The 72,089-nt window shown below is 36.0% G+C and overlaps 1 protein-coding gene across 1 annotated transcript; it reads right to left on the bottom strand.

The window, feature by feature from the left end:
- Positions 1–19,267: 19,267 nt before the first annotated feature.
- OPRM1 (opioid receptor mu 1) lies at positions 19,268–68,404 on the bottom strand. Its single transcript, XM_055309661.1, is given in 5 exon segments — positions 19,268–19,362; positions 19,365–19,425; positions 21,184–21,704; positions 22,426–22,778; positions 68,112–68,404. Coding segments are annotated over 5 exon segments (1,323 nt in total).
- Between the last annotated feature and the right edge of the window lie 3,685 nt (positions 68,405–72,089).

Raw genomic sequence — 72,089 nt, 5'->3', positions numbered from 1 at the left:
GAAACTCTGTTTGACTCATGAGATAGCTCTGAATGGCCACTCATTGAAGTGTGCAATCACTGAGATGTATAGAAGGCCAATTCACTGTCTGCAAAATATTATCTCCCCTTATGATGTATATTAATATTACCATTCTTTAAAAATCAAAACTGAAGATACATCATCTGAAAAATAAAAGCATATCTATGCTTACATTGAAACATTTGGGGCTATTATGGTTCATTTTGGGCAACATTTATACTGTAGAAGACTGCTTTGTGCTCTTTCTACACGTATATAGAGGTTTTACTGAAACACAAAGCTATAAAACTTGTTTCCATTCAACCGTGGTTTCTGCAGGTCCTGTTTCTGGTCTAATATATTCTAAAGAACAGTTGCAGCTTTGAATAGATCACTACCTGCTCTACAAAATGCACACTTTTTAGAGGTAATCTCTGTGTATAAAGGGTAATAATGCCAACCAGTTCTTCTGAATGGTAGTGAAGTATGATGCCAAGTAATTCTGATGGTGGAATGATAAAAATGAGCAAACTCCTTACCCCTTATGATTCCACTTGATTCTTAATTCACTTTTTCCAAATAAATAGTAAACCTTCTGCACTGTTTCAGATCTGGGGGTATACTCTATGAACATCTTAATGTATTGTCATAGAGTTTTATTTTGTCTTCAAGCAGATTGGGGCACTCTTTTGGATGTGAATGGGTCAGAGACTTCGCTAAGTTTCTGAAGGTTGGGAGACAAGGAAGGAGTTCACCCCTTATACCACATGAAGTCAAAGGGCTGTTTTTTCAATGTGTGAGGTCAAGGGTCTGGAGACATTAGAGCTCTAAGCACTGGTTTCCAGATGTGTCAGCTATGAAATACAAACCTGAATCTCTCTCAAAGAGCAGAGAAAGCAGTAATTGTCCCAATTTCCTCTGTAATTTTATAAAGTTTAGGTAAAATTTCAAGTGCAGATTTAAATGGAATTCTCACTTCACACAAAGTAATAGGAAATGCAAAGTGAGTTGAAAAAGTATATTACTAAATTTGCATTAAATATGTGATGGGAAGAACCCCAGAAAAATTGATCTCTCTTTGAATATATGACCAAGGTCTAGAATCATCTTTTCATATATTTGAGTCAAGGCATGCTTTCAAAGATTGATAGATTCAATTTTATTTTTTTCTGAGCTTTTAAAATTCCTTTAAAATGTATATGCAGCTATTTAATGTTGTTTGAAAAGTACTTTGTTACGGGATGCACTTTCAGCCCACCCTCAATTCACTTTTCATAATCCTAAAACTCATTGTCAATGGTCCTTACATTTGTAACTCAACTGTCTAGGACACAATAATATTGGGTAAGTTAAACTGAACTTGACTTTTCTGCTGACTCCTTTAAAAAATGCCGAGGCATTACCTGACAAGAGCTTGAATATTTGCCATGGACCATAGCACACTAAGCTTTTACCATTTGGTTTTGCTTACAACTTGCAACGTATATACTTACTTGTGGTTTTAGTTTGATCTCAGTGGTGAACAACAACTGGGTTAGCATTATTTCTAATTAAATTCAACTGACTTTTGGCTGGAGGTCACAAAGCTATACTCTTTAACTGACTTGTCACTTTAGGCTCTGATGTCCTAATGGCAGTGATCTTAAATAAAATCTGGATGCTATATTCCATCACCATGATCCTGAAGCATCTCCTACCAGGAAAAATACAATGGTTAGACCAAGGCACTGATGAAGGTTTGCATTTGTTCCTATCTCTTCCCCTTCCCCAAGTAATGTGGCTCACGAGAAAAAAAAATTATGTTGAGAATCTAGGCAAAAATTTTGATGCTTTTGCAATGGCAGTGAGGATTTCTGAAGACACCCATTTCCTACTGGTGGATATTTTTATGAAAAGGATAGTGTTTGTGGCTGTATCTCACAGCCATGGTAGGGGCATGTGTAGCTTGTAGAAAAGTTGAGAAACTAAGGCTACTATGTCTTCCCCTTAGTTTACATCTACAATCTGCTTCCCTGGAATGCCAAACCAGAAGAAATTCTGTTCATAAGGATATGAAGGTGAAATGAGAAAGAAGAATAAAACAGAACATTACATTTTCTTTATACACAGATTTTTTTTTTTTATACACAGATTTCATAAGGATCTTTAGCTCATCTGATTAGGTCAGGGCTGGCACTTCCCTATTTGCCACAGACCAGCAAGACAGATCTAGCAAATTTTTGACGATAGTTTTGAATGAAAAATATGGAAAACATATTTATTATTTACTGTAGAATGTTTTAACTAAGAGCTGGTCATTAGGCAGAAATAATGATTGTTGAGAATCATCCTTAATGAGCAGAAAGTAGCACTACGTCATCTCTTGAGAGAACTATTATTACAGCCCATTAAAGGCAAGAATTTTCCTCCCCCTTGACTTACATGCAGATATTTCATTCTCCTTTATTATGTTTCATTTGAATTATCATTTTCCTTGTGGAAGCTTTAATAGTGTATATATGCATATATGTATTTATTCACAAATGCATTTATTTAACATTCTAAAACTTTTTAAGGCTCTGGTTTTACTTACTTTGATCAGAAAAACATTAAAGATGATGTATATCCATTCTGGGACATATATTTGTGAAATAGAGATTATTAGAGGCAAATATAAGACTTCAACATTCAAGATGAAATATTATCTTGGCTTTTGTTTTTTCTCATTCAGTGAATACATGTATTGGGTTCACATAATGACAGCCAACTGGATCTGAGATGGTAAATTTAGTTATTCTGATCCAAGACAGCTGTCTTCCTGAAACATTGCCTTTGGATGTCCGGTGCATATTTGTGCCTTATTATACTGAGGAATGGATACAAATTTTAATGTTGAATCTACTGGCAGCTTGCAGACTTAGAAATACTTTTATAAGGGAAGTTGGCACCCTGTTGTCTACTATGTCTTCATAGATAAATATGTACATGACTCATTTAATCAACATGGACGAGAGTTCAGTGTGGAGGGCTTTTATGCATGGACCGTCTGACTTGACTGCCTACATAGATCAAGTAAAATGAGTGATTGCCAAATCTTTACTGTATTTTATACAATAGAAAACCAGTCAAAGAGGAGACTTATCTTACAGAAATTGCTTTGAAGACTGACATTTTATAAAGGAAATCCTGACATTTAGCAAAGATCAAAAAGACCAACATATTGATGATGACATTATAGAAACACAATCTTCAGGAAAATATTCCTAGGTCATTGTTAGTATTTCATGTCCAAGTAACTCCACAGGATTGAAAAGAAGATTAACCATTTTTATCTATGGCCATTTGATTCTTTCTGTTTTGAGATTAAGCTTATTAGATCCTTATTTTTAAGAAGGTTTAGCCTGTTCTGAAAACCAACAGCAAAAACCTGTCATTTTATCACATTGATTCAAAAAGCATAAGTACTCTGAGCAGAGTTTAAAAAAAAAGATAAAAGAATATGCAAAGGGAGTGTGTAGTATGGAGAAACTACTGCAAGATGAAGTCAGTACATTTTAATGCTTGACTTCCTCCATAGATGAAGTGATGAGCTCAATGATCCACTATTACCTTATATGAATACTTCTACAAAAGAAGAGAATTGCACCGTTAAAACTAGGGAGCAAACAACTGAAAGCCTAAGAATGGACAATCTCCCATTGAGACTCTCTGGGAAATACCTGCAATGCATAAGAATCTACCTTTCTGCAGCTGACACATTGCTGTGTTTCAAATTACCTTTCATGTTAATTTCTTCCCTTGCAATCATGGAGCTAGATAAGAGATGTTATTTTAAAAAGAATACAAAACCAAGAAATGAAGGTGGAAATGATGTCTTACGTGTTATAATTTGAAGATTAACATTAAAAGTAAAAAAACAGAATAAAGTATTTCTTAAAGAAGACTAAGTAAAGTCCTGACTTCCCACACAAGTTCCTTTGATCGGAGGTAGCACTTACTTACATGTCACCATGCTGAGTTTAACAATTGATGGTTTTCCTCTAATGAGATTATAAATATTTGCTTGGAAAAAAATATTATACATGGAATGGTTATCTTCTATGACCTCAATTCACATACCATGGTATGTTTTGGTTCCATTGGGCATCTTCCTCATGCTTATGTACACAAACTGGACTCTTTAGTGTAGTATAATCCTTTCCTTCCCAGCACTTGATTTAGTTGAGATGTCCTTCTCATGTGCAGAGTGGAGTGGCCACAGAGGATTGAGTTTGGTTGACTCTGGAGCAAATGCTTTCCTAGGAAACTGGAGCTTCCCACATGTTCTTGCAGTGACCTGCTTCCATATAGATGGTGGCTTCTGAGCTCAGTGAGGGTCTGAATGGCATGAGACCCACTTAGGGCAATGGAGAAGTTTCTGCTTCCAGATTTTCTAGCTGAAAGAAGAAAGAGCAAAGACACTGAGCGTTTCAAATTGGGTTGCAGTCACATTTATCAGGCATCTTCTGTATGTCAGAACTGTCCTGAGAACCCTCAGTATTCTTTTACCTGCAACCCTCAGAACTTTTTCTAAGTGTCAAGACATTACTTAATCTCCTGGGTCATTATGAATAATCTCTTGGATCATTATGAATATACTATTGTGTTTGTATACAATGAGAATTATACAGTAGTCATCAAAGGGATATTACTGTTGGCTTCCTTGAAAAAATACATTTTAATCCAAATCCCTTATCTCCCTCTGTTCTTGACCCTCTTTCTCCTTCTTTCTCCTCAAATTATTCACGGCTTGACAAAAATTTCAAAAGAAAAGTAGTGTCTGCTTTGCAATACCTTTCATGTTCTTCATTTCTAGATGAAGACATTTTAATTTTTCACCCAATTCTCAAAATTAATGGATTTTTTTCCTTTAGCAACTGATTTGAAGCACACAGATTTTACCACCTGCACTTCCACTGTAAAGCTAGCATATACTGTAAAGCTAGCTACTTTTTTGAGCAATAACATGTTTGTTCCCACACATAAAAACGTGGCTTGATATTTTCAAATATGGGAGGAAAATTGTAGGAAAGAAACAAGTTTTATAATTAGCAAGTAATAATTGCTGTCATTGTTACTATAGTTTTTGGTGAGAAGGAAAGGAGGTGTTTACAGAGTCAGTGTCAAGGCATGAGAGGGCTTTTCCCTTAAGTTTATTTTGGTAAATTTCACACTTTCAGGAAAAGTGCAAGAATGAGAATAGCACAAAGAACATTTGTGTACACTTTACCCAGACTTTCCTGCTATTAATATTTTATCCCATTTTTTTAATCATTTGTTTTCTATCCTTTTTTTTCTCTCTTCTACACACAGACACACACACATGATCTCACTGAACTATTTGATAGTCAGTTGACTTTTTATCACTACACATTTCACTATATATTTCACTATATATTTCCTAAAAATAAGGAGTAGAAAGATCAGAATCACTATTTGGAGAGGCAGTCTACCATGGCCCTGGGTTTCCAGTGCATCCTTGCTGACTGTGCCAAACTGCAAGGCTTCACTGTCCTCAGGCCTGGAACAGTTTCTACAGGGGGTCACATAGGCAATTAGTTAGGCCAAGGTGACCACAGCATCGATTGCTGTGTGAAGTGCCTGTTCCTAGGAAGGTTTGTTTACTGCTTGGCCCCAAAGGGGCTGAGACTTCAGCTCTGGGTTCCTTAACTGTGACACAACCCATTGTGTGTGCAGCCACCATCTGGTCTCATCACGCTGCCTTGTGGGATTTGGAGGCAAAAGAGGCACTGCTAAGCTAAAGCTCCTGTTATTCCTGTGCTGTGAATACCAAACTGTCTGACCTTTGGTCTACTTTACGCACCTCAAGAGTTGTGGTAAGACAACCTGCTTGCTTGCTCAGTCATCTCCTTTGTAGTCTTTGGAGATGGACTCCTTTGGAGTCTGGTTACTTCTTGCCATCTTCTAAGAGGTTCTTCTCAAAGAACCACCACCTGCTGGCACCACCAGCAGGATGTCAAGATAGACAATAACTTTTTGGAAGAGAGAAGGCAGACTCATGGACTGGGTTTCAGAATATGAAGAAACTCTTTGGGAGCTGGTAGTAAATGTTCTGGCCAAGGTGGTACCAAAAGACAGGGAGTAATTGGTCCACCCCTGTCTTCTTGTTGATGAATGTGACTTAAGTCAATGGATGGGGGCTGACTGGTGAGGACTCAAGTCTAACCAGCTGCCCACATGGTACCATGGTGGTTGCTTGCTCTCCTATGGACTAGGAGACTAAGAGAGCACTCTGACCACCACCAGGGAGGAAAGCACAACTTCACCAGCTGTAAGTCAAGACTAGAAACTTCTAGAAGGCAAATGTCTCCATAATGAACACTAAGATATAGACCCACAGTGAGAGGGAAAAGAAGGATGTCCAGAAGTGCTTTGATCAACAGGCCAAAAAGGTGTTAGCCATGTGGCTGATGAAGGAGTAAGGGAGGTTACAAAGTGAACAAAGCACTTAATGTCTTCTTACAGGAGATCTCATGCCTGAAGCCAGTGTGCAGATAATTGAACTGGGACAGAATCATGCCCCACAATGAAGTTTACTATTGTGTATTTCTGTTTCAATGATCACATTATGACCAAACCAGGGAGACTTTCTTGAGGCCAATACAATCCCATGAAACTCTATAGAGAAAGCTACTCAAAGGCTGAGGCTGTTTTATACTTCTTCTACACTGAACAGAATGACAGCCTGATTATGATCCCGCATCCAGAGAACAACTGGTTCACTTTACTCCAAGATTACCCCCTTCTCTGCAAAGTGAAACATTCTACTATTTCTTTCTTTTCTTTCTTTTTTCTCTTTCTTTCTTTTCTTCCTTCCTTCCTTCCTTCCTTCCTTCCTTCCTTCCTTCCTTCCTTCCTTCCTTCTTTCTTTCTTTCTTCCTCCTTTCTTCCTTCTTCTTCTTCTTTTTTTTTTTTTGGAAGACCTTGTGCTGGAAGCTGTGCAGACTTAGGGCCATTAGAGGCCCAGGACAGAGATAGCACTCTCCAAACCAGGCAGTCTCTGCAATCTAAGGCAAAGGTCAGGATGGGAACATCTAATGTTCTCCAAACTGTAAGGCAATGTGAATATGCTTCTTAAAATGGGGGGTCCCAAAGTAGAGGCTGATGGAATAATCACCAAAGAAATGTGGTCCAGATATAAGGCTATGATGGGCCCCATGGAGGCAGTTAGTAGCTCATACAAATAAAATTTTGCATGCCTCTCTAGAGCCAGATTTCTTTGTGGAGACCAGTCTCCCACTAATGAGGAACTAGGAAGCCATGTGGCTACCTTATAACAAATTGCGTCCTCAGAACCTCTACTGCCTTACCTTGTATTTCTGTATCATGATTTGAAAACCTTTAAGGATAAGGGGCACTGGGATGAGGTAAGGTGTTTTTGTTTCCAGGGGAGATCAGAGGCTTCATACCCTAAGAAGGACACAATGGGGGTAGGAGAGAAAGGTAAAGGGGAGAGAATATAATACATATAATTGCATATATTCTGACACAGAATATACATAGTAATGTGAATATTGTCCCCTGACATCAGATTCCACATTGTAGTCAGGAACCTACCCTTTACTTTAGCTACCATAGCCAATGAGATGGAACAAGCCATAGGAGATCAACAAGTCAGGCTAAACTCCCTGATTGTAAATGGATCAACGATTGGGCTTAGACTACATTCTTTTTGATATGATTGAATTAATTTGTTGTGTTTGAATTGATATCAACACTACGGTGGTACAATTCATGCATACTATAAGAAAAAGCTGAATGGTTATTGGAAATAAGACCTGTTAGTCTTCTCTGGCACTTACTCAGTTGAATATAGATCCTGGGATGGATGGCTGAGGTCAATACTAGAGATTGACCACATCCTGTGGATAGGATTCTGTGGATAATAAGTCTAATCAAATATTGATTGAAATGAATAGAACAGATTTGGTTCTAGCTCCTGTCAGAATATCTAATCCAAATTGGTATGGGTTGGCATATAAAAATTGAGTTCAGCCAAAAATGTGTTGAACTGACAGGTGAATTATTGGGAAAGACAGTCCTCTAAGCATCCCTACACATTCTTACTAACTGAACTGTGTTACAAAGCCTATCTTCTGACTCTGAATTCTTCCTAGGGTCACAGTCAATTGAGAACCTTCGTTGCCTGACCTCATGAAGACTACAGCATCACCATTTTGTGATTGCTTGCTCCTTGGTGAGAGGATTGGTTTACTTATCGCTTGCTACAAAACGTGCTGAACCCCTAGCTCTAGGCTTTTCCATTGGTTGCAACCACTATGTGCATAGTGACAATCTGGTCCCATTGTGTTGCACCCTGGGACACAGGGACTGGGAGCCAGGGCTCCTGTGCTGATACTCCTGCAGTTTGTATTGCTGTGGGGACAAATAGTTTCCTCTGGTCCATTGAGTCACAATGTGTATTTTTGGTACCCATGGAGTGGTGCCAAACCTGCTTGCTTTCTTGGCAACCCGTAACTTCCTAAGTCTGGCCTTTTTTCCTGACATGACTACAGTACCATTATAAATTCCAGTAAATTTGACATTTGATATCGATACACTATTTTAATATACCATCAATTTTCCAATTTTGTCAACAACTTTTGAACTGTTTTTTTTTCTTTCAGGAGGTCAAATAGCAAATACCCTTGAACTGTTTTTTAGCCTATTTTGAACAATAAAGTTTTGAAAAGCTTTTGGATTATTCTAACTGAGGCACTTTTAATCTCTATCCACACAATGATTGGAGTGTGTTTCCTAACCCTGAAGGAAATTTAACAGATTTTTCTTTTTTTAACCAATTTCACCATTCCGTGGAAAGAAATTGAAGTCTTGAGAGGTGAAGTGACATGCCTGCATATTGGTTGAGGAAAGATAGTTCAATATTCTTATTTTTCCTTTTTGGCAGGCACTTTTTTCCATTTCTGTTTTCTCTTTCTTTTGATGTCATCTGAAGTTGTGATTGAAGCTAGTAACAAAGTTGGGTACTTTTGAAGCTGATCAGAGTTTTAGCCAGCAATAGGCTTCAAACTGTCATTTTTACAGCATCATAAAAACAAAGCCACACAGAAAACTGAGAGCTGATGCCTAATAGGCAAAACTCTCCATTTGCCTCAGTAATATAGAACCATCTCTTTTTCTAAGCTCCTTTGCTTAAATAGACATATTGGGATCTAGAGCATGACAAGGGGTCAAACTTTGGTAGAGGAGAATTCAAGGAAATGTGAAATAGTCTGGTAGTTCAAAGGATTCAGACTCGATGGGCCATATACTTCCGTCTCCTCTAACTGTGTATTTATTTTGTTCAGTGTAATACATCTTTTCTCTCACAAAAGGAAGCTTTGGTGGTTACTTTTGTAGTTTACTAGAAGTTAGTCCCCAGAGTCTGATTGAAGTGATCAATCAAACCCAGAAAGGAGCCCTAATTTTTTGGCACTTAGAAGATACTGCTGATGTCCTGCTTGGGAAGATCTCCTGCACAGCCACTGGCATAGGACGCCAAGCTCACACAACTAGTTATCAGCAGCCATCACCAAACTCAGGCTCTTTAGCTTCCAGTCTTGCATTCTTTCACAAGAAAGATTATAATTACTCAACTTTTTTGGCATGTATCTCACCGTTGAGCATAGATGGTTTTTTAAAAAGAAACCTATTTTCCTCAAAACAAAAGACTGTGCCAACTATGAGACTTATTCTTAGCAAAGTGTAGTTTAGATCAGTGGAAACATATTCCAAAGCTACATAGACGTTTCTCCCCCTTGAGGATCATAACCAGAAAGTGGCAAATTTCAAAACAAAGCACAACAAAAGTGAAAACCCAAACAGAACACCTTTGAAACACTGGGCCTGTATTAAGATAAGTTTGAGAACTTCAGCTTAAAAAACAAAATGCAAATATGTATATAAAAGGAAATGTAGCACAAACACACACACACACACACACACACACACACGTGTAGTAGGACTTTTCAATGCCTTTACAATGTTAATACACAGTATCAATTCCCATGACCAAAATAAGACATGCAACATTTCTAAAGATTTGTCTAAGAGCTATTTTTTTTTCATGGACTGCATATTACCATTTTATTTAGTAGTGTGCTGTAAGATCCTTCTTAGAAAGTCATTAGTTCTGATTCCTTAGACATAAAATCTTAACACCTGAATTCTGGCCACATTCCCTTTCGTAGAGGCAAAATTCTGATGCTTGAACATTCAAGACCTCCAGTGACAAGGGAGTTCTTGTATCTCAAGGCTTAGAAATGTCTTTCTTTGGTTATATTACAATCCCTTTCCTGTAGCTTCCACCTGTTGGCTTTAATTAGTGGAATCGTACTGAATAAGTCCAATTCCCTCTTCGCATCCCTTCAGTATATGAAGAGAACTATTGCATCCTCTCTGAGTCTTCTATTTCTCAGGTAACTATGTGCAGTTACTTCAACGATTTGTCATGTTGAAGAATTTTAACTTCTTTCATCTTCTCAGTTGCTCATCTCTGAACACATTGCAATTTGCTTATCTCATTTCTGAAGAATGTGATGTATTAGAGTAAAGCTAACATTTCTTAGGCTCTAGTCACTAGACTTCTGTGGATATGATTATCTCTAATACAATAGTTGGGATGGCCTATAGCTTTCTTTCTTTCTTTCTTTCTTTCTTTCTTTCTTTCTTTCTTTCTTTCTTTCTTTCCTGTATCCTATTGTTGATCCATGAAATAAAATCTATGACTTTTTTTTAATATGACTTTTTTTCATTTCTGCTATCACTCACATTCTGTGTGTCTATAGGTAGATTTTTTTGACTAAAATTTTTCTCTAGTAACTACTATAGCTATAGTTTTTGCTTATTTTTTCTAGTATATTTGTTTTTTATCCTATCACTTCAGGTTATTCAGCATTCCTTCACTGAATGGGACTCTTAAGATGGGAATCTGTCAGAGCTTATAAGCATATCCCATTATACCATTATATCCAGATCATAATTCAACATACTATAGTATTATAACACTCCAAGAACTGGTCAAATCTCTTGCCAAAAAACACTGTTGGACACTGTGTTTACCTGATTTCTCTGTCTGCTAAGAAAACAAGATTCCTTTTACCATAACAAATTCTTAGAGAGCTTATATTGCCTCCTAGAGGTTATTGCTTCCTTTCTAAGTGTCCTCAAAGTATGTTTTACTGATTTGATCTAGGTCCTAAAAACAGTTAATGCAAAGCTAAATATTCAATGTGGTTTTTAGTTGCTACAAAGTTACTATTAAAACTGTGACTCTATTTCTTTCCCTCAGTTTTCCAGGAAATGTCTCCCATCCTTCTTTGCTTCTGAGTTTATTATTTACGTTTCATTTACAAGTTCTATTAATGTTTCACAATATCCAGGAGGCTTGACCTCATTCTGAGTTTCCCAGTACCCTTTAACAATAATGTTTTAGGCTGAAGTTTTTTTTTTTCTCTGAAAGAGAAGCTTGAAATAAAATAATGACTGAAGAATTGTGCTTTCCTCTTATCTTCATTAATATTGAATCTTAATCTTTGCAGCTGGTTAGCAGTGCAGAAGGAAGCATTCTTTTGAGAAATCAGTTATCTCATAGGACACCTGGGGTCTAGCTCCTACTTTCGGGCACTATATTAAAAACGTCACAACTAATTTTTTCATCAATTAAATGTGGTTGTCAGGTTAGATCAGTGGTTCTCAGCATATTCCTTCCCCCCACCATGTCCACCCCCATCTTCTCACCCTAGGGGACATTTGGCAATGGCTGGAGACATTTTGGCTGTCACAACTAGGGGTGAGTGAGTGCTGCTTGCATCTAGTGGACAGAGGCCAGGGATGCTGTTAAACATTACAATGTACATTCTACTGCAACAAGAATTAGCTGGTTTAAAATGTCATCAGCGCCAAGGTTGAGAAGCCTTGGCTAGGATCAAGCTTATGATTCCTTTCAGCACCATTATTTTATTCCTTTTGAATTTTCTTTACAAGAGCTGTAATTCAGTTTCTTGGGGAAAAGAGAAGGAAGGAGATGAAAAGTGTAAAGCCTCATTGAGTGGCTTAGAATAGTGTTAGCCAATTGCCTGGCAAAGTATGTGGCCTATAATTCATCACATTCAAGTCAAAACTAAGTGCTGCCCACTACAGTTATCATCATTCTCACAGACGTAGCATTTGAAGCTGGAGTTACTTAGGAGCATTTAGTTGGGCAGTGGTAGCATCTGGAAAAATAAATGAGCCACCTAAACTTTTAGGATTTTATATTACATCTTCTATTTTTACATAATTATAAAGTGTTTCCTTACCTGAATTTTTTAAATTAAATTTATATAGACTAGAGTATAAATAATATATAATTACCTGACTTTTTCTTTAGTCATAAAAGTTTTCCTAAACTGTACTTGAAAACCAGATATTTGAAAAGATTCTCACTAACATCTTTTATATTTAGAAAAAAAGCACAAATTTAAAAAGTACATATTTGGCCTACACTCCTCATTTGTAGGATAAGGCAGTTTGGACTGGATGAACTTCAGTGTTTTCTTTCCAGTTCCAATCACCTAAGAATTGTAAATATTTTGCATATGCTTGACATATGTATATGGTAGTCATACTGTAAGCCTCCAAGGTAAACAGCATGGTAAAGTTCTGTGAGTGACATGTATCTCTTCTATTTCCTAAGGGTAGGTCAGAGAAAGCATTTTTTAAGTTGATGTTTTGAATTTGAATGAACTGATATATATTTGGGGATTTTTGAATATAAGGACATTTTGGGTAACATGACAGAGAAGAGGAAAGAACAATAAGAGTGAAATATTCTTGCTAAATTGGTAAACTGTAGGATGGGTTAAATAAGTGTTCATAATGCCAAATATATAATGACTACATTCCCTTCTACATCCCCTATGCACTGCATTTTCTTAAGGGTTTTTTTTTAATACTTTGTTTTTTCTTGAGTAAAATATTCTTATTTCTTAATGCCATTTTCCATATCCTTTACTTTTTTGCTTTTCTATCAGGTGTCTTAGAGATAAATATTTCATCACTATAAGCAAAAGTTATTAATTTGTTATGCTTGATTTTTAAAAAAGATTTTATTTATTTATTCATGACAGATACAGAGAAAGAAGCAGAGACATAGGCAGGGGGAGAAGCAGGCTCCCTATAGGGAGCTTGATGCAGGACTCAATCTCAAGACCTCGGAATCATGACCTGAGCTGATGGCAGACGCTCAACCAACTGAGCTACCCAGGCATCCCCATTTGTTATGCTTTAGGGACTTAAGCATACCACATTACCATTTTGTGATTCTGAATCATCTCTATGTCTACCTATCTCTTTTGATCTTTATGAAGATATGATAATATGGGTAGAAAAAATGGGGAAACAATTAGGTAGCTTCACAGAGTTCCTAGATTTCTGACATCCCCAGGATTCCTGGTATCTGTATGGAAAACAGAATAGTAGGAAGAATGTGACTAATTTCAAACACAATATGTACTCTTTATCTCCATCCATCCCTTCTTTCCTTTCTTCTTTCCTTATAAATACTATGCTTTATAGATAAATGATATGAATTATTTTCCCCCATATTCATTCTTGGACTGACAGAACTATTATTTTAAATCGCAGTGAAACTTTCAGCTTATCTTTAATATTTGATAACTATATGGAACTAATTTTTTATTTGCTTATGTTCCTAATAAGTTCAGTTATTATGGAAAGAAAAAGTAGTTCATTTCCTTTCATTCACAAACAATAAAGCAACAAACATTAAATTAAATTTAAACTTACCTCCCACCCAGGTATGGTTAGCAAAATAATATTTATGGGTATTCATTCCTTCAGCATACATAACTGATAATGCAGAAGATCAAACTCATATGAGGTCTTGAGAACTGGCATTATAATCTTTGGGATCATGAAAACCATTCATGTTTTGAAAAAGTACTATCACAATTATTTAGTGCCAAAAATGAATCCTGTTAGTAGCTTCTCCTTACCCACTTTCTACTCACTTCAAAGCCAGGAACTCCATTATATAAGAAAGAAATTCCTTAGTGTAGAAGGAGAAGGGCAACAAAAGTTGTGACTCTAGGTTCTTGATTTCTATGCAAATAATAATTAGAAAGGAAAAATTAAGACATGTTCTATTTTAGAAACTTGTAGTTCTCATAATGTCATCCCCAAAATAATTTTTGTCATTTGTAAAATGGTAGTGATATCCAAATATTTATTGCAACCTACCCAAAGATACAGCATTCAGAATGACATTCAAAAATTAAATGACCGGTTTGTAATTGGTCATCTTCATTCAGATGATCAGTTTGTTTGGTATGAGGAAAAAAAAATACAAAAGCAAAAAAATACTATGTAACTGCATTTCAAATTCATAGAGGTAGAAGGAAGAGTAAATGTGTTGTAAAAAGTTAAAAGAGCAAAATATCTACCTTTTGTACTTAGCTCCCAGCAATAAATATAGATAACAAATAACACAACCTGTCTCAAAACACGAAAGCTCAATGTGAGAATTGTCCATGTTAAATAATTAGGAAAATAACAATTCTCCACTTAAGGTTAGCCGAATAAGTAACATCTCATTTAAAGTTAGTTTTTAAAAGATGAATGTGTTGCTGTATATTATCAGTTACATCAATTGAAACAACAAGCACAGGAAAATGCTGCTGTAATTATATTAGTTAATCTAATCTTTAAAACTTAACCTCCCTGAAAGATGAGAAAATTCATTCAGGAAGAATGTTAGCTAATTCATGCCTCAGGGTTCACTGTATGGTTCTGATATACATAATAATCTTGTGCTTCAACCCTCTTATGTGCAAGTTGAAAAAACTGAACTCGTATAAGATGAAGGGGTTGCTCCATCACATGTTGGACAGGCACAGCATGACAACTAAAGCATTCACTCTTCTCCCCATCCTGGTCTCCTCTAGCACCACCACCCAACAAGCTGCCTTCTCTAGTAGGATAAATGTGATTTATAAAAATGTTAACTAGGGGGGATCCCTGGGTGTCTCAGTGGTTTAGCGCCTGCCTTTGGCCAAGGGTGTGACCCTGGAGTCCCAGGATCCAGTCCCACATCCGGCTCCCTGCTTGGGCCTGCTTCTCCCTCTGCCTGTGTCTCTGCCTCTTTCTCGGTGTGTCACTCATGAATAAATAAATAAAATCTTAAAAAAAAATAAAAATGCTAACTCAGCCTCTCTGACATGAATGAAAAATTTTAACTTGTGGAAAAGCAAATGTTATCATTTTAGTGAGAATCAACACGACTTTAATGATGGCAAAAGATTTTGGTTCAAATAACTCATGGAATGATAAGCAAAATCCTCATTATTAAATTTCTAATTCCCCATGGTATTCATTAATCCATCTAGATGTTTATCTTTATACACAGATATGATATGAATACATATAAACAAGCCTACATAAAGACCTTGTGGAATTTGAATTGTTCATATGTAAATGCTACAATTTAGTTCTAGGAGCTACCCTGGAGAAGAGTGACAACCAACTGGTGGGGCAGTAGGGCACATAGATTCAAATTCAATTGGATTTGTTCCTCAGCCACTAATTTTGTAAATATGACCTTGGGCAAGTTAATTCTGTAAACATTGGCTTTCTCAACTGTAGAGATAATAATTCATAGCGCATATGACTAAACAAGTTATACTGGACACAAACTGGTCAATAAGTGACATTTCTAATAGTCTTTTTTTTTTCATTTCTAATAGTCTTAAAGCCAAATATTTTCTGTGAATAATCATATTTTCAGTTAAATAATATTTTATCCTCCCAGATAATGGCCAAGTTATACAAACATGAAATTCTTATTGTTATTTATTAAATATATTATTCATTTTTAATATAAATATACTCTAGTACTACACATGCATAAAAAGGCACACCAATATTATGCACATGCACATATGTGCATACACACACACTCATAACTGGATCCATTTTCTTTTAAATCCTCTAGTTGAAAGAATATCCATTTTTGTTTTATTCACAAAATATGCATTAATGTGGTCAAGCTCTGTAATTTTGTGAACTATTCTCTTTGGGGCTTTTGTGATGGAATTGAAATGCTTTTCCTTCTCAAATTATCTCTCCACAGATGTTTTATAAAAAAACATCAAGATCTAGTTTTTGAGAGTGATGTGGTTGATTTAAAAATTAGGCTACTGCTTTTAGTTTAGCTGGGGATAATATAACTTTGTAGTTAATAAAATGACAAAGCATCTCCTAATTTCTTGACATGGTACTTTGATTAAAATGCTAAGAAAATGCTTTAAAAATGATAACCACAGGGCTTAGGGCTGGACTTGTCATATCAATGAGAAGAAGTTGGCAGGAGGTACCATAATATTAGTTTTATCAATGCCCTAAAAAACTCATTGATAGTTATATTAGAAAATTAAAGCTTTGCCCATCTATAGCTGCATATTTTGCTAAATACAAGATTCATTTGGTGAAAACATTCTTACCAATCAGCTTGACTAAAATAGTAGTCAGATTAGACAAAACGGTAACTTTTATATTATTTGGATAAAGTTAAAGCTTTAACCAGTTTTCAATTTCATGTTTTATTCAAAATGCAGATTCCTGGACCCTTCCTTGACCTTGACCCAGTGAACCAGAATTTCTTAGAGGAATTTCTCAGAACTTATAATAAGATTTGAGAACCTCTGGCTGAGACCATGTAATAATATTTGACTATAAAATGGCATTGTGTAGGAAAGCAAAGGAGAGTTTTGGATTAATACTAGAGGCCCAGGTGTTTTTCGGGGTTCTGCTTCTTATTGATGGTTTGATCTTTTATAAGCATTGAGCCTCCCTGAGCATTTATTTGTTTATGTTACCCGTCAGGGTTGTTACAGGAAGCCAATGTGATAGTGCACATGAAAGCACTTTTAATCTGTGCTGTGATACAAATGTAAAATAGCATTATTATGACAGTTATGTTTAATACAAACTCTTTAAATAATAATCCAACTGTCTAATGAAGTTGTTTCTTTTCCCATATAATGTTAAACATTAAAGGACATAGTCTTGGTATCAAAATAGAAAATGCATTATGGAATGCAAATCAGGGTGGGACATGAAGCAGTGAAGGCAGGTTAGAGTGGTCAGCATCTCAGGTCTGAGCTGATCTGAATTGATCTGAGCAAATGGGGAAAGTGCTCTGAAGCAAGGTGGAGTCCCATGACAACCACTGGCTGCTACACGTACAGCAGATAGAAAATTAATGTCTATGCCTGAATCTACCTAATAAAACTCTAGAAGTCATAAAGACTATGAGCTGACCATAAATCAGGCATGGAGTCCTGCAGCTGGAGCAGGAGGCTGAGTCCTGGAATGCACAAAGGAGAGGAGGACATTTTTATTTTATTTTATTTTATTTATTTTATTTTATTTTTTATACTTAGCCAGAGCAAGACCTCTTTAGGGCCTGGAATCCAGTTCTTGGCCTGCTCATCAATAGCACTTGCTAAAAATAAAATTAGAAGACCAGTACACATGTAACAATCTTTTTTTTTTTTTTTACAATAGAACTTTTGATCAGAGAACTCAAGAAAAGAAAACGAAGAACCCCTTCCGTGAATATTTTCCAGTTACTGAAGAGTGAGCCTGGAATAATGGCAGAGTGTTACGTAAGCATTGAGGTCATCAGTCAGTAGCATAAGAAAGGGGTCATTCCTACTGTCCTCCATATCTCCTGAAATATCATGAGCCCTTTGATCATTCACTCATTCAATAGATATTTTTAGAGTACTTTTTAATATGTCAGACACTGTTTAGGTAGCTACTGGAAGAAGAAGAAGAAGGAGCAAGGCAGATGTGGTTCATGCCCTCAGGAAGCTATGTTTGTCCAGTGCAGCATCCGCCTACTGTAGATAGTTGGCAAAAGGGGCCACAATGATTTCCCTCCCTATATCCACACCCCTTTGCAATGTAACTGCAGCTTCTACCATCAAGAGGTAAGGTCTGTTTTCTACTCCTTGAACCTATAACTTGTGACCACCATGAGGAAAGCAGGGGCTAACATGCTGGAAGATGAGGTTCCATCAGGACCTTGCCATTCTTGCAGGGGTCATCCCAGACCAGCTAGCTGACAGCAGTTCTGGCAGCTGCTGCTACCCCTGCAGTGAACCCACCTAAGACTGAAGAATCTTCTAGCCCAGACCTGCTCAAACTACTCATATATGGAAGCACAAACTACATGAATTTTGCTGTAAGCCACTATGTTTTGGAATGATTTGTTACATAGCAAAAGCTGACTGAGTAACCCTTAACTATGTAAATATGATTCAAAATTTATTTTGGGCACAGAATTTTCTCATATGGCTTATCAAATTACCTTAATAACTGCCAACTCTTCATTTTACGCTGTAGGGACATGGTCTCAGTGTATAGTTGTCAGAATACAGACACCCTGGGAAGGTTTGATATTGGATCTCTGATCTGCAGAATATGAAGTTGACTAGTGCGCTTGAAATGTGACATATAGAATATATTTCTTCGAGAAAATACAAATACACAGGCAGGACATAAACATCTACCACAGCACCAACTCCAAACAAGCAGTTAAAAAGTTCATGCAAATCCAATTAGCCTTGTTTCCCAAAAGAATGGCGCATGGTGTAAAAACAAAAACATGAATGAAGAAACAAACAAACAAAAAACCCCAAAACCTGTCAGATTCTGAATTTGTATGATTGATCAACTATGTCCTATAGACACAGCCATAAAGTCTCTGATTTTTCCTTCAAGTAATTTCATTATTTTGATACATTATCAAATCTCTCACCAAAGGCTTATGTCTCCTTCCAGATGTCTGTGGAACCGCCTTGATTCTAACAATGACACATCAGTGGAGATGAGTGAAAGAGATCTTTGATTTATCTTAATTTTCAAATATGTCAGAGTGTCTTTTCCTCTTTTCCTCTTTTCCTGGCAGTGGCTCTTCTCTGTCCAGCCCTCCCAGCTGGGCATTTTGGGAAAGCAGCCAATTCCAGGGCTAATGTGTTTCTGCTGTTATCTGACACTGACGCTGCTTCATAGAGGCAGCAATGAAGATAAGCCCTAATTGGATGTATTTTTAAAGCAAACCTTTTAGTTACTTAGAACAGAGCTTCCTCAATTAGCTTCCTTTCTCCTCTCTCTGGCTGTGCAGGAACCACACTAATGTGAAAATGCTGCATCTGGACGGGAGTCAAGAGCAGGGTCGGGGCAACTGCAGGACAATCATGCTGAACAGGAGAAGCTCTCCGCCAGGCAGGCTGGGAGCTGTGTTTCCCGGAGAGCAGGTGAGGGAAGCACGCTCAGAGGATTCGATGGGACAAGAGGCCCCAGCAGTGGTCCTGGGTAAGGCTACCCGCAGCCACACCCCAGTGTGCCCGCAAGAGAGGGAAGGTGGGGCACGCCCCGACTGAGATAGAGTCAATACTTGATAGCGCTCCATCCCTGTGCTTGAACGGAAGTACTTTGTTCCACTGCAAAATGTGTTAACCTTGGTTTAGGATTGAGAGTTTTAAATTGCATTCTGCAATGTATTATCCTCAGGTCGGAGGAAACCTATTTGGATCCCTACCCGTTTTAAGGTACTCACAAGCCTTTGATAGCTGCTGAGGGGGAGAGCTGTTTAGTAGAAGAGGCATGTTTAGAGGTCTTGATGTGGAAAAAAATACAGAGAAAAGAAGCAGAGTAGAAAAACATTTCTTTCTGGCTTTTACCCAGCCTGAAATGGAATTAGAAGGGACACATGGTAAATTAGTAATTTCCCTTTGGTTGGCAGTGGGTCTGCCATCATTATCTTATACTGGCTAGGGGGCCCAAGTTCCCAAGTTCCTTTCAGCATTAATATCAGCACTGTGAGGATTAGCATCCCAGAGGGATGATCATTTGGGCCTCCTTAGGCTAGGCCTGTGGTCAGTAGGAAAGGATGAACCTAGGTGAGCCTGGGACACGGCAGTGGGGATAGGGGGAAGCAGAGTGAGGCATGGGGAAAAGAAAACTGAGAGCAAGCAGCCGCTCTGTACTGTAAGGCTTTCCCTCTGCCTCCTCTGGTTAGGCTTCCTAGTCACTTTTACGGAGGCATCTGTTCTCACAGTCCTGGCCCCTGGCCCTATGAAGTTGATGGCTCTGACTCAAGGATTTCCTTCATGGCACGTTGGAATTTGAAATCTGTGTTATAAAATTACAGAGGTTGTGATTTTTGGATGTTGGCACTATGATTTGCAAATTTACTTATTTAAATTAATATTAGTAGTGACGTGGTATGTTTAATTTACCGTCTAGGTTGGATTCCAAATTTTGCATCATCAGTGGCTTATCAAGGTCATATGAACTTAGAGATAATTTTTTCTCTTTTTGATTCTCATCTGATGATCATACCGTGTATAAATCTTGACTCTTTGGTGCAGGCCACACTCTGTACTCTGTGCATAGGAATATATCTTACAAAAAATCATCACTCCTCACCATATTAATCCTGACTGGTAATGACTGTTCTAAAACTGAGTTAGTTCTAATAATTAAATAATATGTTTGCTGTTCTCTCTAGAGTTCAGGTATAAAAATTGACAAACCGATGGCTGAACAAGTTAGGCTGGCTTTTTTTTTTTTTTTTTGTCTTTTTTCCTTTGCTGTGACAGTGATTTGCTGGAAACATCTGGCACCCATCACCACTGTGAATGAAGTGATGACCCTTTCTGTTTAACCACAGAACCAGAACAGGACTGACTTTTGAGAAGTGACAGGGATATTGGAATGATATGCATGAAACATATAACATTAAAGAAAATGAGAAGAATTTAGCATCACTTCCTCAATGTGCTAACATCATTAATTTTGCATAGAAGCAACAGCTGTGAAGATACTGATTTTTAGCAGCTTTATGAATTTCTAGTTGGCATATCTCTCTATATAACTAAATATATACAAATTATATAATGGAGTATCTCTCTGTCACAATGACCATAATTTTGCTCCTCACCTCCCTCAGTCCTCATGGTAGGAACCTCCATCCATTCGTTACGGATCCACTGCTAGGGATTAAAACTTTGGATTGGTACAAACTAATTTTTATGTCATCCCCAGTAGGTGTACCCAATTCTAGAAGCTGCATACCTGATGGTTAGTCCTATCCACTGTATTGGCCGTGGAGGGGTGGTCTCTAGTGTTCTGACGGATTCGAGTGGAGTTTTGTTGCTCAATGGTGGAGGAGGTTGGGATACAGAACTCTCTGAAGCATCGTTTGAAGTTTTCATCCAGAAATGCATAAAGGACTGGGTTCAGGCAGCTGTTTGTGTAACCTAGAGCAATACAGAAGTGCCAGGAAACAGTCTGGAATGTAGTCTCTGGGATTGTGATCAAGGCTTTAATGATGACGTAAATGTGAATGGGAGTCCAGCAGACAATGAACACAGCCACAACTACCAGCACCATCCTGGTGATTCTTCGCAGATTCCTGTCCTTTTCTTTGGAGCCAGAGAGCATACGGACGCTCTTGAGGCGTAGGATCATCAGTCCATAACACACTGTAATGATGAGGACAGGCATGATAAAGGCAAAGATGAAAACGCAGATTTTCAGCAGGTTTTCCCAGTACCAGGTTGGGTGAGAGAATGTGAGTGTACAATCTATGGAACCTAGAAAACAATAATTATAAGGAAGAATTAGCAACAGCATCTAATTATAGCTTTGACCAGAGCTAACTTAAACCCATTAAGAGAAGTCAACAATGGAAGATTTAAAGAAATTGAGGGAGAAACTCAGCTCTCTGTTGATTTTTAGGGGGAGTTAGTTTTTAGATTTTTTTCCTTAATATCTCATTTTTTCCATTTTAATCACTTTAAGCTTTCATTCAGTCAATAATTGTAGAACTTTTCACTGTGAGCTAGATCCTCTGTGGAGTCTATGTTGACATAAAAATATAATCACAGTCCAAAGGCTAGAGGAGGTACAAGCTAATGGATATTTTCATTCCACTTTTTGATGGGTGGTTCATCATTCTGACATGAGGACTAGAAAGATGTATTTGTCATATGGGCAGGCACTTGAAATTTTAAAACAAGCCTCCACCTAAGGTTTTCTGGAATTTAAGTTCTAATTACTCTTGGAAGAGCTATATTCTTATTTTCCTATCATTTTGATGATGCAGAGAAATCAGGAAACAATAGATTATATTTTAACATGTTTAGTGAACTTAAAATTTAGGGAAAAATTCCTACTACAAAAAATTCAAAGGCATTTTGCTAGAAAAAAATCGCTCAAATTACAATCTAATATGTTGGACCACTCCATACTTGACTCATGACTTTATCAGCATGTCAGTCTATAAGTCCTTTATCCCTTATTCCTGCAACTTACCATGCCTGTACTTTGTTGTTGCCATAAACATTACAGGCAAACCAATGGCTGAAGAGAGGATCCAGTTGCAAACATTGACTATTTTGGCATTGCGGGGAGTACGGAAATCCAGAGCCTTGACGGGATGGCAGACTGCGATGTAGCGATCAACACTCATGGTACAGAGGGTAAAGATGCTGGTGAACATATTATAGTAATCTATGGAGATCACAATCTTGCAGAGGATGGTTCCAAACGGCCATGTTCCCATTAGGTAATTGACACTCTGGAAGGGCAGGGTACTGGTTGCTAAGGCATCTGCTAGAGCAAGGTTGAAAATGTAGATGTTGGTAGCAGTCTTCATTTTGGTGTATCTAGGAGATGAAGGAGGAGTGGTGGCAAAGTCAGAAGAAGACCAATGTGAAATATAGATCAGCTTCCAATAATAAAAGATATTGCAAGAGTTAGTGGAAGCACTTGAGATTAGATATGGAAGGACTCGTTTCTAATACTAGATTGGCTCCTTATAATCATGTGGCTATGAGCTAAATACAGTTTCTCTACCTATCAGTTTTATAATCTATAAAATGGTTATAATAACAGCTGCCATACTGATTTATCACATTTTTAAAAATGTGCCAGGCACTGTGATAGATGTAATAGACACAGGGAGCTCTCAGTCACATATCCAAGTCTTACTGATATTCATGAAATGACTATAAAATGAATAATAATTCATTTTAACTCTAAATATGTAAAGGAAAAATTTCAGATATATATAGTTAAAAGTATGGAAAAGTGTAATCATGCAAGAATGGGTTTGTATATATATATCAATGTAATGGTGCAAGTGTGTTTATATGCACATATAAACATATATCTGTATACACACACAGATTATTATGGTGGCAGAAAGAAGAAATGAAGGGAATAGAAGGGCTAAGATAAGGGAAGAAGGAAAGTATCTCGGAATGGTAGATATGCAAGTTTAATCTTATATTGGTAAGAGTAGGTTATTCTAGATAGGTAGACCACTTAAACAAAGGCATGAGTTGAAATGGCTCAATGCATGTGTTTTGGCTCTCCCAAAAGGTAAAATCCCACCAGAGAATGGCAACAAATCTGAAAGGGTAGGAACGCAGAGGCTGGTTCTTGGAGGGATTTGTATGCCGTGGCAAGAAGATTGAACTTTATCCAATCCATGGCGAGGAAGCTAAGGCTGTTTGTTTTGTTTTTATTTTTTAATAGCTTTATTGAGGCATAATTGACATACAATAAATGGCATGTAATTAAAGTGTGCAATTTGATAAGTTTTGACATATGTACACACTTGCGGAACAATCATCTTAATTAAGATCAGGAATTGGCAAACTGCAGCCTGCAAACCTGGTTGGGCTGCTGCCTATTTGGTTGGAACACACTCGCATTCACTTAATTACTTCTTATCTTTAGCTGTTTTGATGATGCAGTGGCAGAGTCAAGTAGTTGTGACAGAGACCATGTGGCCTTCAATGCCTAAAATATTTACTATCTTACCCTTTACAGCAAAAAATGACAACTCTTGATCAAGATAATGAACATACCCATCACCCCTAGGAGTTTCCTTGTGCAGGTCCTTAATCTTTCCATATTCTCTTCCCTGCCTTGACCCCTGATCTTGATCTGCTTTCTGTCATTTTAGGTTAATTTTCATTTTCTAGAATTTTATGTAAATAGAATCATTCAGTGTGTACTCTTTTTTTGTCTAGCTTCTTACACTCTGCATAATTATTTTGAGATTCATCTACATCTTGTTGCATGTGTCAATAATGCATTCTTTTTTATTACTAAGTATGGATATTATTATTACTGAGTATGGATATAGATATCATTGTGTGGATATGCTAAACTTGTTTATCTACTCATCTATTAATGGGAATTGAGTTGCAGTTAGTTTTTAGATACTGAAAATGAGCTGTTATGAACATTAATTATATCTTTGCATGAACATATGTTTTTCTTTCCCCTGTGTAAGTACCTAGGAATGTTATGTTTTCAAAGCCACAGAAATTAGAATTTAGAAGAGAGAAGCAGGTATATTGACAACGCTAATAAATTATATATGATGTTGGAAGAATATCTTGCTAATGTATTGTCAAATTGTGAGATGTATTTGACATTCCACATCTGTTTGCCTTAGTGTTAGGAACAGTACTCAATTTCACTCTGGGAAACCACTCTTTTTCCATTCTTAGTCTGAAGGTTTTATATTGGGCTCTATTACTAGTTTAAGGCATCAACATGTAAAGTGATTGGGGCCATGGTGAATGAATGTTCAGGGATGGTCTCATGTTTCAACCAGAGCCAATAAGATTTGGGGGGGGACTTCTGGAGAAAGAATAAACTATTTTTAGATAATTAAACCTGAGAGAATGTAAGGTTCTTGGAAGGGTCTGTCTGAAAGTGGATCCAACACAGAGGGTGTGAATTTAAGAGAGCAAGAGAGGAACATCTACCTGAGCTTTGGACTTTTTGTTTACATGGTGCAATAAATTCTCTTTAAACTTTAGCATGTGTTTATTTTTCAGTCACATGAAATTAAGAAGCTAACTCTTTTAGTCCAAGATGGCTGTTGGTTGGAGGAGGTAGTGTTATGGACTCAATTTTTTAGGGCCCTAAATCAGTGTTCAGGAAAGTTTTGGTTTCAATAAGCACTGGGAAGCTGCAGTTATAATGGAGGATTCCATGAACCCTCTTAGGGTCAACAGGCTCGAATTGTTTATTTGAGCTCTAAAATTCTGATGCCCCATCTTGTCTGTTAAAATTGCAGATGTTGCATTAATGCCAGAGAGTCAGATCTGGGGCCTTTTGAATTGCTTTAGAAGTTTGAATCCTCTAAAAGATTTATAAAGGAAAAGGTAGAGAAAACCATTCAACTTGAGGAGGTAAAGCAATTTGATTTCAGTGAGGACTTTAAATGTGGCAAACATAAAAAGGTTAATTTAGACAAGATCCTCCAAAGTCCAACAACAAACAAATAAAAACAAGATTAAAAGTATAACTTTAAAGATTTTAGAATAAGTGACTTGGATGCTCAAGAAGTTTAAAAATTTTTGATATTTACAAAAATAAATTTCTCCCACAAAGAAGGAAAAAAAAACCCCAACTGTGTTAGCTACACCACTGATAACAGATCTGCATGATATAAAAGCATGCTCAACTACATTAGTCACTTTCTCACCCAGCTAACCTTACATTTCACATCTTATCTTTAAGAGTGTATTATGTTAAATAATTAGGTTCTTTACTGGCAGTTTTATGACTCATCATACCTTTAACCTTTTCTTCAGGCTCATCTTAGCACTAGGTATTTATTGATGCATGTTTATTTCAGCTAAAAAATTTTCCTCCCCCCGGGATGAGATGTTTGTGAAACAAAATTAGGCTAGGGTCCTACATCACAAGAGGAAAAGTGAATATCTACAGAAGCTGTTTCAATTGGCATTTTACAGGAATAAAGCTGTTTGAATTTTCTCAATTTATCCAAAGAGCCTTTCTCTAAAGATAGCCGATGTTCTTACCCCAATTACTCACACTTTGAGTCACAGCAACATACAAAAGAGGGCTTAGCAATTTCCTAAATATATGTCAGAGAATTATACAAGACCAAAGGTTTGAGAATTCTAGTTGCCTCTAGCATATCTCTAAAGGCTTTAATCTAAAGGGACAGTCTGATCAGAAAAGGGATCATGCAGTCCAACAAACACGGGCTTTTCATTCTGTTCTGTTCTGATGCAGTGGTATGAATGCTGCCCCAGAAAAGTTACATGAACAATCAGAGTCACACTGTAAATCATAGAAGAATATAAACCAGTGTTAGCAAACATGCCGAAGAGGTGAGCTAAAGGAAGGACCATCCTTGCTTGTTCAGTTTACCTGAGTGGATCTGAGTAGAGCCCCTGGATATTAACACTGTACAAGCCTGTTTCAAAACATCCTTTGTACCTATTCCTTCTTACCGTGCCATAAATGAATTTGGTGACAAAATGGACAAAGTGACATAGGAGGGATACATGGCATGTCCTTGGAGTGTCTCCTGAACTCCCAGGGCCTTTCTGACCTTGACTGGTTTCACCATGCCCACTGAAAAGGGGCATTTCCTCTAGGCAGAGGCTCAAGCTATTTTTTTCTTTTTAATTATCTCCATTGAAATTTTCCTAGTATGTATTTTTAAAAGTCTGTTCTATGTGGTTGAGTAGCTTATTTGCTATGTAAATCCAAATATATAACTATGCAATAATTATTTTTGAAAAATTATATTCTCAGGACCTTCAGGGTTTGACCCATTTATGGAGCTTCTCGATGCTGTGTTGGGGAAAGAGGCAGTATGAATTCCATTTCATTAGCATCTCAAATATTCTCCTGGATTTCATATATACTTTTTGTTTATAAATGCCCTTCCTCTCTTTGTGTTTACGAAAGAATTCCTATTTATTTTCAGACCCATTCTTGATGCCAATTTTGCAATTACTACTAGTTGCCAAAACATCATTGATTTTGACCAACTTATGTTAAATGAAGCCACACTGAATCAATTACTTGTGTATACCCAATGGGCTTTGCAAACCTTTTGTTGTTATTGTTTAATTTGAGTTAATTTTTGAATTGTGATCGCCTTGTCTCTGGCCAGAAAAAAAAATGACCAAGGAAGCTTGAAAAGAGGAAGAACATATTTTAGAATCCAGTTTGTCAGTCTCGTGCCATGTCAAGCCCTTCACATTGCTCTGCTAGAAATTCACAGCAGAGCGAATTGGGATGTGCAGAAGACTTTCACCTCTTTTTGAACTAATTTTCTGCTCTCTATGTTTTTACCAAACGGATTTTTTCTCCCTTTTTTCCTGTTTGCTAATCCCAGTGAAGTAGAAAGGTACCTAATCTAGTAAGGATTCAATGAACCCTTTCTAGCACTTTTCTTGTAAAGATACTTTTCTTCCATCTGCTCTTTTATGTCTACTCACCCTCATATAAAAAATTCACACTTTTAATAGAGAAAATAAGTTATTAATTAATGAGCAAAGTGGTCATATGACTATCTACTTAAATTTCTCATTGTCCATTTCATTCTGATATTTCAGGCAAGCGTGTGTGTGTGTGTGTGTGTGTGTGTGTGTGTGTATGTGTGAAAGAGAGAGAGAGAGAAAGAGAGATTTGAGGTCTAAAACAAGAGCCAAAGTCAAAGTCAGTGATGATACTCTCATTGAGTATTAACATAGAAAGAGACCACATACTAATTATTATTTTCTGTTACGTTCTCTATTAATGGAAGTGGGAACAGGGGATTACTCACTTTGCTATCTAGAATGTTTTAAAATATTACACTTACAATTATTTCAAAGTAGTTTTATGTGTTTGATGACCAAATTTCTAATAGCTTATACTAATAAAAGGAAAGAATAATAAACCTCAGACCTCTGAGTCTTGTGGACAAGAAAGTGACTATTGCCTGCCAGTTTGGCTCAAAAAAAGAAGCACAGAGAAAGGCTTATAGGAAATTAAACAAAGAGGAAACTTCCTTCCAGGGGTTAATTGGCTTTTTCGGTCTCTGTGTCACCAGAATGTGATGACCATCAGGGACTTTTCGGTTGAGTGTTACTCTCTCTTTATTCACACCCGCTTCATTTTTTGTTCTCTCTTTTTATTCTTAGTTTCATTCTCCTCCCATTAATGATAATTCGTGAGAAAAGTATCTTTCACACAGAGCAAGGGAAAAATCTGCTTTTTTGAAGTAGATTGAACTGATGGACCTTTTAGATAGAAAATGTGAAATGAATAAGTGATTATATTTTTGCTTATATTTTTGCATTTGTGCAAAAAAAATCAAAGTAAAATCTGTGTTTCCTCTTAATCAGTGTAGAATCTTAATGACATTAAAATTGAATACATTTCTATCATATCTTTACTGCTGATCTCATCATTTTATTCTCTATTGGTTTCTTCTTTGCCTATTTTCATCTTTATTTCTCTTATTTTATTGTATGCATTTTTTTGTAAGGTTCTTGAAGTTCTCCTTATGGAAATGGAACTGAAGTGGAGGATGGAGTGAGTACATGGCTACCTGTCAATGCACTACTCCTGGTCAGAGGAAAAAAGTGAGATACTTCCATTATGGCCAAGAGATTTTGCTTAACCATTTTTTGGGGGGTGGGGGGGGTGTTATGCTTTTTTGGAAGTGCTTATTTCCTGCTTTATTTTGTTTCTGAAAATTTTACTTTGGGACATAAATAGCATTTATTTCATCAGAAGTTTATATAAAAATTATGTCTTACCTACTTAATGCCAAATTATGTGATAAATAATGTTTATATATCATAGAAAATATTACTATGCTAAATCCACTGATATATTTAACCAGTATAACTGGTTGAAATATTCTTGTTTGTAGCTTTAGATTTTTGTTTGCAGGAAAATCTCATCTCAGACTCACTGACTTCAGAAACAGCATGAGAACATCTACCTCAGAGCTAGAGCATTTTGGTTCATAGATAACAATGCTTTACTTTTATTTTAAAGAACTAGTTTTTAGAACTTAGAAATATCTTAGATTTCAAATTTGGAAGGTCTAAGAGAAAAAAGAAATGTCTTCTATTTTAGAATCTGAAAGTTTTGTACATAAAAAACAATCAAGTACATTACTACCAATTTCAAATAATGCTATATCCCTAGGTATTTATTTAAAAATGAAGGAACAAAAGAGAAGAACACAACTTCAATATATGACAAAACAATTCTACCAACACCAGTATTAGAAAATTACTTTCTGAAGCTCAAACATATGCTATAGATTATAAATTTTTAGAAGGCATAGTCTGCCTGTAAAACTATTACCTATTATACTTAATACAATAAATACAACAAAGACTTCATTTATACTCTTGATGATGTGCATATAATTGCTCACTATAACTAAAATAGGAAAGATAGCACAAATGGAAAAATTAAAAGAAATATAAAAAGAGAAGATTTATCCATTCAGCACAGAACTTAGCACAAGAGAGGCACCAGTAAATGCTTCTTGAATGGAATTAAATATAGCAAGAAGGATATGGGTTATTTTATTTTATTATAGTAAGATAGCCAAACTATTTTTCTTTCTTTCTTTTTTTTTTTAGAGAACCAACAGTTTTTAAGTAAAAGTGAAGACAGAATATTCTTTTTTTCCTGTCAGTTCATTGTCAAATTAAAAAAAAAACAGTTAAAAATAGATCTGCCCTACGACCCAGCAATTGCACTGTTGGGGATTTACCCCAAAGATACAGATGCAATGAAACGCAGGGACACCTGCACCCTGATGTTTATAGCAGCAATGTCCACAATAACCCAACTGTGGAAGGAGCCTTGGTGTCCATCGAAAGATGAGTGGATAAAGAAGCTGTGGTTTATGTATACAATGGAATATTCCTCAGCCATTAGAAATGACAAATACCCACCATTTGCTTCGACATGGGTGGAACTGGAGGGTATTATGCTGAGTGAAATAAGTCAATCGGAGAAGGACAAACATTATATGTTCTCATTCATTTGGGAATATAAATAATAGTGAAAGGGAATAGAAGGGAAGGGAGAAGAAATGAGTAGGAAATAATCAGAAAGAGAGACAGAACATAAAGACTCCTAACTCGGGATCCCTGGGTGGCGCAGCGGTTTGGCGCCTGCCTTTGGCCCAGGGCGCGATCCTGGAGACCCGGGATCGAATCCCACATCGGGCTCCCGGTGCATGGAGCCTGCTTCTCCCTCTGCCTGTGTCTCTGCCTCTCTCTCTCTCTCTCTCTCTGTGTGACTATCATAAATAAATAAAAATTAAAAAAAAAAAAGACTCCTAACTCTGGGAAACGAACTAGGGGTGGTGAGAGGGGAGGAGGGCGGGGGGTGGGGGTGAATGGGTGACGGGCACTGAGGGGGGCACTTGACGGGATGAGCACTGGGTGTTATTCTGTATGTTGGCAAATTGAACACAAATAAAAAATAAATTTATTATTAAAAAAAATAAAAAGAACTTTGGCCAAAAAGGTCATGTAATGATAAGTAGGTACTGATAGGGGCTTTTCAAACCAGTTTATCTGATCACCTTGTTTTACAGTAGAAGAGTCCAAAGCATGGAGAGATGTACAAATGTTTGAGATTTTTTTCCCCCTATTTCCTTAGGCTTCACCTAAAGGTACAATGTGTCTTCTGTACTATAATGTGGGATATGTACATTTCTGGGAGTGCATTGCTGATAACATTGCAGAGTAGTTTGCCCCAGTAATATTTGGCTCACTAGCTAAAACATGGTAGGCATGCAAAGCTTTTTAATCTTCTCAATATGATTATGCTGGGAACATCTTGGAAATCCAGAGACATTTTCTTATTTTATTGAATGTTATAATAGAATCATAGCTTTTAAAGAAGAGCTGAGTTCGTATCTTTTGCTTTATTTTCTCACAATCCTCTATCAATTCTATGTAGTTGACACACAACCTCTCTCTCAAGTTCCATCGCTACCTTTCCAGCTCTCTTTTGAACATCTGCACTTGCTATTGGCTTCTGAAATGCAATATTTCCCAAATGTAGTGATTCTTTCTTACTCCTTAGTCACTACTAAGGAGTGACTTACACAATTACCAACTGCAAAATAATCAGTAACATCACTTAAAAAGATGTAACAAATGGTGAATTGAGATAATTAGGGAGAAGGATCAACAGATTTAATTACTTTCAAGAAATAGGAAATAAAGGAGGAAGGGCATAATATGGGTCCCAAATTCCAGTATTGAAGAATAGACAGGTGGTAATACCATTATCTAACAGGGAAGGAAGAGGGGAAAAGCAAATTTGGTATTGATAGTTTGATTTTGAGCCTGTTATGTTGTAGGACAAAGGAAGAATGGTTATATTTGAATTTCAGCTGAAGCAGTTCATTTATAAATCATCAGCCTCTGCATGATAATTCCAATCATGTAAGAGGATGAGATCTTATGGTAAGATCCAAAATATGAACAGTGTTAAGGAAGAGAAGGACAATGTTTCAGAAAAGGATAGAGAAAGAAGGAGATAAAGGAAAAGGAGAGAGAGAGAGAGAGAGAGAGAGAGAGAGAGAGAGAGGAAGAATATGAATGTGTTTCACGGGATGCATCAGAATGAGTGGGAAGGAAATGAGCTTTGAAATGTCAGAGCTAGAATGTGGGCACAAGTCTTTTAATCACCAGACATACTTTTTTTGTAAGGGGGGGTTGACTTCTATAAATATCCAATCAAAATATTTCTTTCCTATCATGACTATATTTGATTATAAAGTATAAAATACAATTATCCAGGGATAATAAAACTCTTGATGACAATTGTTTGAAATAGAATTTATCAGAATTCTTGCTTTTGAAAGCATGAATTTGTAGCAGTTCTACAGCCATTAGTATGTCTATATGTGAAATTGCTTATTTTAGGCATCCTAACATATTAACTCATATATTACTTATTTGATAAATGTTTTTCTGATAAATCTTATAGTTCACATATGAAATTTGATAGATGTTTCCCCAAATTTGACAATTAAAAAATTTATACAATTCCAATATCAATCTGTAAAGGAAAGAAATTTTTCTAAAGAATCAATAAAATAAATTTTGATCAACTGTGCTAGAGGAAAATTCAAATAATTTTCTTTTTTTCCGTAGAAAATGATAATGCAAAGTTGTATAAAATGATGAAGCATTTGAAAACTATACAGCCTAAAATTTAGGAAAGTATTACAGAAGCATGGCAGGGGGTTAACTAATAAAAATATTATTATTATGGATTTTGTGATGTTTGTGGTATTTATCAGCTTAAAAAATTTTTAAAGATTTTATTTATTTATTCATGAAAGACACACAGAGAGAAAGGCAAAGACATAGGCAGAGGGAGAAGCAGGCTCCAGGCAAGGAGACTGATGTGGGACTCGATCCTAAGACCATGGGATCACGCCCTGAGCCAGGGGTGGGTGCTCAACCACTGAGCCACCCAGGCGTCCCTAAAAAATTTGTATTTTCATTGATTTTTCAACATAATTATTCGTTTTAATTTATTTTCTTTTTCTTTTTTTAAATTCATGATAGACACAAAGAGAGAAGTAGAGACATAGGCAGAGGGGGAAGGAGGTTCCCTGTGGGGTGCCCAGTGCAGGACTCAATCCCAGAACCTCGGGATCACGCCCTGAGCCAAAGGCAAATGCTAAACTACTAAGCCACCCAGGTACCCCTTTGTTTTAATTTCTAATTAATTTAAATTTAATTCAATATACTTAATTTGAATTTGAAATTCCAAGGCATATGAGCTTTGAGCCCTACCTCACATATTCTGAGCCTCTCCCTGCCTACTTCTCAGCTCCCACACACAGGGCACTTCCTGAGAATCAATCCGTGATATCTCTGGTTTCTGCCCTGGGCTTTCTGCCACACAAGTTAACTAGAGGGCTCACTTACTGCATGTGGCAGGGGTGCCTCTGGATGGCACAAGTATTCTCAATTCCAATACTCTCCTACATCTTATTTTTGGATTTCCTCCCTATAATGCAAGACTATCTCAGTTCTTCTCTCTGCCTTGCCCATTTTATTCCACCATCACTACCCAGTGGTACCATGAGATGTTCTGTGAGGCACCTTGTTCCAGAATTCCAGCCAGTTATGAAGTCAAATCTTTTACTGTTTTATATTCACAGATTTGTGATTTATATTCCCATAATGAGTTGGTCCCTGGAGTAAGATAGTGAGGTGGGCAAGTGATAAGGGTAGGGCCCCCAATAAAGAGTTGACCTCTCTGTTCTCTTTTTTCTGACCTTCAGATGGACTTCCTCCAGTCCAGAAAGTTTTCTCTCCTCTCAGTATGACAGGAAAATCACAATTTTTGCTACTTTTCTGTCCTAATCTATGGTTTATTATATAAACTCTATTCTCCTAGTTCTTTAGGCTGAGCTTTCTATAGTCAGAGTGATTGACTGAACTTTTAGAGTTCATTCAAAACATTTTCCTTTTTTGTCTACCTGATGTTGCATTTTAAAGCTAAGGCTTTCAAAACTGTATAATGGAACTTACAGTCAAGAGCTTAATTTTCTCCATCTTCCCTGAGTTCTTTCATAGCCTCCTCTTCTCTGGGAAAATAAAGTTCAGCCCCATAGTTTGATTTTAAATATTAAGAAGCTGCAGGATTAAAAAGGAATTATTGAAAAGGAATAGATAGCATTTTAGTTTGTTGTTTTGCCAAATACCTGTTAGATATCTGGTGAAGAAATTAAATAGGTAGTTGGAGTACGGAGTCTAGAAGAGAAGACACATTGAAAGTGTGAATTTGGGAGAAGTTAACATTTGTGTAGTATATAAGCCTGAGCCCATGGAAGACCACTTGAGAAGAAAGTCTGTATAGGGAAGAGAAAAGGGCTCAGGTTAAAGCCCTGATAAAGATGGAGAAGTAAGGAATAGCCAATATTTAAAGAGGAAACCCAGAGTGGGGTTAAAGAGACCAAGAAAGAAATGAGTGTCATGAAGTCTGTAGTGGTCAAATTCATCAAATGTTGCAGAGTTTAAATAAAATGAGGACAGAGATATTACGTTTGTTGGCTTTAGCAAAATGCACATTATTAATGGTCTGGACAAATGCAATGGAACCATGGTGCTGGAAGATATGTAGATAAGAGTTTAAAAAACAAATGGGAAAAAGTTGATAAGAGGATGTAAGAATACTTTGGCGATGTTGTGCTGTACAGAACAGACGGAGTGTGAGTTCAAGAAAGGATTTTTAGAAAACTTGATCTGATATATCAGAGAATGTGTGTGTGTGTGCTATGGAATCATGTCGTAATGAAATTTCATGTATCGGGGGAAAAAGGGGATACTAGTGCAGGCAATGTCTTTGAGAAACTGAAAGGAGATAGGAATCATAGCACACATGAGTGGTTGGTCCCTTCTTGATTATTACTAGCAGCAAGATGAAATGTAGGAGGACAGATACAAAAAGGCTGGCAGACTCGTTGAAGACTTTTTTTGCTTGCTTATATTTTTCCAGTAAAATCCTTCTCTTGACCTCATTTTCTATTTTGTAGTTTCCATTTGTGTTTTTTATTTCACTAAGCTTCTAGAAAAAAAAAGAATTCATGTTCATTGTCTTCAATTCTACTGTGTAGGCACACAATAAATATTTGTTAAATGAATAAATGAAGTAAAAGTCTGGGGCATCAATGAACAAAAGTGGGAGCAAGGAAGGTGGGAGATCTGGCAGAGAGGAGAGTAGGAAAGTAAATTCAGCAAAGAAACATTTGTTTGGCAGTGGTGGGCACTCACCTGAGATTTGTAGTTTGCAAAACAAGTGGTTAGAATGACAGATGGGAAGTCTCAGTTTTAAGGGAGCACCAGATTCAGGGTCTGAATTAAGAGTATAGTCTGAAGGGACTAAGAGTCTTTAAAGGGGAAGATTTTGGAGTTGTTGATGAATAGTTGTAGGGTGTGACTATGGAAAATGAGACTGAAATCAGCCTAGAATAAAATATCACCAGTAATCCCAATTTAAACACCATCCTTCACAATGCCTCTTGCCCTTCTCATGGTGTGATCTAGACTCTTCTCATAATGACTACTGTTGCAGTGTGGCTTCTACTACTACTATGCACTCTTCTTGTCCTTACACTTTCTGTTGTTTTTCTGTTTTCTTCTCTTTCTCTTCCCCTTCATCCTCTTTCTTCTTTTTCCTGCTTCTCCTTCTCCAGTTAATATGGTTTGCATGCAGTTGTGCATTTGTGCTATCTTCTGTAGCACGTTACCCTTTAAAACAGATACTGTGTCAAACTTGTCTTTTGTTCTCTTCAATCTTTAAATTAATTCAAATTTCTTTATGATAACACAAATTATACACAAGTTCCAGACAAAACTAAAGACCTCTTTAGGTCTCAACTCCAATATCAAATGGCTGTTTTTTTCCCAAGCACTCTTATGGCTTTGGTCTATTATAAGCTTTTACAATAATTATATGCATAGACAGGTACCCTTAGAAAATGTGCAATGCTGCATTATTTTCTTAATTCAAGAAGTACCATGCTGTCTGTACCATCTTTGAATTTCTGTAGTTTTTTAGTCAGCAATATTATTTTGAAGTGTCTCCATTTTAATACCTGGGACCTAATTCATTCTTTTAAACTGTTTCTAGCAGTATTTCATATGAAAATGCTTCTTTTTACATATACTTTTAGCTGATTGGCATTTGTATTGTTAACTTCTTCAATATTATTAATAAGACTGCATGGATATTCTATGTTTTAGCCCCTTATGCCCATGTGCAAATCTGCCTCTGAGCTTGTATGCTGGGTCATGGACAATGCACATTTTCTGTTGAGAGAGTGCCTCCCTAATCATGTGGCAAAGGGGCTGTACTACCACTTGTAGCATGAGACAGTCTCTTCCCATATTTGGAGTTAAAAAACTTCAAAATATGTATCAGTCTTATGAATGATATATACTATATCGTTATAATTTTAGTTAACACTTTACTGATTAACTTAAGAGGTTGAAAATCATTTCATATGTTTCACGATGAGTTGTATTGCCTATTCCATTAATATGTTTTCATTTTTGCACATTTTTGTTGGGTTATCTCTTTCTTATTGATTTCCAAGAGGTTAAAAATATATGTTGCAAATATTTCCTCTCAGACTGCTACTCTTTATATTTGTGGGTTTTTGGTCCCTTAGATGTATCAAATTTTAACTTCCTTTATTATGTGTGTGTGTGTGTGTATGCACATTTTTCACAAAGGCCTCTTTCATTCTATTTCAGAGACTACTAAAAATTGTCTCTAAAATCTCCTTTCAATAATTAAAAATTTTTTGAATGCATTTTTAACTTAAAAATATATATGCCTAATGTAAACATTAAAATAATACAGGAAAGTACAAAGACTAAAATAAAACTAAAACTCTAGCCCCTGGAGAGAGGGAATTTGGCTACTGTATCATACATGAGAATAATAACGTTTATTAATACTGGCTACATGCCTGTTATTGCACCAAAAATTTTACAAAATTGTTGGGACAGGCTTTATCATCCTCGTTGTACAGATGAGCAAACTAGGCTCAGAGATTGGCAGTCTTACCCAAGACTGTAAAGCCAATGAGTGACAGAACTGGGATAACCCCTCATCTGTTCACTGCTCTATATCCCCCCCCAACAAATAAAAAGTCCCCTAGAGTCAGAGTTTGAGTTTTAATACTCTTCCATGAAGCTCATGGTAGGCACTCAAAAGTGCTTATTTTATTTGGTTGCTTAAAAAATACACTTAATCTTTTTGAAGAAATCTCTGCACGTAATTTCATAAGATGACAGTTTCTCTTATTCTGTCTCATTCCTATTGCTCATGTGATCAATTTTAGTGCTTGAAATGGGTTATTTTACTGTTTATGTCAACATCGGTAAATTACATGTTTCTAGTGTATGAATAGAATGCAACCTCTATAATATCTAGTTTGGTTTGTCATTCAAAGTAGTTTTTACTCATCTAGAAACACCATTCCGTCATCTTTCTCTTTACTCCAAAGGTGTTGATGAGGACTGATTTTATTCCCTTACAACATACTGTTTCCTCCTCTCTTTCTTTGCAATTTTACCTCCATCTTTTATGCTCTTGAACTTCATTACAATGTGAGAATTTCTTTTTTAAAGATTTATTGTGCTCAGCATTCAGAGAACCCTTCCAGTTTAAAATCTTATCACTTTCTTTAAGGCGTGGGAAATTTAGGGCTATTACTTCTTCAAATATGGCTTCTTTTCCATTCCTTCTGTTCTCTGGTTCTAACAAAGTTATCTTAGCTATTCTGGCTTCCCTCTGGTACCTTATTTGCTTTTTCACTCTCTACTCCTCCCATTTACTATGTTCTTCCAGCTCGATGATAGACTCTTCACCTCCCTTCATTCCTTTTTTTTTTTTTTTTTTTTTTAGGTCACGCAGAGTCTTGAATGAAAAATTTGGCCATTAATCTCAGGATTTCAAATTTGTTTTTATATCTCATGAACACTTAAGTGTCAGTATTGCTTTGAGTGCTTTACAAACATTAAATAATTAGGTAGGTATTATGATTATCTCCATTATACAAGTGCAAAAACTAAAACGTAGAGTGGCTAAATAAATTGCCTTAGAGGCTCCCAACTAGCAATTGCTAGGGCCAGGATTTGAGCTCAGGTTATTTGGGACCTTAATGGCCATCCTTTTTTTTTTTATTAATAACCATTTCTTATTTCCTAATTACTTCTTGTTTCATGAGCACACTATTCTTTTTCCTTCCTCTGAAGATATTAACATTTTAAAGTCCTTGTGTGATTGCTTTTTAATGGTTTCCTCAAGTGTAAATTCTTTTGCTTGTTGTGTTGTCCCCCAGACACCATCTCTTTCATGGCACTGTCATTCATTAACAATACGATGATTATTGATTTTGAGAGGCTCTTTGAAATAAATATTCCTTGGCAGATTGTTCACACTTCTGCTGTGCAGTCTGACTCGGGGCAGAGGTTGGAATCTGCTCCTGAGCCTCTTCTACCAAAGTTTTCTAAAAAAGCTGTTGGTGGGGGTGAGCTTAAGTAGTCCAATTGTGGCTGCCTTCTAATTTTTAGAGCATTGCTGGTCTCCCAGGTGCAGCCTTCCCCAAGCACTGCGTCAGTTTTAAAGTGGACATTGTTGCTTTTGCCTAGTCTGTGGCCTGGAAAACACACAAAAGTCAACTAACATGGCTGCCAACACTGTGGAAATCCACTCTGTTATGAAATTCCCTCTGGGGTGCCCTTCACAACCTAAAGCCCAGATTATCTGTTTTTTTTTTTTTGTCTCAGATTTTTGTTCAGTGTTTTAGTTTATCTAATGTGAAAGAATCTTCTTTCTTCTGAATTCATATTTCATGAGTAAAGTCACCAATGACTCTAGCATTCAATCTCTATCTGTAGCATCATTCACTTGTTTCAAAAGGAGGAAGAATGACATATCTGGTTTATATGTTTAGGGTAAAAAATTGGATACGTATAGCTCTGCCCCTTCTCCTATCTTTTATTTGAGACTCAGATGCTCAAAGGAAATGCATGTTATATCTAACTACTTCACATTCTAAATTTTAAAAATTTGATGTCCAAATGAGGAGGTCATCAGTGGTCCAGGACTATGATTAAGTGGGTTAGTGTATTTCATTTTGAATTTAGAATTAGGAAAGTACTAACACTGCATATCATACATCAAAGTAATTATCCTAATAAAGCTGATATTTTTTTCTCCATTAACTGATTCATTTCATCTTATCTCTCAGTTGGTTCAAACATTGGCAAGGTAAGTAGGCATGGCTTTTTATAGGCTCCTTTAAACATCCAACATTGCCTACCAAGAATTTTCCCATAATTTTCATAAATTTGTGTCTATTCAGTAATATATTGCTCTAATTTATGCTATTTAAAAAATAATTTCTGGGGCGTCTGTCTGTTGATCTCCAGGTAGTGAGTTTGAACCCCATGTTGGGTGTAGAGATTACTTAAATACATAAAACCTAAAAAAAATAATTTCTAGGGCAGCCAGGGTGGCTCAGCAGTTTAGCGCCAACTTCAGCCCAGGGCGTGATCTTGGAGACCAGGAATCGAGTCCTGCATCGGGCTTCCTGCATGGAGCCTGTTTCTCCCTCTGCCTGTGTCTCTACCTCTCTTAATCTTTAAAAAAATCTTAAAAAAATAATAATTTCTAAAAGTTGTTCTAGAGTTTAGAGGCTGAGAGTGGAGTGCTGTGCTTGTTTTCAATCAATCTGAAAATGAAACATTTATGGTATTTACTCTCAACAAATATTTGAAAATTCAAGTAAGACAAATCTTGTTCTATTACTGAATTTGAGAATAAATTTCAACCTTTTGCATGCTTGCACATGAAATCTTAAAGCTGTTTAACATATGTGGTAATTATATTAGAATTAGCTATTTTATCATTTGGTCTGTAAGCTTCTAGAGTATAGGGACTGTACTCAATATCTACTCTACTGTCTGCTTGCCTGAGCAACATGATGAATTCTCTTGACTAAACCTTTTGCCCATACTGCGATATCTCTTTAAATGTGACATTCCTGTTCATCTCATATTCTTAAGGAATTTTCTCTATCCAAATAGAAATAAATCATACTTTCTCATTCGATGTCATCTTATCACTCCTACATTGATCTCCATTTTTATCCCTCCTCTATCATCAGAGGAGAGCAAGGGATGACATGTAATGGTAGAGAGGCTGAGGAATATGAAGGAAAAAGTCTCTGCCAGCTTTCAGGGAGCTAGCCTAGTTGCTAAAGCCAGGCTGTGTTTTTTTTTTTTTATGGAACATAATTCTATAGAATATTAACATAATAGGAGAACTCTTAATGGCTGTAATGCAACAAGACGGAAACAAGTAAACTTTAAAATTATGACTAAACAGAGATAAACCCCAGGTCACTCACAGCTTAAAAATGCCAAACATCTCACCTCTCCTGGTTAACACTGACTGCTGCTTCTTATTCAATAATGACTCCAGCCCTACTTTGTTTATTCTGTGTCCTAGATAAAAAATATCTGATGCTCATACATCAGATTACTCTTGCTTTGAGACAGCACCCTGTCCAGATAGACTTATGCTCCTTGAATCCTATCTTAAATCATCAAGCAAGGACTGAAGTTCCTGTGGTGTAGTCTCTGTCACTGTAGCAAGTTTAATAAATGTAATTTTGTTTGGCTCCAGATGTATCCCCGGTGGTTTTCAGCTGGTGAGCATTGATAGTAGAGTGTACTTGGCTCAGGACATTGTATCAGCACCAGCGGGCCAACAGCAATCAGCAATTGGAGGGAGCGTTAGGAATTTTCCAGTGACGTCCACAGATGGGTACAGGCTACTTAGAGGGCATTGTAGCTACAACAGCTGCCCGCACCACTGGAGCCTTGGCAAATGTATTCATTTAATATCTGTCTGTAGCAGTTAGAAACTTTTCCAGATGGTACTGCATTGGAGGTGGTTGTGGTTTATATTGGATACCATGTCATCTTTCTTTTCAGAAAAGAAAAGAAATTTTCTTTTGAAACTTTCTGAAAAAAAGATTGTCTGGGATGCTTTTCAGGGATGCTCCCCTCTTTCCAAGCCCACAACCATGCACTGAGCCATTAGCTGGATCCTCCCCATGCCCTACGTAACTCTCTTCACCTATTATGTATTGCATTCCTTCACGTACTAGTTGAATGTGGTTTTTAGGTCTTGGCGTCATAGAAGCAAAAAACCTGCTCAATTGTAGACATATATTTTGTATTTATAGTGTTTCTTTTCAATATCTTCTAGAGATATTTCAGATTTTAAAATGACCATCTGATATTTCCTTAATTAAAATCTGAAGTGTTAGGAGATTAAGCAACAAAAATCTTACCTTTTAGGGTAGAAGCATTCCTGGCAATTCTCATACAAACTGTTTACTTACTCTGAAGAGCAAAGCCAGTTTTGTTTAGATGCTGTGAACCCATAGAACGCTGAATAACTAAAATTACTTTGATTTTGTTAATTTTCCCCCAATTTAACTTCTTCATCAAGTTAGGAGTAAAATGGTCCCACCTAATCTAGAAGGAAGAACACTCAGTTTAGAATTAGAACACATTCTGAGTGCTGTGTCTTGTGATATTGGCCAGGTGGTCCAACTTCAATTTTTACAAACTGTAGAGGTGATTATAATACCTCTAAAAATTATCATTAGAACAAATTAAATGATGATGGTGACAGGTGCTATTTTTAATTATTATAACCATGGCGAACATTTATTGAATGCTTTGTGCCAGGCATTGCTATACAGCATTCCCACTTATCTGCAGGGGATACAGTCCCAAGGATGCCTGAAACCATGGGTAGTATCAAAGCCTGTGTATACTACGTTCTTTCTTATACATCTATACCTATGATAAAGCTTCATGTTTAAATTAGGCACAATAAGATTTTAACCACAATAACTAATAATAAAATAGAGCAATTATAACAATATACTGTAATAAAATGTTATGTGAGTGTGGTCTTGCTCCATCAAAATGTCTTATTGTACTGTCCTTATCCTTCTTGTGCCGATGTGAAATGATAAAATGCCCACGTGATGAGATGATATGAGGTGAATGATAGACATTGTGACACAGCATTAGTCCATTGTTTTTCAGATGCTGTTTTAGAAAAAGAGTCATTTTCCTTTAGGGAACTGGTAATTGAAATTCTGGATGGTGAAGCCACAGATAAGGGAGCCCTACTCTAAGCAGTTTACTTGGATTTTCTTGCTCAATCTTCATAATAGATTTATGGGTTGCATATTATCACTTCTTTTTGTAGATGAATAAACCAAGGTTCATGGAGGTTAAATAACTTGCTCAGTAATAACAGTGGCAGAGGCAGAATTTAAGCCCATATCTATTATGGTTTACTCTTCACTATTACATGGCACTGCTACAACACACATCATGCAATATAACCATATATATAATAAAACTAACTTCTAAAAAGTGCAGTAAGGTTTATAAACACTTACACATTTGTGCATTTGTGTAACACAGATTTGTGTATTTGTATAACATTTGTGTAAACCAGTGCTCACAAAAGTTCTTGGTAGTTGGAACAACTATGGTTATTGGTAGCTGAAGCAACTATGGTCCCCATTTTAAAGAGAACTACAATTTGGAGCAGTGTCCGGGAAAAACTTGTCTAGAATTATACATTTGAAATACCTGGGTGTTTTGTTTGCATAGCAACAAACTAAACACCTGTATAATTTAAATGTTTTGCATGTGGCTTTGTGTGTGTGTCCTGTAGAAATAACTATTGCCAGTGTTTAACAACAGCATAGCATGTTGGAGAGAATCATATATCAAGATACTGTGTAAGGAGTTGAAATAGGAATGTTCTCATTGCTCCTGAGTTTTGCAACAGAGAGATTTAATTAAGATACACAAAGACTCAATTTCAAATTCCATTTGTCAAACTGTTGATGAACATTCCCTGTCTACCTCTTCTAATGTGTCATAGAACCTGCCGATATGTAAATATTTTGGCATTCAATTAATTCCTGCAAAAATAGCTGTCCAAATTCTTTCAGGACCAACTGAAGGAGACATAAAAGTGATACAATTAATTCTTCTAAATCTTTGCTTATGTAAAGTAGTCTGTTTATGATGACAGTTTTCCATCCAAGAATTATAAATTCTTTATAACTTAATAATCATGCTGACCTGGGATTTTTCTAGGAAACAGAAGTCAGTTTATTGAGATTTTTTTCCTGAGTATTTTCAGGCGGAGAGATTTTTTGGAAGGTATTTCCCTTCCCCTGCGGAGAATTCAATAGCACTTGTTAGGAGGAAAAAAAAAGATTCATAAATCAGTAATTTGGCAAGGCAAATAAGTCCCATTAGTTTTTAAAATGTGAACATTTAGACTTAGGGTGTGATAAGAGTTATTAATAAATCACCATGGAGTTGTCTTCCAAATTGGAGTGGACTCCTTTGGCACGATCAACATTTTTAGTCAGAAATTAATATATGTAACTGTAATCTTAGTAGGAAAACTTCAAACATGATCTCGACTTGTATTTTAGTGAAAAAGCCTTCTGATGAATATTTAATTGCTTTTCAAGATCATCTATTACTTTAAAAAACATTTCTCTCCTTTTATTTTCATACTATTGTGTTTTTCTTCATTATATCATTGCATATCCATTGCAAAAATATGAAGAATATAAAAGGTGAAACACAAACCATCATAAGCTTAACATGTAGAGACAAATTCTCATAACATTTTGTTATATTTAATAGTCTAATTTTGTATCAAAGTTATACACTTCACATTTCTTTGCCTTTACGTTATGAAATAGAACCATCTGAAGAATTATAGGCATGCATTTAATTTTCATAGAAAACATACTTTCTTTTTTATGATAATAACTTTATTTATTTTTGTATATTATATATTTTTTATTTTAAGCTTTTGTTTGTTAACATGTAGTGTAATATTAGTTTCAGAAGTAGAAATTTGTGATTCATCACTTACATAGAACACCCAGTGCTCATCACAAGTGAATTCTTTAGTATCCATCATCCATTTAACCCCTCCTCCACTCACCACTTTTCCAGCAACCTTCAATTTGTTCTCTACAGTTAAGAGTCTATTTTATAGTTTGCCCCTCTCTTTTTTCCCCTTTCTCTATGTTCATCTATTTCATTTCCTAAATTCCACATATTAGTGAAATCATGTGGTTGTCTTTCTCTGACTGACTTATTTTGCTTAGCATAATACATTTTAGTTTCATCCATATGAAATGGGTCTTGCAAATGGAAAGATTATATATATGTATATATATGTATATATATATATGCCACATCTTATTTTTTTTAAAGATTTTATTTATTCATGAGACACACAGAGAGAGGCAGAGACATAGGCAGAGGGAGAAGTAGGCTCCTCGCCAGGATCCTATGTGGGACTCAATCCTAGGACCCTGGGACCACCACCAGAGCCAAAGGCATTTGCTCAGTCACTGATTCACCCAGGTGTACCAATACCACATCTTCTTTATTCATTCATCCGTTAATGGACATTTGGGCTCTTTTCATAATTTGGTTATTGTTGATAATGCTGCTATTACCATTGGGGTGCATGAATCCCTTCAGATTAGTATTCTTGTATCCTTTGGGCAAATACTTAGAAGTACAATTGCTGTGTTATAGGGTAGTTCTATTTTTAACTTTCTGAAGAACTTCCATACTGTTTTCTAAAGTGACTGCACCAGTTTGTATTCCAACCAATAGTGTAAGAGAGTTTTCCTTTCTCGGCATCCTTGCCAACATCTGTTGCTTCCTGTGTCATTAATTTTAGCCATTCTGACAGGTGTGAGGTGGTGTCTCACTATATACAAGTTTTGATTTGTATGTCCCTGATGATGAGTAATGTGAACATCTTTTCATGAGTCTGTTAACCATCTGTATGTCTTCTTTGGAAAAATGTCTATTCATGTCTTCTGCCCATTTCTTAACTAGATTATTTGTTTTTTGGGTGTTGAGTTTGATCAGTTCTTTGTGGATTTTGGATACTAACCCCTTTATCAGATATATCATTTACAAGTATCTTCTCCCATTCGGAAGGTTGCCTTTTAGTTTTGTTGATTTTATCTTGATGAAGTCCCAATAGTTTCTTTTTGCTTTGTTTTCCTTGCCCCTAGAGACATATCTAGTAAGAAGTTGCTATAGCCAATGTCGAAGAGGTTGGCTGCGTTCTCTGCTAGGATTTTGATGTTTTCCTGTCTCACATTTAGGTCTTTCATCCATTTTGAACTTATTTTTGTGTATGGTGTAAGAAAGTAAGCCAGTTTCATTTTTTTGTATGTTGCTGTCCAGTTTTCTCAACACCAATTGTTGAAGAGACTTTTTTTCCATTAGATATTTTTCCTGCTTTGTCAAAGAATAATTGGCCATATAGTTGTGGGACTATTTCTGGGTTTCCTGTTCAGTTCCACTGATCTATGTGTCTGTTTTTGTGCCAGTGACATATGGTTTTGATCACTATAGCTTTGTAATATAACTTGAAGTCTGGAACTGTGATGTCTCCAACTTTGCTTTTCTCCCCCCAAGATTACTTTGGCTATTTGATGTCTTTTGTGGTTCCATACAAATTTTAGAATTGTTTGTTTTAGCTATAAAAAATGCTGTTGGTATTTTTTATAAGGATTGCATTAAATGTGTAGATTGCTTTGGTTAGTAGAGATATTCTGACAATATTTGTTCTTCCAACTTATATTTTTAAAGATTTTATTTATTTATTCATGAGAGAGACACACAGAGAGAGAAAGGCAGAGACACAGGCAGAGGGAGAAGCAGGCTCCATGCAGGGAGCCTGATGCAGGAATCGATCCTGGGACCCCAGGATCATGCCCTGAGCCAAAGGCAGGCGCTAAACTACCCAGTCACGCAGGGATCCCCATGTTCTTCCAACTTATGGGCCTGGAATGTCTTTCTATTTCTTTGTGTCCTCTTCAACTTCTTTCATAAGTGTTCTATAGTTTTCAGGCTACAGATCTTTTACCTCTTTGGTTAGGTTTATTCCTAGGTATCTTATGGTTTTTGTGCATTTGTAAATGGGGTTAATTCCTTGATTTCTCTTTCTGCCACTTCATTATTGGTGTATAGAAATGCCACATATTTCTATACATTGATTTTATATCCTGTGACTTTACTAAATTTATGTATCAGCCTAGCAATTTTTTGGTGGAGTCTTTCAGGTTTACTACATAGAGTATCACGTCATCTGTGAATAAAATTTGACTTCTCCCTTGCTGATTTGGATGCCTTTTACTTCTTTGTGTTGTCTGATTGCTGAAATAACATTGGTGAGAGTGGGCATCCCCGTCTTTTTCTTTACTATAGGGGGAAAGTTCTCAATTTTTCCCTATTGAGGATGGTATTAGCTGTGGGTCTTTATTTAATATATGGCTTTTATTATGTTGAGGTATGTTCCCTCTATCCCTGCTTTGTTGAGGGTTTTTATCAAGAATGATGCTGAAAAAAAAAAAGAATGATGCTGCACTTTGTCAAATGCTTTTTCTGCAGCTATTGAGAGGATCATATGATTATTATTATATTTTTATAATTACTTTTTAACCATAAAATCCTCAAAGTGTCAATATTAAATCAAACATCCATTAATTTAACATCTTTTCATTTTTCTTTTCACCAAGTTCTGTGGTAGGTAATGGTTATCAACTGAGACATGACCCTCTTACCTTGAAGGGATCTACAGTCTGGTAAGGTATCAGAACTGAGTGATTTCAACTAGTATGTTAGATATTATGGCAAAGTGGGGGTGGTGTGGCAATTTTGAGAGGAGATCTAACCTTCATTTAGTGTCAGAAATGTTGCAATTATTCAAAATTTGTTTCATTACCCGGGGAGTATCCATGAAAATACCAAATTAGTTTCTTGGAGTCATATGCCTGATCTATGCTACTGAGGATTTTGTCTCTGATGGTGGTAGGAAGGGATTAGTAGAGGGTTGGCCCCAAATAAGCGATCTATTATCTATTTTCTAGAAATAAAAGTAAATATGGTTTTTCCAATTAGTCTATTATGTATGCTTTCCAGAAATTCTGTTAAATGCATTTAAGTTGGCAAATTTTACTGATAATAATTATCAACATTTTATTGCCAGTTTATTTTCTCTGTGTGAATTCTGACTTCTTTTCCTTAACCTAAACTTTGTATTTTTAAATGTCTGTGAAATGGTTAGTCCATCATGTGGATACATCAATAAGATGAATCTGGATTTCTTCATCATACATTGTCTTATAATTCATTTCTTTCCATTTCCTGAGGAAGAACCCCACTCCTATTTTCCTTTGTTATTATGGGTATTGTCATCTCATCTTTCTTTTCCTGGAGAGGTGCAGTCCATTGGCTTTTCAGGGGGAAAAAATCTCGCTAAGAATTCTCCTAATGTTTTTTTCAGTGTTTGGTCTATCATGTTTATGCAAGAAGCAGAATTCCATTTACTTGTAATCTCCTGGGATACTTCATATACCCAATCTGTTTTCATGGCATGGGAAGTAGAGTGTATGGAAAGAATTTGGCATAGGAGTTGGACAGGGTAGGTTTCCATACTTTTCAAAAATGGCCCCATAAGCCATTTGAGATAAAAAAAAAAGTGTCACAGGTAAGAGCAACTAGTGAGAAGGGAAGATTTCTATTTACTTTATTTAAGCTCTCTGGAGTAGCACCAACATGCCTTGCTACTTTCATCTGGAGTAATTCCAGCTAGCTTGCCTCCAGCCTGTCCATCTGGTGTTTTGCTCACCAGGAAGATAAGAGCATGGAATAGAATGCTTTTCTTTGAATTTAATTAGGTGAATCTTTAGCAAAATCCTGAATAAAGACCTATGTATCCTTGCAGAAATTCTTCTCAGATTCTTCTAGAAATAATTTTTCTATATTCAATTTTTCTCATTAACTATTATCTCCTGACAGCCTTTATTCCATTTGGGTTCTTTGGAATAGTGAGTTGGAAGAAGGAAGCTGAAGAATGCATGGACTCAAGTTCTCTTCTTGAATGTGGAAAACAACCCTGGGAAGTATCTTTGCTCCTATATTAAACAGTAGCTACCACTTTTATAAGAATTTTACTTTTAGGAATTCTAAGTTTATTTCAACCATTAACTCCCAGAGGAGCAAAGACACAAAAGTTATTATTTTTATAAACCAGAAACAGGACACTTAGATCTAGAGGATTGAAATAAATCTGGCACTAATATAACAGGATAATCAATTCAATGTACTGAAACATTCCAGCAACACTAGCAACATATAACCAATTCTTACTCTTTGGGCTTCAGGATAAAAAAATGAAAAAATATACAGTTGATCTTCAAGGAGCTTACATTTTCCAAATTGAATATTTCCTTTTTCCAAATATGTAGGAAGGGATCACTGATGTAAATGGAAATATAAAAATGGCATGGTGTTTGGCTAGATACCAGATCAAAGCCAAGCTTGATCTATAGCTGTCAGCACTGAGTCTGGCATACAAACCGATCAGTGTGTCGCTCTGAATTATTAGCATCCACTTGTCACAGCATAAAATCATGTTATTGGGGATCTGTCCCCAATATGACAGCATCTTTAGATCAAAATTGAGTTTTTGTAATTGAAAGTTTCACAAATAATGGATTCTATTAATCAGAACTAATCAGTCTACCTTTCAGTTGGAAGCTTTCCGTTGAAAGGTAGACTCAGAGACCTAGATTCAGTTAGTCCAAAGGTATAAGTTCACTTCAATGTGTCACAGCCCAATATTAAGGAGAAACTCCAGATTTAGACCCGTAAGGACACAAGTTTTCTCTTTGCTTCATTTCCATTTCAATGGGGGCACAGCCTATCCACCAAGGGAAAATCATGACTAGCTTGTCAATTAGGAGATGCTGCTGGAAATATGATATAGAATAAAAGAACTAATCAGCCATCCTGATGAAGCCTCTATAACTGGCTTGAAAATCTTGTCTTGATGCAATTAAACATAACAGTTTTGAAAGTTAAGTTTTAGGATCATATAGATCTTGATTCAGATCTTGGTTCTATCATTATTAGCTGGACAAATCTGGACTTCTTATATACATTTTCTTAGTTCTATTTTTCTCTTTTGTAAACCTTGGAATATAATTAGTAACTTCCTTAGGTGGTTTGTTTAATGATGAAAATTTAAAAAAAATGGTTCATTTAAGGATTGTTAACATGGAGTCTAATGGTAGTAACTTTCAACAAATGTTAGCTACAAGGATGGGTATGCTGCTTGTGGGTTTTGAATTTAAGGAGGCTGATACTATTCTCTGATAAGATACCGGTAAATGTTCATAAAAGTGTTACTTCTGTTTTGCTTATATATACTAACATTGTTTGTAGTATTTCTCATGTGTGCTAAAGATGCATCCTGACCGATGATTAATCTAATAAGACACCACTATATTCTTTAACCAATTATATCTCTCCAGAATGTTTTAACTTGTTAAGTTTCATGATATCATCTATTTTAGCTAGAAGGCTGACTAGTATATTATGTTTTATGTATAAGCTTAACTTCAAACAACTATGTGAACAAAACATCTCAATTACACCAAAGCATGATTTCTATCACTGTACCGGAATTAAATTTTTGGTAGAGCAGAAGGCATATAACTTTATACAAGATATATTTTAAGAGACAATTAAACCAAGAGTGTGTATATGGCATGTTAATTCATTTGTTCATGTATTATTATTTTGAGTTTCTAAATTGTTGAGGAAATAGTACTCTTGTGGAAATGATCATTGGTGTGGTTCATGTATTTTAATGTATGCTTTTGGCATCGACTCACATAGTAATGTCTTTTGTGGAAATGTGACCTATTTATTTTCATGCAGGAAATATCTGCTTTGTTCAGAGAAATAATCCTTTTCAAAGGATGGCATCAATTTTTCCTTTGAAACATATATCCTAAATTTCACAAAAAGGATAGTAATTTTAAAGAACAGAAGCTTCCTTTCTGACTTCCAGTTTGAGCTTTCCACTGCCTGTGTGCATGTTACAGGATATTCAGAAGGAGACTGGCCATAGTTATAGTCCAGTGACAGTAGTGAATCTCCTAAAGCAATGATTCTTGAGATTTTTTTCTTCCTCTGCATTCTATTCATTCAGGACTCTATTGTTCCACTGTGCTGTCTTTATTATTTGTAAAATGTTTACAATACCTGCTTTAAGAAATGCTTATAAATTACAGTTAATAAGATTCTCTTTCATAGTTTTCTTAAATTAACCAGGGGCCCTGTCCACTCACATTTCTCTGTCTTGTCTCTGAGACATAAATAATACTTTAAAAAATTTGGAAAAGTGAATACACACTCAAATCAGGAGTTACTACATTGCTGGGCTTGTTGATAAAGAACTATACTAATTGATTGTTAAAAAGCTTGGGAATAGTGTTTGCCTGATAGTGAGGTTGAAGAACATAGATAGGTTAGTTGTTATAGTCCTATCCTTGGCATTTATCAAATGGTGAAATGGTTTAATTTTCTTCTCCACTAGACTGTACTTTTTGGGACAGGGAAGACTATATCAATTTTCTCACTGATATATCTGGAGTCCCTAGGAGAGTTCTTTTTACATGGCTGGTGTCCCACAAACAAAGCAAATAAATCCATGAGCCCTAATTTCATCTTCTTTAGTATTAGTCTAGTTAACAATTTTTCCCTGTTTATGGTTGCAAAAACTTTATGAAATTCAAATCAGCCAATGTAATGAAAAAAATTAAGATCTCTTAAAATTATAAAGTATAATCTTTATTATTTATATATATATTGTTTATTTTACGAAGAAGTTAAATAAGCTTTCTTTTGTTTTCAGAAGGAAAGACTGTGGGATTTCAATTTACGCTGTCTGATTTTAACAAGACCTCTTATTTTGGTGGCCCTGGATCATCACCAGCATCGTCAGAAGCACATTCATACTTAATTTCATTCAACTCATGTGTTTGCCTTTTCATAGGCAATGGGGGTTGGATAAGTATGAAATTATAATGTCTATAATAATTTCCCTTGTTCTTGGCAGGCACAATCAGGTTCTGATGTTCAGGTTATACTGCTGGCAGCATTTTCCAATTAACATTTAATACTCCCCCGCAAAATGCTCAATCTCTCATTGGCACTGAACCCAGTGTTTCAGTGGATAAATGCTCAGAAACAAAGAAGGCCTTCCCTTTCATTGATCTTGTTTCTCACAGCTTTTATACTTGGAATAGTCTTAATTCTCAGGGACACTAAGTCCCATGGATGTTGTTTTTTGTACCTGTGGTTGCTTGTTTATACGATTTACTACCCTTAGGACATTTACAGGCGTTGCTTTGCAAGTTCTGAAAAAATCCATTATGAAGGTGTTAGGAATAGACATACAAAATCACTGTACCATTAATACATCCATCATGAAGAGCTCCACCTTTTTGACCAATTTTACTGTGATTAGTGAGTCAGACTCATAAAAGAAGCTAGTACTCTCTTCCCAGAGATGGAATTCTAAATGTCTAAATTTCCAAAGTTAGTGTTCGAGAACACCATTATTGTAAATTATTTCTTCTAATTCAAATAAACAATGCTGCTGACTAAAGAGGAGTTTCATCACATGCAATCAGGATTTAGACTTAAATTCTGCTTTAGATGCTTTGGTTATAATACCAATTTAAGTAACAAAATAGCTATTTTCTTCTCAAAATAATTGGTTTGCATATTTTTTACCCACTGAATTTATTCAACGGACAATGTAAAAAGACTTATCAATAAAGAACCAAGTAAATTGCACTTCTCTGTTTTTAAAATTTTCTTAGCATCATCATGGTAGTCAACAAGATGATTTTGGAATGATCCAGTTTTGGGAAGGAGTTTATTGGAATGAAGAAAGGAATGACAATAGTGACACTCATGCAATGCCTTGCTTTGCCTCTGCAGAAATCTGATTCCAAAAAGATAAACTGTATTTCAAAATATTATAGTGGGTAATATATTTGACCTATGAGAAAGGAAAGGACTGATTGTTGAGATCCCACATGCTCATGGTGTGAACCTAGTGGGAAGAAAGATGAATTCACAGTACAAGAGGAACAAAAACAAAATTTTTTACTCTCATACAGCTCTTTTAGTGTTTATCACACACTTCTATATATCTTGTCTAATTTGGGCCTAAAATCCATGTGAGATTGAATATGGTTATTATTTCTTTAGTAGAGGTTAGCTAATAAGATTTAAGGAGGTTGAATGCTGAATGTTAACTGGCAAGGGGAAGATATTCAAACATGAATCTTCTCATTCCAGGTTCAGCACTCTGTCCACTCCACTATACCTATAATGAAGAGAGCCAATTGGTTAATTTTAGGGAAATTTTGAAAACAACTCAAGCTTTAGCTTTTCTGAGAGGTAATTTAATACACTACTTACTCTATAAACAGCTTCTTAAAGTTCAGAGAATTAAGACATATGTACAAACCCCTGAAGCCTCCAGACAGATAAGCTTCAGTTTTCCCATCCATAAAATGAATAGGTTGGACCATATCTGAGCCTCTTAATCTTGGCTGGACATTAAAAGGCCTATGTCCAAAACACCACCCCCAGAGATTCTGATTTAATTAACCTTGATCTTAGCTGGAGGTGAGCTTCCTTTTTTTTTTTTTAAAGGTTTCCCAGGTGGTGCTGATGTGTAACCAAGATTGAGCACCACTGGAATGGATGGTTTGGGAGGTCTTCTACATGTCTAAGCATCTTGCAAAGATGTATGCAATAGTTCCAATGTTCCAGGAGTTAATTGGAAGGAAACTCACATTTTATTATTTATTTTAACCTGTCTGAGTTTCTCAGTAGAATATAGATCTAATTCTCACATAAGTTGTTCTTGGAACTACAGAATTTTTTAGCTGGACTGTATATCACCCAGTTAAATCTCTCAACTTTGCTGCCCTTGCAAACTTATACCCAGTGGCTATCTGGCTAATCTAAAGAATTCCTGTACATGCCAGAAAGTTTTCTCTGAGAACAACTCTTCAATGTAGAGTTTGGAGACATATGGGGACTGTATTAAATATGTGTCAGGCAGAAAAGAGAATTCCGTGAATCTTTAGAAAATCATTGAGAAAAAAAAATCATTGAGCAAAACCATGGACAAGAAACCATGGGATTACAAACATCACAGAATACTTTGGCCTAACTGGTGTTCCTTTTAATGTAGCTAGCCAGTCTGAATACCAAAATCCAAGGGATAACATCTTTCAAGGTAAACTTTACAAACTGTAGAAAGCAATTTTTTTAAATGAGAAAGTTACATAAATTAAAAAGAAAAGAAAAAAGAAATCCAAGCAATGAGTTTTTGTACTTGAAAGGGCATAGTGAGAGTTTGAGTGAAATGAAGCTGCCAGTCACCAGCTGGGTGCATGGGGGTGGGTGTAGAGTGTCTGGTGTGCAGCCTTAGATGTCTTTGAGGGAAGATTTTGTATTTGCTAAGAAGTTAATATGAATTTATGGATGACAGTTTCAATTTTTCCTGAAAGCTTCAAATAGTTGAAGATGAAAATACTGTGAGAAAGCCTAGAAAATTGCACTGATTTAAGATAACCACAAAGCATGTCCAATTGAGGGAAACTTTCCAGCAATGCTATTTTCTAAGCACTTACTCCCTAATCACTGGCTAAGGGTGGTAATGAATATTGCCGATTGTCTAGGGGAAGGAGGGCTCAAGAGGGTGGCATAGGAAGATCCTGAACTCACCTCCTCCCACAAATAAAACAAACCCACAGCTATATATGGAGCAATTACCTCCGAAAAGGACCTGAAAGCTAGCTGAACAGTGACTCCTCAATGAAAGATAAAGAAGACACATCAATATGGATAGGAGAGGCAGAGACACAGTCTTGCAAGAAACCCCACTCCAGGTGTGGTGACCTGCAGTCAGGAGGGATCTCATAATACAGGGCTTATCTTCAAGGATTGGGGGGTTTGTATCCTATACCAGGCAACTTAACCCATGGGAAGTGCACCAAATTAGCCTTCAATGAATTTGGCCTTAAAAACAAAAAGGGCCTGCCTCCTGGAGAACCATAGGGTATAGGGACAGCACAGACCCACTCACATGGAGACTCAGTACAAAAGCAACAATTTAAAAGGTGTCTAAACCATATGAGGAGACTTATTCGTTAACCTTAAAGCATCTTCTAGACAGGTGAGAACCTGTTGGGAGTCTCTCTAGGGATGGAGGTGCTGGCAGGTGCCATTTTTGCATTCACCTTCTGCCTTATTGATAGTGGGGCTAGTGGGTATCATTTTTCACACTTGTCTCCTGGCCTCCTAGGTCCGGTGTGAGTGCCCCATCCCTTCACATCACACCATAGTTGCTGAGTGACTTGCCCTCATGCACCACAGGTGGGCAGTCAAGTACCTCACATTGCACCTGAACTGTGGGCTTCTTGCCCCAGTCTCCATGTGTCACAACCACAGTCTGCCTCACTATAGGTTATGGATAAGCACAGCCCACATAGGGCATGCCCTTCAAATGCTAGGCTCTGGTGACCAATGAGGATTTTGTTTCTGTGCTCTATGGGTCTGAAATAATCAGGGAGACAGTCCATGGCAGGCTACCATCTCTAGGGTAATGCATAAACAGCATACTGACACACATTTCCAGTCTTTATGGAAAAAAAATGCCTTTATTTTGTCCTGGAGCTTCAGCCTGAGGGGCAGACTTCAGGTTTGCCACAGATCCAGATGCTACAGATGTGTTCCCAGGGATTGTGGGCAGGGATATACCATATTAGAGCCCTCCCTTGGCCTTGACACAGCTCACTGATGCATCCCTGAAATGAGCTTATACACATGACTAAAGCCACATTTTTTGAAAATGTTGGTAAGGAGACACATCCAGATCTCCTGGTCTAGAAGTCAACAAGATTTATGATCAGATCCACAAGACTCTATCTATTATCTATCTATCTATCTATCTATCTATCTATCTATCTATCTTAAAAGCTGCTATCTGATGATCTGGCTTGCTATTAGCCTAAAACTAGGCACCATGTGAGATCCATCCCTTTGGAACACTGACAGGTCTTGGCACACTGTTAAAAACTGGGGCTCATCAAAAGTAAATCAGACTTCTTAGATAATCAAAGAGGTCTTAGAAATAACCAAAACCAAGGCCAAGGTTGAATGATAAAGTTCATCTCCTATACAAGGCACTCTTTCAAGACTTGAGAGCAGCATTTATTCATTTAAAAAATAGAAACAGAGAACTGAGCAAAATGAAGACACAGAAGAATATGTTCTAAATGAAAGAATGAGATAAAAACCTCAAAAAAAACTTAATTAAATAAATATAGGTTATCTACACAATAAAAAGTTCTAAGTAATGGTCATAAAAGTTCTCACCGAACTTAGGGGAAGAATAGATGAACACAACGAGAACTTCAACAAAGATATAGAAAATATAACAAGGTATCAGACAAAAGTCATAGGGCTGAAGAATGCAACTGCTGAACTGAAAAATAAACTGGAGGGGTGCAACAGCAGACTAGATGAAAAAGAAGAATGGATCAGCAACCTGGAAGATAGTGGAAATCATCCGATCAGAGGATTAAAGTAAAAGGAAAAAAAATAAACAAAGTGAAAATAGTTTAGAGGACCCATGGGACAATACCAAGAAAAATAATATCTGCATACAGACAGAGGTCCCAGATGGAGAAGAGAGAGAAAGAGGTAGAAAGTTTTTTAAAGAAATAATGGCTGAAAAGTGGCGAAGGAAATAGACATCCAGGTTTCCTTCCTTCCTGGCGAAGGAAATAGACATCCAGGTCCAGGAAGCAAAAAGAGTTCCAAATAGGATGAACTCAAAGTGATCACATTAAAACACGTTTTAATTAGAATGTCAACAATATATATAACGAAATATAACAGCATCAGGAGAAAAACAACTTGTTATATACAAGGGAACACCCATAAGACTATGAATTATTTCTCAGGGGAAATTTTGCAGGCCAGAAGAAAGTGGCATGATATATTCAAAGTGCTGACAAGAAGAAGCTTCCAACCAAGAATATTCTACCCAGCAAGGTTATCATTCAGAACCAAAGGAGAGATAAAGAGTTCTCCAGACAAATACTCAAGGAGTTTGTTAACACTAACCTGACCTTACAAGAAATGTCAAAGATATTTCTTTAAGCTGAAAAGAAAATGCCCTAATTAGTAACAAGAGAATATATGAAAGTAAAAATCTCACTGGTAAATGCAAATACAGAGTAAATGTAGTAGATTAACCACTTACAAAGCTAACATGGAGGTAAATAGAAAAAAGTAGTATAATTATAATAGTTAAGGGATATGCAAAATAAAAGATGCAAAATGTGGTATTAAAAACAGTACACATAGGGGGAGAGTAAAAATATAGAATTTTTAGAATATGCTCAGACTTAAAATGCTACTAGCTTGAAGTAGACTGTTAAATATTTAGGATGTAATATGTGAGCCACAAAGCAAAAATCTATAGTAGATACACCATAAAAAGTGAGAAAAAATATAGACATAACATTAGAGAAACTCACTAAATCACAAGGGAAACAAACAAGTAGAAAAGAAACAGAGAGGAATTACAAAATAATCAGAAAACAATCAACTACATTGGCAAAAACATATGCCTATCAATAATTATTTTAAATGTAGATAGATTAAATTTTCCAATCAAAAGACATAGAGTGGCTGAATGGATAAGGAAAATTAAACTCATCTTTATGTTGCCTATAGGAGACTCACTTCATTTTTTAAAAAACTTTATTTATTTATTCATGAGAGACACACACAGAGAGAGGCAAAGACACAGGAAGAAGGAGAAACAGGCTCCATGCAGGGAGCCCGACGTGGGGCTTGATCTGGGTGGCCAGGATCAGGCGTCCGGTTGAAGGCGGTGCTAAACCACTTAGCCACCCGGGCCGCCTGAGAGACTCACTTCAGATCAAAGGATATACTGAGACTGAAAGTGAAGGGATGGAAAAAAATGACTCATGCAAATAGGAGCAAAAAGAAAGTTGGTGTAGCTATAACTATACCAGGAAAAATAGACTTAAAAAAGACTGAAGTAACAGAAAAAGAAGGGCATTACATAATGATAAAGAGATCAATCCAACAAGAGGATACAACATTGTAAATATTTATGCACTCAACATAGGAACACCTAAATATATAAAGCAAATATTAACAGACAAAAAAGGAGAGCATGGAAGCAATATAATAATAGTAGGTGAATTTATTCCACTTATATCAATGAATAGATCATTCAGACAAAAATCAGTAAGAAAAAATTAGCTTTAAATGATATATTAGACCAGATGGACTTAATAAATACATACAGAATATTCCATTCAAAAGCAGTAGAATACTAGTGTGCATGGAACATTCTTGAGGATAGATATGTTAGGCAACAAAACAGTCTCAATAAATTTAAAATGATTGAAATAATTATCAAGTGTATTTTCTGACCACAATGATTTGAAACTATAAATCATTTACAGGAAAAAAAACTAGAAAAAAATTAAATATGTGGATATTAAGTAACATGCTACTCAATAACCAATTGGTCAGAAAAGAAATCAAAGGAGAAAAGAAAGATACCTGGAGACAGATGAAAATGGAAATACAGTTTTTAAAATATTTCCTTAGAAAACATTTGCATCTATAGTCAATCCTTATTATAAGTGGATTCTGTATTTGCAAAGAAACTTATATGCTAAATTTATTTTAACCCTAAAAATCTATACTCATGGGCTTTTGTGGTCATTTGTAGATACATACAATGATGAAAAATTTGAGTTACACTGATGCGCAAGTTCTCAGCTGAGGTCAAAGCAATACTCTGCTCTCCCATTTTGGCTCTCAGACTGGAAATGTCTCCTTTCTGAGGTCTATTTATTTTTCTATTATTTGTTTATTTATTTATTTTTAATTATTAATTATTTTTAAAATGTTTAAATTATTTTTTAAATTTAAATTGAATTAACATATAGTGTATTATTGGTTTCAGAGGTAGAGCTTAGTGATTCATCACCTGCGTATAATACCCAGTGCTCATTACATCAAGTGCCATCTTTAATGCATACCACCCAATCTATTCTTCCTCCCACCTCCCCTACAGCAACCTTCCTTTTGTTTCCTACAGTTAAGAGTTTCTTATGATTTGTCTCCCTCTCTGATTTCATCTTATTTTATTTTTCCCACCCTTCCCCTATGATACTCTATTTTGTTTCATAAATTCCACATATGAGTGACATCATATGATAATTCTCTTTCTATGATTGACTTATTTCACTTAGCATAATACCCTCTAGTTCCATCCATGTCATTGCAAATGGTAAGATTTCATCCTTTTTGATGGCTGAGAAATTATATATATATGTATATATATATAATATATTATGTTATATATATAGCCATGGCTATATATAATTATACAACTATATAATATTATATAGTGTCCTTTCATACCATTATGTTTGCAGCCTTCAGTAAATACCTAGTAGTATAATTACTGGGTCAATAGGGTAGCTCTATTTTTAACTTTTAAACAAACCTCCATACTTTTTTTCCACAGTGATTTTATTCATATGCATTCCCACTAGCAGTGTAGCCTGTCTTCAAAGGCAAGGGAAACAAAAGCAAAAATGACTATTGGGACTTCACAAGATACGCTTTTGCACAGCAAAGGAAAAGTTGACAAAACCAAAAGACAATCTACGGAATGGGAGAAGATATTTGCAAATGTCTTATGAGATAAAGGGCTAGTATCCAAAACCTATAAAGAAATTATCACACTCAACACTCAAGAAACAAATAATCTGGTCAAGAAATGGCAGGAGACATAAACAGACACTTCTCCAAAGAGGACATAAATGGGCAGCAGATGCATGAAAAAATGTTCAATATCACTCCACATCAGGGGAATACAAATGAAAACCACAATGATCTACCACCTTATATCAGTCAGAATGGATAAAATTAACAAGTCAGGAAATGAGAGATTTTGGCTGTGGAGAAAGGGGAATCCTTGTATTTAATGAAACATTTAGAGCATTTTTGTGGGTGGTTTTTTTTTGTGTGTGTGACCTCATTGTTTAGAATGGATCCCAAATAGAGTGCTGAAGTACTGTCTGATGTTTCTAAGTACAAGACAGTAGTGATGTGTCTGATGGAGAAAGTAGATATCTTAGATGTGCTTCATGCAGGCATTAATTATAATACTCTTGATCATGCATTCATTGTTAATGAATCAATAATATACATTTAAATAGTTCCCTTATACAGAACCACAAATAACAGATAGTTATGTTTTGATTAATTGATGAAAATGAGACTAGAGGATCATAGAAACCTAACTCTGCATCTCTCCTAGAGGCAAATATTCAGTTTTCTCTAATTTACTAATCACAATGACTTTATAGAACATAACTACCACGAATAATGAGAATTGACTGTATTCACTTCTTATTTTTTTTTCTCTTTAAAATTTTACTTCCTGTATTTCAATCATAAGTGTTCAATCTATTTCCTATTTAAAGTTTTTGGACTTACATATCTATCACCTATCTATCTATCTATCTATCTGAATTTATTTATCTATTTATTTATTTGTGTATATGTGTGTGAATTTATGATCTGTTGATATTAATCCATCGCTACAGATCAATTTTCATGACTAAAGTTACAAAAGCTAAATACCCATGAACAAAGCAGTGAATTCAGAGAATTGTCTGAATGAGAATTTACATCTGTATACTTTGAGGTAAACTTGAAATGCTGAAAACTTTGAATTGCAAAATACTTCAAAGATGCATGGTTCTGTTGAGATATTTTAATTTCCTAGTTACCACAGAGAGAGTTATACATCAAGTCTTCAAGGATTATGAAATGACATTTTGTAAAGGCATGAGAAAATGCCCAGATTTTTCGCAATCAGAGACTTTATCATGGGTTACACTTCAGGGAACCATGGGAGGCTGCAAAGAAAAGTACGTGGCTTAAAGTGCATAAGTCGAGACTCAAAGAATAAGAAGGATTTCACTAGGAAAAGTAGATAGGAGAAAATAGAAAAAGTAAAGAAAAAACTATAGAAAAAGTTAATATGTAGCATATTTGAAGACAGTGGATGTATTAGGTTGGTTTGATTTATTTTTTTATTATTTTATTTTTTAAAAGATTTTATTTATTTGACACAGAGAGAGAGAGCGTGAGAGAGCACATGCAGAGGGATGGGCAGAGAGAGAGGGAGAAGCAGACCCCCCACAGGGAGCCTGATGCGGGGGGGGGGGGGGGGTGATCCCAGAATCCTGGGATCATGACTTGAGCTGAAGGTAGATGCTTAACCAACTGCTCCACCCAGGTGCCCCCTTTTTTATTTTTTAAAAAGATTGATTTATTTAGAGAATAAGCACCAGCAGGAGGAGCAAAGGGAGTGGGAGAGAATCTCAAACAGACTCCACGCTCAATGTGGAGCCTGATGCAGGGCTGGATCCCATGACCCTGAGATCACAACCTGATCCCAAACCAAAAGTTGGATGCTTAACTGACTGGGTCACCTAGGCACCCCAGGTTTAATTTATTTGTACATTAATTTAAATTATAAAGAATAATTTTTAGTAAGTATGAATGATTACCATTTAAATCACTTTAGGACACCTACTTATATATAACTAATAAGATAGCTCATGATTGAATTAAAAAAAAACATACAACTGTACTTGACAATATTCTTGTCTGGGCAGAAACTTATATCCAGAACTGAATGATCTCTCTCTCATTCATACCCATCCAGGGTTTCATCATGTATGAGAGTCCTATCCACCCTACTTTATAATGTAACATCTAGAATATAATTAATTTCTGAAAGAAAATATTAAAACAATCTTTAAGAATTAAAAAAAGAATGTGAAAGAGGGAGGGGGCAGGAAGAGAGATGAGTTAGATGGGAAGAAAGAGAAAGATAAGTGGAGAGGAGAGGAGTGAGGTGTCAGGGTTTAAGCTGAATCTGAGAGGTCTGAGTTCAGGCAAAAACCTATGTGTGATCTTTGAGGCCCAACCATAGGCAATTACAAAGGCTTACCTGGCAGGCTTCATGGAGAGAAGCTGCCCTCCTCACAGCATACTTGGTACATAGTCTGGGGGGAGCTGTAATCAAGGACTCATGCCCCTCTTCCACCTCAACAACCATGCTCTTAGATGAATATGCATCGCTAGTCCACCTGCCTGCATTTGGAGCATCCTTATTGAGGAGCCCTTGATGGGGTTATTTCCAGGTATCTCTGCTGAGACCTCATCAGGAGTTCTTGAAGAAACTCCTCTCCTCTCTGACTCAATACTTTCCCATTCCTATCCCTTCACCTCTCCCTCCTTCTCAACCCAGGTCCATGAAATATGTTTGTTTGGAGCTCTCTGTACAGCAAGATGATTACTCTCTTTCCCCTTGCCACATCTATACTCATACATGTAACCTGGTGCCTTTCTGTGGGAAAAAATGGAACACTAGGGGGATGATACCTTTTTCCTGTTTCCTGTCTTGCTTATACTCTCATAAGTGAATAAAGGCTTGACTCTTGATTTCAGTTTGGCTCATGGTATTAACTGACCAGCACAAAACTGGCAGCTCAGCATTTTCTCTCTGACAGAATCCATTTGAACTTATTTAGAATCCAAGAGAGTAAGATGGAATTGAAACTAAGAGTATTTAATTTGGTAAATCATTACTTTTGTCTCTACATAATATAGCTGCATAAATTATGGAGAAATAGTCCTTGAAGTTGCCATAGGAATTCTTAGTACTAGAAAGTACTCCAAGATTTTTAGTTCAATTCTCACATTTTACAGATGAGAAGAATGAGGCACAGAACAATTTGAAGTTTAGCCACAATTGACACTTGGGGTCTTGAGCTAAAGCAATTCTTTTTACATGTGACTTTTCCATTCTAGATGTCTATATTGGTTCAAGGACCCTCACCTGAAGAATTAATGGGGAAACAAATAAAGTGGACTGAAGGAAGAACAGATGGCTAAGGAAAAGGAGATACTAGAACAAACTCATTATATGAGGTTTCTTGTATCTGTTGTTTCAGCTCTTTTTGAGGATCCTGAAATTTTTTTGAGCCTAGTTATTATAAGAACTCTTATAGTTATTATACAACTTGTAATCAGTGGAGAGGGGGCTGGTAGTTTTTGTCTTCCAATAATTTGTTAGAAGGCACAGGAGGCTTTATTTCTTTTACATATCAGAGTCTACTGCCACCATCACTTTGAACTCAAGAAGTAATCTGAACACTACACATGACTGTTGCCTACTCCCTGTCCATTAAGTAAAAATGTACTAAAGACTTTCCTGAATACTGAGGCAGGAAAACAAATAAAAGGAGAAGCTTGACTCATGAACTGTCTTCATTGTTTTAATATGGGTTACTTATGCAAATTTTTAATAAGAACTTTTAATTATTAAGAAAAATCTGTACTCTATGAGTATGTAAAGCCTCATTTATTAGACAGATTTTACTGTGCCAACATGTTGTAGCTGATTATAAAATAACAGAAACTGGTGTGAAGGTGTATCATTTTGAAGTAGAGGTATGAAGGTGAATCATTTTGGGGTAATAGAAAGTGAAACGGGGAAGTGAAATAGGAAAGAAAGAAAATAATGTTCTTGAAATGGACACAACGTGGACCAGAGCTTCTAATGTGTTTTGTGGTCTGCTTCTTGGAACTGTATACTCAAGGGTAGAGGGAAGCTTAGGGGACTATTTGTCCACAGTCTCTCACTTTCTCAGTCAAGGGTTGTTTCATGGGATGGTAACTTCCTCACACTTTCTGAATCGTTAGTACCAGACTGGTTTCTGTGGAGAGTGGTGGAATCAGAGAAGTTCCAGGGCTGAAGGAGGAGCTACCTCGGGTGGAGAGTTAATAAGTTATATCCAGGCAAAACTGACTGCCATACCAATCACTGAAGTAAAAGGTGAGCTGCAGGATGAGAGGTGAGATACAACATAGATCTGAAACAATATGAAAACCATTGCTTTAAACTATTGCATGAGGGAGCTCTAGAAATTCCATGAAGGTGCCTTGGGGACAGCATGGTGGTTAGGATGGGGGTGACAGTTGAGAAGCACTCTTTGGTCCCAGCATGTGATTAATCCTGAATTGCTCCTTTGATCTCTTTTATATATTGGCTTACGAGTTCTTGAAGTAAATGTCTATGTCTATAAACAAGTTTGGAGACTACTGTCATAAATCATTATTTTAGTTCATAGACATTAAACTTTATGAAGGTTAAAAATATGAAATTCTCATATTTTAAAATTTCACACAACACTTAGTCTTGGTATTTATCATTAAAATATTTTAAAATGTTACATTGTTTAACATTATTTATGGAAACCAATTTATCTGCACCTGCTGACCAAAATAATTTTATTTCAATTAATATCTAAAGTGGAATACTAGAAGAAGTAATATTTTCAATTTTTATTTATAAAAAGTTCTCTAAGATATTCAAAATCCTGAACAAAGTACTGTTAGCACTTATCACTTGAATGACATATTGAAATAGTCAGGAACCAATTACTTTTATTTCCTTTGTTGAAGTACAGGAATTATACCTAAGCTTTATTTATGAACAGATTAACTTACTGTAGCAGTTGCCAGAAGTTTTTCCCCCAAATATTGCAGTTAAGTATTAATGAAAATATTAGTTCAGGAAAATACTTGCAAAGAAATATTTACAATAATTTTTAACACAGATTAAGAGAAAAGTTAAAAGTATTAAGGAGAGTTAGTTTTTTGTTTTGCATCTTGTTTCTATTATTGATCTGCTGGAACTAGAACAACTCTGTGAAAATAGCGAAATTGTGTTTGCTAACATTAATGTAAAATATAAATGTTTTATGTTAAGTTTGAAGAACATGTTTAAGTATTATATTTTGTTTGTGGAAACACATCAGAAATAAAAGTTTAAAAATATGTATGTAAATAGAGAAAACCACTGAATTTACAATAGTAATAGTCTCTGGGAGACAGTGTAATAGAGAAGAGAGGAAGTTTCTTATATATATTATATATATGTAATATGATTTATAAATTACATATTATTATATATAATTATTTTGTATAATATATAATTATATACTCTTATGTATTATATATTATATACTGTATATAAACAATATATATTATTATGTATAATATATATTACTAGAAGTATTTATAATTATTATAATTATATATAATTTTTAAAGGTGAAGAATTTTCTGTTACTCTCTATGCATTCCTTAATGTTGAAAAGATTTCATGAAATATAAGATAGTTCATTCTTTCTAAAAGAAAGGAAAAAAATAAAAGAAACTCAGTGATAACACTATACAAATGTCAGAGATACAACTTACAACAGAGGCAATGAAAAGCAACTTTTGTTTTTGGGATGCACTGAAGAAGACTATTCTGACAGAATTAGCACCTGTATGGGAAATAGTAGTTAAAGTTGAAATTGTAATAGATGGCACTAGAAGCTCTCCATTGTGCAGGGAAAGGAATACAATTAAATTCTAATATTTTCATGTATACCATTATGTTAAGGACAGATTTTATTTAGCAAGATTTTTTTTTCCCTTTAAATCCATTCTCTCACTAGAATATTTTAGTTTTGAAAAAAGAAAATGAACTTTATTAGTATTTGAACTTTGTGAATAAACATTTTTTTAATGAAAATTACTAGTGACCATATTCAGGGGCATATGCATTGAAATTAATTTACATGTATATATGTATTAGTAGATACATGTATATATATAAATACAATATATATAACCTTAAATTAGATAAAATATTGTTATTCCTTATTTTCTCAGCTACTTATACAAGAAATAAAAAATCTTATGCTTTGTTCCAATCAGGCATGACTGATAATTTTGTAATTTAAACCTGAATCAAATATTTAGTATATAGAGCAAGGCTTTAAAATCAGAGATACCTTTTAGTGAAGGAAAAATAACAATAACATCTTGCATATATTTAAATACTCTGGTCTGATAGTCATATTGAGAATTCATCTAGTCAAATTAAGAAATAATCTGAAAAAGGAAGGAGGTATCATTTGGCACTATTCATTGGAAATTTATGGGAAGGATGGTTTACACAGCTCATAAAGATCTAACAGTTTCCAACTCTCTATTTTTTTTTTTAAACAATGTGTGCATAGAACATGTTCATGACTATATGGACAAGTCTTTTTGGGAAAAAATCTCCCAAAATAAATACATGTGGGACGATATCTGTTTTTATATTTATGGTTAATTCTACAATTTGGTCAAGTGTTCTCAAAACTGAAACATTCCTGGTAGCCATAACTTTGTGTACCATTGTGGTTAATTTTTTTAAAAAACCTTTTTTTTTAAAGATTTGATTTTTGAGTAATCTCCACACTCAACATGGGTCTTGAACTCACAACCCCAAGATCAAGAGTTGCATGTTTCTCTGACTGAGCCAGTCAGGTGCCCCTAGAAAACATTCTTGACAATAATAAAGTGTCATCTCATTTTAAATAATTGCAACATTTTATAATATTTGACCACAATATTTCTCAGAATCTGTGGTAATTTTTATATAATTATCTTGCAAGTAATTTTTTTTCTTTAAAATCGAAAAGGTTTTCATGTGATGAATAGTTACAACATTTTTTATCGTTTAACATCTAGATTTTAAATCTTTAGTTCATATGATGGTATTTCTTTCCCTCCCTTATTTCCTTAGAACAGCACTGTGTAAGAATACTATTTAAGTTTATACTATTTAATGATGTTGTTCATGAAGGTATGATGATGATGGGGTTGAGACACAGAGCAGAAAAGTATTAATCATGGCATCTGTATTACCAGTTACCTTTGCTGTTTTGGTTGCTATAGTCATCTGAGATTCATAATTTACCTGAGGTATTAAAGCATTCTAATAAATATCACCTTAATCTGGATAGAAAACTGTAACTTGACCATAAACTGCACTTGACCATTCAAAAATATTTGTTGAATTTTAAATAATAGCAGAAAGTGAGCATTTCACCTCAATAATTTAATAGATGTAGCATTATACTTATATTTTAAACAGAGGCAATAGTATCTCTGAACTATCATTTTGTAGTGAAAACATCACAGCTTGGAGTCCAGTTAAATATTCTAAGCCAAATAAACATATATTCTCAATCTCCAAATGCTTTCTTCATCGCTTTATTGGTCACTAAACTGTTCATTTTTCTGTGTCACTGTCATATTACCATAATGTTACATAAATATGGAATTATACACCAAATGTGCCATAGGTGTATGTTTGGGTGACCTTTCAAATCATACTGCATTTTGTTAGAACTTTCAGTACAGAGAAGTAAAAGCATAATATCATGTTCCCACTAAGATGCAATGTCACTATCCTCCAAGTCATTAAGAGGTCAGAGGTAATGCCTTTAAAATAAACTCACCCAACCAGCAATCTCTTAAACACTGAAATAAGACCAATCTTTTTATTTCACAGCCAGTTGCTGCTTTATTGACTCTCTCTTTATAGAAAAGCATAAAACTAGGAGGGAGAAAAAAACAAGGAAGGAAAATACCAAAAGAAGCAATAAAAAGGAATACAGGATTATGTTTCAGACAGCAGGATTTCTACACACTTTGGTAATTTCTCTTCATCATTTATTTTCCAGGATTTCAAACATAAATTTGGGGTACTTTATTATTTCCACATTATTACTTCTAATTAAATCTACTCTGTTAATATTTTAGTTGGACTAACTCAAATCATGATTTGCCACTCTAATAAAAAGAAAATTATACTGGATAAGATAGATATTATATTGAACTAATACAGTTATTGAACTAATGACTATCCATCCTTGAAGAAATCATTAATTTTTTCTGTGCCTCAGTTTACTCATCTGGTATAGGTAAACTCTAGGGTCCTTTCTAGCCCTATCGGCTTATGATTCTATGAATTTTCTTAGGACAAATGAGAAATATATTTTCTTCTCATAAGGTCACCCTTTAATTATGATTTTTATTGTCATAACTGTAAATATGTGAGACATGGTTTTTATCTTTGATATGAGTCTTTGTATTGCATTATACACAGTAAATGTTTTCAAAAATAAATTCTCCATTGATTTCCTTCCTACATTTTCCCTTCTGTTGTTAGCCTTCTTCTCAATAGATGGTGCTCTTTTCTCAGAGACACTACTTATCTTATTCCTCATCAAAAGATTAAAGAAATTAGTTTTATTCTTTAATAATTATTAATTAAGGAAAGCAGACATATGAGAAATAATCGATTACAAGCAGCTTGCAGCACCGCGGTCAGGAAAGGATAAGGGGAAAAATGATTGTTGAATGATTAAGGAACTCCATTACAATCTGCAGTACTTGCTGAATAGATGAAGTGAATATTGTAACTAAATATGAATATACTATGTTCACTACATACATATAATCTGTAGTAGGAAGAAGACCCCAAATTAGAAACCATTTTAAAGTGTTAAAATATTTTTCTACTTTAACAAAAATGAATATATAGTATACCATATTAGAAGTAGGACTTGAATATGCACACCAACACTAACACAGTCTACATTCATCTCAATTAATATTGAAAGCTTGCACATTCTTTGCCAAATAAACCTGGAGTATCTAGGTAGAAAGAAAATGGGCCACAAACTCTTTTCAAAAAATTTAACTGATTAAGACACTTTTTTCTCTTCAGAGAAACCACTGTAAGTTCCTAAAGATAGTTATAATGCAGAATTATGATGTTTAAGGTCACTTCTAGTTGGTTCCCACTTTCGGAGGATTTGGAAAACAGTCATGCCCTACAGATCTCCTGAACCACACTAATCTATTCTCAATTCAGTTTGTGACTCCCCTAGCAGATCTGCAGCTGCCAACTGCCAAATGGTCTAGGCAACACAACTGTCATATTTGTTCCTGCAAAGCAACACTGTTTACCACAGAAAACTTTCTCAATGAGTGTGGCCTCAGGATGGAAAGAACAGTGGGGCAAGGACAAGTGTGACAAGGGAATGGAGGGGGGTGCTGTGGTGCAGCAAAGTACCCGGAAGCCAGCAGGGATAGGGAACTTGCATGTTCAAGTTCAACTTCAGACATGAAAAGGAGATTTCCCTTCATCAGGAAAACTAACTAGAATTTCTCTTCCATCATTCACAAATTATTGTTTCCACAGCTCCTGTGGAAGGGACTGTAGGATTCTGAGTCCAAGAACCCTCTTGGCTCAGGCAAAGTGAGCTCTAAGACAGAACATCCCCCCCCCACCCCCACCCCCCGCAGAGCTTTACATCTTCTACTAAAGCAACTTATCTGTTTCTGAAATTTTTGATTCTTTAACAATGGAGGGAAAAATAGAAAAGTAGATTTTTTGCACTCACAACAACCACTCTACCTACCGTCGCCCCCATATTCTCCCGTTTACCTCCCTTCTCTTATCCTCCCGCCAAACGCTGCCTGGGGGATCAGGTATCCCTTTACGCCCCTATTAGCTGCTGTCTCTGGTGGGAGCCCTGGCTGGCGCCTTCCTTACCTGACGATCACATACATGACCAGGAAGTTTCCGAAGAGACCCACCACGCACACGATGGAGTATAGGGCCATGATGGTGATGGCCGTGATCATGGAAGGGCTGCCGGTCGGAGGGCACGAGCTGTCGCTCCCGCCCAGCTCGGTGCGGTTCGGACCGCATGGGTCGGACAGGTTGCCATCTAGGTGGGAGAAGTTGACCCAGGACCCCGGGCTAGGTGCTGGGGAGCAACTTGAAGCGTGCGTATAGGGATCAGTGCAATTGCTGGCGTTGGTGGGGACGGAGCTGCTGTCCATGGTGCTGACGGCTGGCTGGGACTTCGCTGCGAGGTAAACGCGAGCACCTAGACTTTTTCAGGTTCCACGCGTCTCGGCCGCCTCCTCTCGCCGCTGCCACAGTTCCTATTTCTTACAGATACCAGCCCTGGTGCAGCCAGAGAGGAGCGTCAGGTAGAAGGGGAGAGCTGGGCATCTGAACATAATCTTCTGCTTGCAGCCCCCTTCCGCCTTAGTAGTAGAGACGCATCCTCAACCCCACGACCGCTGTGGGGAGGGGAGGGAGGGCTGTGCGGGATCCGGAGGCTGAAGGGGAGGGAGGAGAGAGAAGGGGTGGATTTTGCGCAAAGCGATCCAACGAGTTGGTCTGTCTCCCAAAAGGCACTCGTCGGTGCAAGCATACCTAAGGAGCGGCAGAAAGGGGAAGGGATGGGGGAGACAGACAGACAGTGAGTTCTTGGCAGCAGGAAAGCATAAGAAAGGGGGCTGACATCAGTCTGTTTTCCCAGCTCCGTTTTCTCTGTATAATACGAAAGGAAAGACATTGGCCTGGTACAACCCGGACAATCCTTACACCCCAGGGCGCCTCCAGCCCCTCCAGTCTGCTGAAATCATTCAGGACAGGGTTCACAAACTCCTTTTCCTTAGTCCTCCTTAGCTCAGTCATTCATGTCCACACAAAACTAACCGTGTTTTTTTACACCAGTAAATGAAAATTTTCAGACCTACAAAGCTTTTTAAAACAAACGTTCTTCTCTGAAAAAGAAGTGAGAAGCAAACTTTTGTCTAGGAAATCTATTCCGTTTACTCCATATGTCCTCAATTTCTCTTAAAGTAGAAGTTCTAGTTACACTGATTTTTGCTCTGGTGGGGAAAAGGCAGAAGAACATGTTATAGAAATCAGAGGGTGGTGGCATCCAGGAAAGCAATGAAAGATATTGGTGATCCCCCACATCTTAGATCTCATAGATTCGTTTAGAATTATTTATTATCTCTTTTATAGCCAGAATTGCTACATGAACATGTGCTTCTCGGTGGGAGGTTGTCAAAATCAAACATTTGCATTTTATCAGTCTGTTTTCCAGTGTAGAGATTCCGGAATTTCATAGACATCTGGAACTGGAGTGGCCGACAAAAGGTTGAGGAATATTGATACATTTTAAATTTGATACGTAACTTCCAAGACCCTAAATATTTCTATTTTAGAAATACATGTGTAAATCAACCAGGGGTAAGATTTTTTTGTTATTATTTATTTGTTTGCTTTTTGGTAAATTAATACTAATCCTGAAGTAATTCCCATAACTGTATGTGTGTATTTGTGTTATGTATATATATTTTAAATATTTTATTTATTTATTCATGACACACACACACACACACACACACACACACACAGAGGCAGAGACAGAGGAAGAGGGAGAAGCAGGCTTCATGTAGGGAGCCTGATGTGGGACTGGATCCCAGGTCTCCAGGATCACACCCCTGGCTGAAGGTGGCGCTAAACCGCTGAGCCACCAGGGCTGCCCTGTATATATTTTTTAACAATAAAGATTGATATTAGATATCCCCAGCTGGTTGTAGAAAGCAACACTCTTGGGGAACAGGGAGAGGAGTGGCTTAGGGAGCTTGAAAAAAATGTTTAATTCCAATATTATCATTTTCTTGAAAAAAGGTAACTCATAGGTAAACACCATTAAACTCCATAGGTTACTTTGCCAATATTTAATATTATTTTTATCTTTTTACACTAGAGGGTATAATTTCAGCGATAAAGGTTCATAAAGATCTCCTAAGGACGAGTAAAAAACATTTACCACATATGCTCATATTAACTAGTATACAATTCACACACATGGACCTGAAATGTCTCTGGCATTATTTAGTCTTTTGAAAACACAGAACTTGCTTTATGTGAAAGACAAAGAAGCACAATGTAATAAGCCCTGGCCTTGGACTCATATCATTTTGTGAATTTTGGATTTATAACTTTTAAGCAGCATAAGTTTGAACATGTAACTTTATTTCACTGACAGTTTTCTTGTGAAAAAAAATGTTAACAATACCTCATCTGTCTGTTAGCAGGATTAAATGAGATATACAATAATAGTTATTTAATAATGATAGCTTATTTTTATTATTCCATTTAATATTTTTGAAAATAGCTAAGTAGTCTTTTCCACAAGTTAAATATTAACTTCTTTTATAAAATGTAGTTTTGGCTTTTCTCAGTAGCCTTCCCTTTTCTCTATTCACATTATAGTTTATACGTCTGTTATATATATATATGTATAATTTTATTATTTTATCATCTTGTATTGTATTGTACTGTATGTCTGTTCTTAAGGTACAGCTCTAGAGCTAAAAACAGTGCCCTAAGTTTGGCCTGACCAATAAAAACTGAGAAAGATTATAAACTTTTCTTTCTAACAATACAGGTATTAGAATATCCCATTACATTTTTGTTTTTGAAGTCACAATGTTTTCTTGACATTCCTTAGGTTTAGTATTGATAGCATTCTCTAAACATGATCCAAAAGAGTTCAATAGATACTTATTAAAGATCTACTGTGGGTCAGGTGCTGGAGTTTTAAAAGATAGATTTAATTGTTTCTGAACACAGGAGCTGACTTCTTATATCTTGTAAGTTATATTTTTCCTCTCACAAATTTATAGTTGTTTAGAGGGATCTGAGTATAACAAATAGATTTTTAATTTTTAAATTACATCTTCGATCTAGTTCATGATTCAAATCTAACAAAATCTTCTGGAATTGTGATTCTGTCAAGTTTTGTATGTCTACTTCCTACTTTATATATTCAATTATCCTCCTGGCTTTATAAAAGAGGCTGTATAATATGTATAATATGATTCATGAGGGCAAGTCTGATCACTACACAGTATTTAATATGTCGTGGGCTCTTTCGCTCTCTAAGTATTAAATACATAGTATATCTACATATATAATGGGACTGACATTATAAAGTCATTAAAAATCATGGGACTTTTAGAATTACTGTCATAGACTAAAAATTCCCATTGTCCTTCTCTAGAAACATCATTTGTTTTTCAATCTATTTTATAAATATACAATTTTTCTAGGTAGTAGATATTTGAACTCTGGCTTCAAGTATATAGTTTTAACTGAAATTTGATGTTTTCCTTTTCTATTATTCTTTCTCAAGTTTCATTAGGAAATTATTTTTCCATTTTGAAAGCAGAATTTTCTGAACATCAATGCAAGTCTTTCCTCAAATTATATTAACATCTGTATCTCAGTATCTCCCATATATTCAATATGCAATTTGAGAAAAGTAGGACAAACTTAATTTCTATTTCAAATATCATAGGATAGCCTTGAGGAACTCAGGGAAGAGCTGTTATAGAAATAAAAAATTGATACCACTTAATATATAGTGTAAAAGGACCTCAAGTTCCAGATTCTATTATATCTTAGTTGCCCTGTGGGGTGTTCTCTTTTTTCTTCTAATTACATGTTTTCCAGCAAAGTGGTCTTTTTTTTAAGACTTTATTTATTTATTTGTGGGGGGGGGGCAGAGAGCACATGGGGGGAAGCCTGGGGGAGGGGGAGAAGTGGCTCCCCACAGAACAGGGAGACCGATGTGGGCCTGGATTCCAGGACCCTGAGATCATGACCTGAGCCAGAGGCAGCCACTTCACTGACTGAGCCACCCTGGTGTCCCAT

This window comes from Nyctereutes procyonoides, unplaced genomic scaffold (assembly GCF_905146905.1).
Source record: "Nyctereutes procyonoides isolate TBG_1078 unplaced genomic scaffold, NYPRO_anot_genome, whole genome shotgun sequence".
Classification (NCBI taxonomy): domain Eukaryota; kingdom Metazoa; phylum Chordata; class Mammalia; order Carnivora; family Canidae; genus Nyctereutes; species Nyctereutes procyonoides.
The sequence above is the reverse complement of the archived record's forward strand: the minus strand, read 5'-3'. Positions and strand labels throughout refer to the sequence as shown.